A 72089-nucleotide genomic window follows, 5' to 3' on the forward strand; every position below is an offset into this window, starting at 1 on the left:
ACAATACTGGGTGTCTTTTTCATAGGTTTACCAGAAAAAAAATGGAACTCAAAATGTTCACTATCACTGAACTTGGGCCTCTTTCACATGGGCGAGATTTCCGCGTGGGTGCAATGCGTGAGGTGAACGCATTGCACCAGCACTGAATCCGCACCCATTAATTTCTATGGGGCTGTACACATGAGCAGTGATTTTCACGCATCACTTGTGCATTGCGTAAAAATCACAGCATGCTCTATTTTGTGTGTTTTTCATGCAACGCAGGCCCCATAGAAGTGAATAGGGCTGCATGAAAATCGCAAGCATCCACAAGCAAGTGCGGATGCGGTGCGATTTTCACACATGGTTGCTAGGAGATGATCGGGATGGAGACCCAATCATTATTATTTTCCCTTATAACATGGTTATAAGGGAAAATAATAGCATTCTTAATACAGAATGCTTAGTAAAATAGGGCTGAAGGAGTTAATAAAAATAATTTAACTCACCTTAATCCACTTGTTCGCGCAGCCTGGCTTCTCTTCTGTCTTCTTCTTTGCTGTGCAGGAGGAAAAGGACCTGTGGTGACGTCACTGCGCTCATCACGTGGTCCATCACATGATCCATCACTTTGGTGATGGATAATGTGATGGACCATGTGATGAGAGCAGTGATGTCATCAAAGGTCCTTTACCCAGGTTCTGAAGAAAGAAGAAAGAAGAGAAACCGGACTGCGCGAACAAGTGGATTTAGGTGAGTTAAATTATTATAATTTTATTTTTAACTGATCCCAAACCCGAACTTCTGTGAAGAAGTCCGGGTTTGGGTACCAAACATGCCAATTTGGTCTACTGTTTAAATTTTTTGCAGCAGGCAGCATGAAGCCACAAAACACTGAGGGAGGGGGAGGGCCCAAGCTGAACACTTGGACCAGGGCCCATGAGCCTTTAGCTATGCCCCTGAAAACATCCATTATTGTCTGGTACACAAGGATACTATTAGATGCAAATAGGAAGGGGCTGTATTGATAGGAGTGGGAATGAAATACAGTATTTAAATTAGTATAAGTATAAAGCCATAACTCACCCTACTCCTCACTCTAAATGCCTTAAATATAGGAGAACACCCACACTGACAAGGGTTACCCCACCAAGGACCCTCGCCCTTGTGCTCCCTACAATTCCCTGTGTTAATGCCCCAATGAATTTTCTCCAGCAGTAAGAATTCTTTAGGGGACTCCTAAAGAGAAAAAACAGCAACAAGATGCAGAAAAAAACTATAACAATAAGCCCAGTTGTAACGAACCCAGTAGTAGTAGCGTCTGGTTTGTCTGGTTTACCCGAACGGAAAAGCACGCAGTGAGTATAGCCCTCCGTTCGGTTGCTTGTTCGGTAGATTCCCAAGGTATAACAGCCAGCAATCTCAGCAGTATGACTCCCACACACATCACAGGTACCCAAACATCAGCCAAAACGTGATGAAGGGTGTAAAAAGACTCTCTTTTTATTGAACAGAACTTGTATTTATACTGTACCCCCTGCAAGGGGGCGCCTTCCCAGGGGAGGCAAGAAACAACCAATAGTACATGCTTTACAGTTTGGTCTCTCCCTTTGTTTGCCTGGAGACAATTAGTCCAGACACTGTATAACTTAACTATCTCCAGACAATAAACCCACGAAAATTACCCAATAGACAAATTACATGGTACAATTACAGGGCCACATAATAAGCATATCACCAATAGACACATAAAGGCTAGTGTTGATCAAGCACCAAAGTGCTCAGGTGCTCGAGTAGAACAACTCCGAGCACAATGGAAGTCAATGGGAGAACCTGAGCATTAAACCAGGCACCCCTGCTCTAAAGAGGAGAGGGTGTCTGGTGCACAGGAAAAGGTTAGAAATTGATGGAAACACCACTAAAACAGTTCGGGGACAGCATGGGGAGGATGTCTGGATGCATCTTAGACTCCCAGGTCGCTGCTGGGAATATTGTTGTCCGAGTAGTGCGCCACTTTTACAGACTGGCAATAATACGCACAAAACCGAAGATAAGATCGATTTTAGAGGAAAAATTGTTAGGAAACATTCTTTTCTGTATATTTACCTGTATATAAATTGCAAGTGCTGCCAAAAATTACAAGGAAGAGGGACTCCGATACAACCTGTATATCACATAAAGGAGGACCTCATTCACATTGCGGTAACATTGTTCAGGTAGTGGGACTTCTACACTCATAAAGCCTATGCACTAAGTGAAAGGGCTGGCAAACATTACAAGAAACCGGCACTCCAATACAACTATTATTACACACAAAGGAGGGCATCATTCACACCCTATTATGATTGATTGCCTGCTAGTGACCCTCTAAAACATTAGGAGCAAGGACCTGCTGCTGATCTGACCATCTAAAACATTAGGGGTGAGGGTCTGCTGCTGAGCTGACCATCCCCAAAAAATTAGGGGTGAGGGTCTGCTGCTGATCTGACCATGGAAAAAATTATAGCTGAGGGCCTGCTGCTAAGCTGACCATCTAAAACATTAATGGTGAGGGTCTGCTGCTGAGCTGACTCTCTAAAACATTAGGTGAAAGTGCCTGCTGCTGATCTGACCATGGAAAGAATAATGGGTGAGGGCCTGCTGCTGAGCTGACCAGCTAAAACATTAGGGGTGAGGGTCTGCTGCTAAGCTGACCATCGAAAAAAGTATGGTTGAGGGTCTGCTGCTTAGCTGACTCTCTAAAACATTAGGGGCGAGTGCCTGCTGCTGATCTGACCATGGAAAAAATTATGGGCGAGGGCCTGCTGCTGAGCTGACCCTCTAAAACATTAGGCGTGAGGGCAGCCAAATAAGCATTTTGATATGACTGATGAGGAGGAGGACGAGAAAAGGAAGATTGAATCATATACCCTTTTTTGAGGTGGAAGGGGTGCATGGGAATACAGTGTATTCAATACACCATAAAAGCCACATTTAAAGTGCCTTTATGTTCAGCCGCTTTCCTCTGGTGGAGTAGAGAAGTCAGTGGAAATCCAGGCCTTGTTCAGTTGATAGGCGGATTTGCTTATCAGTTATTATGCCCCCAGCAGCACTAAATACCCGCTCTGACAAAACGATGGTGGCAGGGCCGGCCAGGCCAGCATCTCCAAGGCGTAAAGCGCAAGTTGGTGCCACGTGTCCAGCTTGGACACCAAATAGTTGTAAGGCACAGAGGGATCATTGAGGATGCAGACACGGTCTGCTATGTACTCCTTCACCATCTTCCAAAATGTTTCCCTCCTTGTGACAGTAGGCTGCGCATCAGGGTGAGGGTGCTGGCGGGGTGTCATGAAACTGTCCCAGGCCTTGGAGAGTGTTGCCCTGCCTCTGTTGGAACTGCTGTGTGTTCACCTCGTCTCCCCTCCTAAGTTGCCCAAGGAACTACATACTCTGCCGCCAGCGTTGTCAGCTGGAAATTTTTGGAGCAATTTTTCCACAAGGACCTTCTGGTATTGCACCATTTTGCTAGCTCTCTCCACCACAGGAATGAGAGATGAGATGTTCTCTTTGTAGCGGGGGTCGAGAAGGGTGAACAACCATTAAATCGGTACAATGCGAGGGTCACGAGAAAGGCAGCAAAACATAAAGTCAGCCATGTGTGCCAGAGTCCCAACAGACAAGATTTTGCTGTCCTAATCAGGAGGATGACTCTCATTCTCCTCATCCTCTTCCCTCTTTTCTGCCCATTTACGCTGAACCAATGGAATAAACCGTCTCCCGCTCCTCCTCCTCATCCAATTTGCGCTGAGAAGACAAAATGAGGTTGGTCTGGCTATCACTCTGAGTACTGTCTACCCCCGTTTTCACTTCTTCCACGTGCAAAGCGTCCACCTTCATTGTGAGCAGCGAGAGTTTCAGTAGACACAGAAGCGGGATGGTTACGCTGATAATAGCGGCATCACCACTCACCTTTTTGTGTTGATTCCTCAAAGTTGCGTAAAACCTCACAGGGGTCAGACATCCATGTCCACTTATCGCTTGTGAAGAGCGGCAGCTGACTGGAAAGGGGGCGACCATGTTGCAGCTGGTATTCCACTACTGCTCTCTGGTGCTCACAAAGCCTGGCCAACATGTGGAACGTGGAGGTTCAGCGCGTGCTCACGTCACACAACAGTCGGTGAGCTGGCAATTGTAAGCGCTGCTGCAGCATTGCCAGGCCGGCGGCAGCTGTAGATGACTTTCGAAAATGGGCACACACGCGGTGCACCTTCCCCAGTAGCTCAGGAAAAATTGGGTAGGTTTTGAGAAACCGCTGAACCACTAAGTTTAACACGTGGGCTAGGCATGGTATGTGTGTGAGCTTGCCAAGCTCCAAGGCCATTATCAGTGTAGGTTGAGTGGCGAGAGCCAAAGCTCAGTCGGGTCCCTTATACTCTGCCACAGCACTGTGGAGGTGTTCTGTTTGTCACCTAAGCAAATAAGTTTCAGCGTGGCCTGTTGCCGCTTCCCCACTGCAGTTCTACACTGCTTCCAGCTACTGACTGATGGCTGACTGGTGCTGTAAGATGACAATTCAGAGGTGGAAGTGGAGGAGGAGGAGAAGGAGGGGTTGCAGCCACTAATGTAGGTGGTGGCAGAAATCCTGATGGAAGTAGGGCCCACAATCCTTGAAGTCAGTAGCACCTTTGCCATCCCAGGGTACGACTCGCTCCCGGCCTCCACAACGTTCACACAGTGTGCCGTCAGGGAAATGTAGAGTCCCTGGCCAAAAGCACTTGTCCATGTGTGAGTCGTTAAGTGGACCTTCCCAATAACTGCGTTGGTCATGGCACGGGTGATGTTACGAGACACATGCTGGTGTAAGGTGGGGACGACACACTGGGCAAAATAGTAATAGCTAGGGACTTAGTAAGGAGGGACGGCCGCCGCCATCAGGCTGCGGAAAGCCTCAGTGTCCACAAGCCTAATTGGCAAAATTTCCAGGGCCAGCAATTTGGAAAGGTGTGCATTTAGTGCTATTGCAGTGAGCCAGACCAACAGGGGAATTATATGTGAGGTCAAGGTGTGAACATTAGGTTGGCTGAGGTAAATACAGTTCTGGTTACTCACGGTTATGTCGTCCCTGGGCAGGCCTGCACAAGTGATGAGGAGAACGGCACAGAAATTCTCTGGGGCACACTCTGGTGTAAGGGACACAGGCCATATGGTGGGTTGCGGTGCCCTTGATAGTCTGTATTAATGTGCCTATGGCAAGGTCCCTTGTAGTCGTGACGCCAGTACCTTTTATGGTGGTACAACCAATTACTGTAGTGTTAACTGAGGAATTGAAGACTGAGACAAGGATGATGCAGTCCAGCTTATAACTTTTGCTGAACATTGCTCCTGATAACGGTTACATCCAAGTATAAAACAGTCTCTAGTATATCCAGATATGATATACAGTCTCTCATGCATACGGGGGTAGGAAGTCCTCAGGTAAAACAGGCTTTTTGTCTTTTATATATATGAAAGCGGGCTTGGCGAAAGGCCCAAATTAAGGAATGGTGATGAAAAGAGCTCCTCAGAATATCCAAGTGTGGGATCACTTGTTTGCAAAGACTCTCCATGGTGGGAGGAAGGAGGATCATGGTGAGGATTCTGTTGAACAGACTCTTGGCTACTGAGACTGGACTTTGTGGAAGACAGGGTTGTTCTTCGACTGGAAGCATTATCTGCTTCAATCCAACCAACCACCTGGTCACACTGGTGTGACGTCGAGGTGGTGTCCTATGCTACCCTGCAAACTGGGACATGAAGCTAGGTATCGTGGATGAGTGTGTTTCTTGTGCTCTAGCAGCAGGCACTGTTTCACCGTGCACAGGGCCACGACCTCTGCGTGCACCATCAGCAGCACGGCCACTTCCCCATCCCTTACTGCTCGCCATCCGCATACTAAATTGTATATATGCTTGCAAGTATGTGACATGTACAGTAGTGCAAGTTTTGTAAGTGTATGCGCAAATAAATTAGACAGAATGCCACTGATATTTAGGATGGGCAAACGTTACACAGGAGATGTAGCACAGGTAATGTTGCTGCAACCAGCAACGAAAAAATTAGACTGAATATCACTGATATTTAGGTTGGGAAAACGTTATGCAGGACATGTAGCGCTGGTAATGTCGCTGTCGCCAGCGGCGAAAAAAATTACACTGAATGCCACTGTTATTTCGGATGCGCTAACGTTATACAGGAGATGTAGCGCAGGTAATGTCGCTGCAACCAGCCAATGAAAAAATTACAGGGAATGTCACTGATATTTCGCATGCGCTAGCGTTATACTGGAGATGTAGTGCTGGTAATGTCGCTGTCACCAGCGGCAAAAAAATTTGACTGAATGTCACTGATATTTCGGATGCGCAAACGTTATACAGGAGATGTAGCACAGGTAATGTCGCTGTCACCAGCGGCAAAAAAATTACAAGGAATGTCACTGATATTTTGGATGTGCTAACACTATACTGGAGATGTAGCGCAGGTAATGTTGCGGCAGTAATGCAGCTGTCAAACAATTGCACGCAATTTAGAGCAGGTTGCGCTAAAAATATATATTGCTGCCAGACACAACAATAGTCCTAAAAGGACTTTTGAGTCTCTAACACCAACCCTGCCTAGCAAAAAAATTATTAAATTCCCTACACTATCTGTCCCTTCTACAGCACAGCTCTCCCTGACTAAGACTGGCCGAACCACATGTCATCTGGTGCTTTATAGCACCCGATGACGCATTCCGGCCAATATTCGGCCGAACACCGCAATGTGCCAAGCATCGTGACGCTCAAGCCGAACTGGTGTTCGGCCGAGCATGCTCGATCAACACTAATAAAGGCACATTTATTAAGACTGACGTTTTAGACGCTGGTCTTAATAAGGCCCTGTGGGGGGGCGGAGCTAGCGCCGGACTCAGATGGACGCATAGTTCTCTGCTCTGTCAGGAGGATCGTTCCTAACACCAGCTTCATTTAGCATACACTGGCGAGAATGGTGAAAATTGGGAACCCCAAACAAGGAGAACAACCTGCGACCCTCAAGGGTCAGATTCCCAGCGGCGACATGGAGAAATTTCTCAAAAAGGCAGCCGCAACGACCGCGCCAAGAGAACCTAAAATGGCGCCGGCCCAGCAGCCTAAGGCCCTGAAGCGCGTCCCTGCACACGCCGAGGGAGACAGCGACTCGGAAGATCGCCAAGCCAGCTCTGACTTACCGCTCACGAGGAAGTACTTCGACAGAGCCCTCAGCAGAGTTATGGAGCCCATCCTAGCTGAACTCTCAGCCTGCAGACAAGAGGTGAGACATATAGGGGAACGGGTGGAAACCCTGGAATCTCACCAAATCGCAACCCTGAATCACCAATCTGCAGTATCTGCCTCCCTTCGCCGCTGCACTGCACATCTTAATGAGCTTCATAGTGCCCTTGAAGATCAAGAAAATAGAGGGCGCCGCAACAACCTAAGGTTCAGAGGGGTCCCAGAATCGGTACCACCCGGTGAAATAACCACAGCCATACTCACCATGGGCGGCTCCTTGCTGGGTCCCGTTTATCCACAAGAAGTCAACATCGAATGGAGCCCTACGCCCTAAACCCCAACCGACTGAACCGCCCCGTGACATTATATGCAAGTTCCTAAACTTCCCTGTCAAGGCCGCCATTTTAGAAGCTGCACGCAACCACCCAGACCTCTCATACGAGGACTCCAGACTAGAGATCTATCAGAACCTAGCCCTCTCTACCCTAAAAAAGCACTTAAGCCACTGACGGATTGGCTCCGGTCCAATAAAGTTCTGTACCGCTGGTCCTACCCATTTGGACTAGCATTCTCCTATGCAGGCAAGCGGATCAGCATCTCAACATACTCCGACCTTGCGCCTGTCTTCGATCTTCTGAACGTTGCCCATATGCCTATTGAAAACTGGGAACTCTATCAAGACCTAGGCGACCTACCAGATCTCCCTAAAGTGGCACCCTTTGAAGTACAGCGGACCCCAAAGTCGTCACGGTCCAAGAGAAGAGGCCACCAACTCACTCCCAGAAGCCTTTCTCAAGATCCATAGCTTGATCTATGCTCTGATCCTGCATCCATAGATCACGTTTTTCTATTTTGGTGTTATACACATATAATCGTCTGACACATATGGACGCATGATAATCATAACCTTTTATTATTCACAATTTGTACCTTACTTATGGCGAGATCCATTCTTGCCTTGTATCTTATATCCCTCCCCAGGGTGTTATACGTCCTCCTACCCAGTCATCTGACCAATTTCCCCCCACATGTCTATAGCATATCCTGATATGCATGTTTTTCTTTATTTTGATGTTTTAACTTGTTATGTTCTTGTTCTATACCCTTTTTTTCTCCAAGGTACCTGCTCTTCTCCCTAGTACAATGTGAGACTCTCAACACTATGGTTCCTATCATACACCAGATGGCGGAGCCACATACCACCAGTGCTCTCTCTCGGGGGACACACCGATGGCTACAAGGTAACTGCACATCCAACTCCTACTATGGCAGACCTACATATAGCTTCTTACAATGTTAAAGGCTTTCACTCCCTTTCAAAACTGAGCCAAATCTTTACCATTCTAAGAAAAGCAGGAGTCGGGGTTGTGTTCCTCCAAGAGACGCACTTTCGGTTCAACCACTACCCTAACTTGCAATTTTCTCACTATTCTAACTGGTATCACTGTGGGGGTAGTACCTCAGCCTCAGGTGGGGTCAGCATAGGGTTCCAAAGGAAGATTCCCTTTAAACATGTAAATCAAGTCCTAGACCCCGATGGAAGATTTATCCTAGTTAAAGGCACCATAGGCCCACAAACCTATACCTTCATAAACTTATATGCCCCCAACTCCAACCAATCCCAATGGTTCTCAACCATTGTTCCAACCATTGACTCCTTTAAGGAAGGGATAGTGATTTTAGGAGGAGACTTAAACATCGCCATGTTTCCACAAATAGATATATCTTCACATAAATCAACCCATTCCGGCAAATCCCTTAAAGCTATTAGGAATATACACTGCTCAAAAAAATAAAGGGAACACTTAAACAACACAATGTAACTCCAAGTCAATCACACTTCTGTGAAATCGAACTGTCCACTTAGGAAGCAACACTGAGTGACAATCAATTTCACATGCTGTTGTGCAAATGGGATAGACAACAGGTGGAAATTATAGGCAATTAGCAAGACACCCCCAATAAAGGAGTGGTTCTGTAGGTGGTGACCACAGACCATTTCTCAGTTCCTATGCTTCCTGGCTGATGTTTTGGTCACTTTTGAATGCTGGCGGTGCTTTCACTCTAGTGGTAGCATGAGGTGGAGTCTACAACCCACACAAGTGGCTCAGGTAGTGCAGCTTATCCAGGATGGCACATCAATGCGAGCTGTGGCAAGAAGGTTTGCTGTGTCTGTCAGCGTAGTGTCCAGAGCATGGAGGCGCTACCAGGAGACAGGCCAGTACATCAGGAGACGTGGAGGAGGCCGTAGGAGGGCAACAACCCAGCAGCAGGACCGCTACCTCCGCCTTTGGCAAGGAGGAACAGGAGGAGCACTGCCAGAGTCCTGCAAAATGACCTCCAGCAGGCCACAAATGTGCATGTGTCTGCTCAAACGGTCAGAAACAGACTCCATGAGGGTGATATGAGGGCCCGAAGTCCACAGGTGGGGGTTGTGCTTACAGCCCAACACCGTGCAGGACGTTTGGCATTTGCCAGAAAACATCAAGATTGACAAATTGGCCACTGGCGCCCTGTGCTCTTCACAGATGAAAGCAGGTTCACACTGAGCACATGTGACAGACGTGACAGAGTCTGGAGACGCCGTGGAGAACGTTTTGGTGCCTGCAACATCCTCCAGCATGACCGGTTTGGCATTGGGTCAGTAATGGTGTGGGGTGGCATTTCTTTGGAGGGCCGCACAGCCCTCCATGTGCTCGCCAGAGGTAGCCTGACTGCCATTAGGTACCGGGAGGAGATCCTCAGACCCCTTGTGAGACCATATGCTGGTGCGGTTGGCCCTGGGTTCCTCCTAATGCAAGACAATGCTAGACCTCATGTGGCTGGAGTGTGTCAGCAGTTCCTGCAAGACAAAGGCATTGATGCTATGGACTGGCCCGCCCGTTCCCCAGACCTGAATCCAATTGAGCAGATCTGGGACATCACGTCTCGCTCTATCCACCAACGTCACGTTGCACCACAGACTGTCCAGGAGTTGGCAGATGCTTTAGTCCATGTCTGGGAGGAGATCCCTCAGGAGACCGTCCGCCACCTCATCAGGAGCATGCACAGGCGTTGTAGGGAGGTCATACAGGCACGTGGAGGCCACACACACTACTGAGCCTCATTTTGACTTGTTTTAAGGACATTACATCAAAGTTGGATCAGCCTGTAGTGTGTTTTTCCACTTTAATTTTGAGCGTGACTCCAAATCCAGACCTCCATGGGTTAAAAAATTTGATTTCCATATTTTTTTTTGTGTGATTTTGTTGTCGGCACATTCAACTATGTAAAGAACAAAGTATTTCAGAAGAATATTCAATTAATTCAGATCTAGGATGTGTTATTTTTGTGTTCCCTTTATTTTTTTGAGCAGTGTATTTTGGAACCTCCAACTGATAGACGTGTGGCGCTACCACCACCCTAATACACTGGACTACACATTTTACTCTCCAATGCATGGCAGTTACCACCGCATAGACTACCTGTTTATCTCCAAAGAACACCTACATCTGTGTAGTGAGTCCTCAATAGGCTACATGCAATTCTCTGACCACTCTCCTATTTTCGTTTCAGTATTAGTCCCCAGTGAAAATCACACATGCTTTAAATGGCGATTAAATGAGTCTCTCTTGGGTTACCAGGACACGTTCGATTTGGTCTACAAACATATCAGAGAATATTTCTCCCTGAATAAATGCCCTGATCTCTCCACTAACACCCTATGGGATGTACATAAGCCTGTCATCAGGGGCCAATTTATCAATATTGGTTCTTACCAAAAAAGATTGAGGGAAAAAGCAATTGACGAGGCACTTCAAAACATCCAGAGACTCGAATCTAGCTACAAAAAAAAACCTTCTGACTCAATTACAGGAACTGTCGGAACACAGGCTGAAACTTAAAACTTTTACTAACTAAAGCGGCCAAATATTATATGAACTCCCAACATAAATTTTTCGCCCATGGAGTCAAGGCCACTAAATTCTTAATGAGCAGGATTAAAGGGAGGAGATCCGCAAATTATGTCCATCAACTGACCTCACATAAGGGTAAACCAATTTTCTCCGCCCACCAGATAGCTGCCCAGTTTTGCTCCTTTTATAACGACCTTTATAATCTCACCCCCACTGTAACCCCAGAAACACGGGCTTCCACTATCTCAGCCTTCTTAGAGTCATCCAATGTCCCCTCCATTTCCCCCGAACAGAAAACAAAACTAGAAGCCCCCTTTACCCTAACTGAACTTAATAATGCATTGCGCCAAATGCCATCAGGGAAGAGCCCATGCCCAGATGGCCTCCCGATCTCATACTATAAAACTTTCCATGAACTTCTCCTCCCTTACCTTCTTGATGTGTGTAATCTGACGTTGTGTGGAATCCCGCTATCTAGGGATATGACAGCGGCCCACATTACACTCATACCTAAGGAGGGGAAAGACTCCAAGCAGTGCTCTAATTATAGGCCGATTTCCCTCCTAAACATAGACCTCAAGCTCCTAGCCAAAATGGTAGCTAACAGATTAGCAGCCCTTCTCCCTCACCTTGTACATGGGGACCAGATTGGCTTTATCTGCAACAGAGAGGGCAAGGACAACACTTCTAGAGTGATCAACACTCTATGTCATGCCAGGCGAACTTCTTCCCCCTTGCTCCTTCTCAGCACCGATGCTGAGAAAGCATTCGACAGGGTCAACTGGATGTATCTAAAACAAGTGCTGCTGAGATTTGGCCTCCCTGGTTCCCTTGTACAAGCAACCTTTGCCATGTATGAACAGGCAACAGCCCTGGTGGTTTGTCAACGGGAACCTATCCTCTCCATTCACTTTAAGCAATGGGACCCCCCAGGGCTGCCCCCTCTCCCCACTCTTATTCATCCTAGCACTGGAGCCGCTCCTTTCTACCATAAGATTGGACCGGGAGATTGAAGGTCTATGTTTGGGAGGCAGGGAACAAAAAATTGCAGCATTTGCTGATGATGTCCTCATGATGACGGTAAATCCGAAAGTTTCTCTGCCCGCATTCAGACCCACCTTAATGTTTTCAGCACAATTTCAGATTTCAAAATTAACGCTAGTAAATCCTTAGTCCTTTGCTCGGGTATATCCTACTCGACTAAATGACAATTAATGGTGGGCTCCCCCTTCAATTGGTCCTCTCCCACCATCATGTACCTGGGAGTCAAAATTAGCCCTAAAATGTCCGACCTCTTCTCCCTTAACTACATCCCCCTAAAAAACTCACTTTTTGACGCCATAGACAACCTTGCCCAGTCCAGCCCCACATTGTCCTAGTTTGGCCGCAAAAACCTACTCTCGTCCCTGATACTCCCCCGCCTTACTTACTTGCAACAAGTTCTCCTTATCTCCATCCCTAAACATTACTACACTTCAATTAAAAAAAAGTTCAGATCCTTTACATGGAGTGGGAAGAAAGCTAGACTTTCCTTCTCTCTTCTCACTAAACCTAGACAAGCAGGGGGTATAGGTCTTCCAGACCCTGAACTGTATGGCAAAGCCATTCTTCTCTCTCGAGCAGTGGCATGGCTAAGCCCCCCCCACAATCTACAGTAGTTGAAATCGAAATAGATATATTGAACAGTCCAGCAAGAGCACTCCTGCTTGGGCATCAGTCGGTTCTTCCTGGCCCTCTCTCCCATTACCCAATTGTTAAAGTCACTCTAGAGGCTTGGAAATGGCTCTCCACTTCTCATTGTTCCATACCATTCCCTTCTCCGCTCCTGACAATAAAAGACGTACTAGGTACGGCCCCTTCTTCCTTAAGGGCGTCGACTTCCCAAGGACTAAAGTCTTCCCCAACCTCTATAGTCTTGCTGATGCACTCCACCGGGGATTTTTTAGACTTAGACACCACAAATACCTTACTCAACCCTCTCCCATGTGACCTCTTTTCAATCTCATACCTTAGAGCCTATTTAAAACAGCATGTCAATCTGTGCGATCTACTACGTCCACTGGTATGGCTCGAATCAATAATCTCCCAACCCACTACCCCCAAAAAGCTCATCTCGCTAATTTATAGCAGGGTGCGCCTTCCACCAATGCTAGCCAAATCGTCCTTTGTGAGACAATGGGAAATAGACTTAAATATTACAATCCCATTCGTTTCTCTCCACAGGCTTCTTGAATCCCCCCATAGGACCTCCCGCTGTGTCCGAATTCAGGAAAATAGCTACCAAATCCGTACCAGATGGTATAATACGCCCGACAAGAAGACATCACTTTACTCTGAGTCTGCTTCGGACACCTGCTGGAGGTGCCTTCGGGAGAGAGGGACTTTTTTACACACATGGTGGACTTGCCCACCCATATGTAAATGGTGGACCGAGACTTTTTCTTTAGCCAACAAGAGCTGCCACACTTCTATCCAACCTTCCCCACAGCTTGCCCTTTTATCTCTCCCCCAAAAAATGGGCCACATCCAACCACCCTTTGTTTTTGCACAAATTCTAATAGCTGCCCGCCTCCTACTCCCCAAATTTTGGCTGAAGTCCCTAGTACCACCACTGGAACAATTGATCCAGAAAATGGACCAGCTCCATAGATTTGAGGAGCTGTCCTCTTGGGAAACGCGTACACATGTTGCTTTCCTTAAAAAATGGTCCCTCTGGTCAACATACAGGGCTCCCAAAGACACAATGGATCCTTCTCCATCTTAAGCCGACTCCTAGATAACAGCAGCCTTGTCTATGTCCATCATTGAAATATTGCACCCATCCTTCCTCTGGCCACAGCCAGATGATAGAGTGGGGATTACCACACACTTGAAATCCCTTGCTGGCATTGGGTTATGGAATCAGAAATTAACCTCTACTCTAAACCATTAAGTCCTCTTAACCTACACCGAATTATACAAATACTGCTACCTTTAGATGTACTACCCATCTCCTGTTTATATATTTGTAGATCTCTTCCCATGTCTGATGTATATTGATTTGACTTCTAGATGTAACAACATTGTATCAACTCTGTACTCAGTTCTATACTCACAATGTACTTATCAATGTATCAGCCTGGCCTGCGTGCCAACTCCTTGGTACCCTGTTATCTCCCTGTGTTTTTTACTGAAAATTACAATAAAAAAATTAAACAAATTAATAAGGCCCTTTGCTGGCAGTGGATCCACCTAAGTTATGAAGAGGCGCCGGCTTCTTCATAAATTCAGCAGATATACCATCACTTATAAATGTAAGCTGGCTCCCTAGCTGTTTTACATTTAGACTATTTTCTATGCCTAAACCAGGCGTAAAAAATTGTAAATGAGATGGGCCTGCTGGCCCTCCCCTTCCTCGCCCATGTCATATTCACTTTTTCAGACCTGGCGTGAAAAAGCACCTTTTTGCCACAATCTGCGCCAGAAATATAGGCGTATTCCCTGTTAATAAATGACCCCCATAATTTAAAGCCACTGTTCACAATGAAGCCGCTTACTGTAACCCCGTGCCAGTCAGGCTCAGGATGGGCTGATCCACATTACCTTGTATCTGTAATCTAATACTGGTTCTGATAACTTTTTTTCTGAAAAAAAAAAAAAAAAAAAAAGGCACTGTACTATAATCTAATATTGGAAAAATTAACAGCATCATAGCAACATGGAGCAACCTGTTCGCCACACAGCTAAACTGGCCACTTTCACATGTGAGTATTTTGCATTCGTATTAGTAAGCCAAACCCAGAAGCGGGTGCCACACACACAAAAGCCACAGATGTTTCCATTATGCTTTTTTTTCCCGTAGCTTCCACTCCGTGTTTTGATTTACAAATACTGATACTGACTGTGTGAAAGTGGACTAAGAGATCTAAGCAACTGTTTCTAGTGACAACAAGGAGATTTGTCACTACATCTCTATAACAATACATGTTGTCGATAACAAAATGTATCTACAATGTGAACCATAAAACATATCTCTATATCAACTGAAAAAAGGGTGTTCAAAGATAAACAAGCAATTTAAAAGTGAATTTAAGCTCTTTTTTCTGACACAAATTTCAATGCATGTTTATGGAGGTTCAGTAAGTGATAAACATCTTGTCTGCAACCACCACTAGCAAGAGCCTAGTAGTGCATCTTCAATGTATAGATAGTATGCAGTAAGCTTCTAGGGTCTCCCAATCCTAGTGGAGACAGCAAGAAAAATTGTATTGTATTATTGTTGGTCTATGCAGGGAATTTTAAGAAAAACAGAGCCATGAAAATTATAAAGGTGCATTATAAAATTGATCAGCATAGAGCCTTTTTGAATGTGAAAAAGTGCATTAAATTAAAATGATTGCATATGGGTATTTTTAACAATGATTACAAATGTTAATTATGTATTCGTATTATTTAATAATTTGCTGTTAAAATAATAAATAATAATATTCATTTGAGGCTATTCACTCATATGACACATGTTTAATTCATTACACTGAATTAAGGATTTCTCTAGATAGTGGTCAACTAGAATAGACACTTGCTTATGCAATACTTATTTGATAACCCAGGCTATACCTTCTGCTCATTATATACTATAAAGTATTCAGACTCAGTAGAAATAAAATATGCAGAGTGTATTAAAAGCAAGACATTAAACTTTTTTTTTTAATTATGTACAAAGTAAAATCTTGTAACTATGATTAAAACCCTGCAGCTATGGCTGACTGTATGGATGAAAGTAATTTATCACTTTCAAATCATGTTGAGCAAAATAGCAGTTTCTGTTATTTATCAACATAACAAGTAAAGTTTGAACTGAGTGCATTTTAACGTGAACATATTAATACCTAATAGCATAATATCAATATTTGCCTTGCAGAAAAGAAATAAACATTTATTTTACTTGACAATATTGTGATTAGTGTTGAATGAGCATGCTCGGCCAAACACCAGTTTGGATCGAGCATTGCTATGCTCGGCACATCACAGAGTTCTACTGTACTGTACTTCTACTGAGACCTATACAGTAGAAGTCTCATTATTATTATTTTTTTAAGTGACTGGCTATGCAGCTATATAGTGTAGTGGTTGAAGTTCTGGGCTGTGATGTAGAAGCTATGAATTCAAATTCTTTTGCAGAAATAGAGGTCAAATTAGATTTATATAGTAATAACACAATAACACATCACAGCAGTTTATCTTAGAAACATAGAAACATAGAATGTGTCGGCAGATAAGAACCATTTGGCCCATCTAGTCTGCCCAATATATCTGAATCATATTAATAGTCCCTGGCCCTATCTTATATGAAGAATAGCCTTATGCCTATCCCATGCATGCTTAAACTCCTTCACTGTATTTGCAGCTACCACTTCTGCAGGAAGGCTATTCCTGATCCAAGGTTACTTTTTTATTGCTGAATACATTGAAGTAAAGTGGCAGTAAGTGTGTTAACATTTTCGGCGTGCAGGCCTTCATCAGACACTAAAAGTACAATGAAACAAATACAATCATATAAGAAAACACTGAAGATCACAATACAATGACTGACATAACACCGAGTATGGCTGTCAATACAGAAAATGACTATGTTCACATTTGATTAGTTTACTCCACAAATGGTTGCAAAATGCCGTTATAGTATCCGCTGGATTATTATTACAGTAAAAATATAAAGAGGCAAGGGGAAGAACATTTGTCCCGGTGAATCTGATGAAATATTAAGGTATCAATACAGATATTGACTCTTATCAACAAAGGTATATGTGATTCAAATAGTATATATTGCTATGTTGGTTGTACACAAGTCAGAAAACTCGATAGACATGTAAAACACAATATTATGGCTAAAATGCTATATATGTGTGTGTGTTTAAATTAAGTTTAGCCTCTATTTCTGAAAAAGTTTGTGACAGAATTTGAACTCCCAGCTTCTGCATCATAGCCCAGAACCTTAACCACTACACTATATAGCTTCATAGCCAGACACTGAAAAAAAAAAAAAAAAGAAGCTGAGTGGTTAAGTCCCTTGCCTCTAATACAGAAGGTTGGGAGTTTTAATCCTGGCATAAACTTTCTGGAAATACAGGCTAAATTCGATTTAAATACACTGTGGTGTCCCCAAGCGCTGACTCCAAATATGGACATAGCTATATATGGAGTCAGAGCAGGGACTCCTAAGCCGAACAAGAGTCTTGACACCCTCTCCTCTTCAAAGCAGGAGGTGCCTGGGGTTCTCCCATTGACTTCCATTGTGTTTGGGTGCTCGGTAGAACACCTGAGCATTGCAAAGGGTTCTACTTGAGCAAACAAGCATTTTGGTGCTTGATCAACACTAATTGTGATACATACCTTGGAGAGTACGACTGGTAAGCACAAATGTGATATAGTGTAATTGCCTCAGTGTGAAAATATATATGCACACTAATCCCATAGTTCAACACATATATCATTGCAGTGTAGGAGACGATACTCTGCAGTGATTGACTGGTGCAGTATATAACATCATCACTACCCAACCCCATGGTCACCATTTTCTATGTTTGTATTTTATGGTTTATATAATTTTTCTTTGCTGATTTTTCGATAAATATAAGTAAATTAGAAATGAGTAAATCAATTTTGAGTTAATAAGATTTGTTACGAATTTCACAAAAATTCTTCTTCCAAACGAATCCAATGTTTTGGCAATTTGCTTTAGACGAATTGAGCAAAACTGCACGAGTCTTATTTTGCAATGAAAATTTGCGGGAAAATTACAGAGAGGATGAAGATGGAGGACCACATGACCTTGGGAGGAGAGCTTGCCCTGATTGGCTCAAAGGCTGGCAAAAGCACACAGGTGTGCACACGATGCTGGCAATGTCCTGAGACTGTCCTTGCATGTCAGCTATTTTTACGTGGTGAGGAATGCTCTCCTGGAATTTCACCAATAATAATGGTCTGCCGTTACACTGTTTAATCTGCAACATTCATGTGTTATCTCTTTTTGGACCCACTCCTGTTTTTGCCTTACCAATACTAATAAAATACTGATGCAAAAAACTGACCAAATACTGACTGTGCGATAGAAGACACTAAAGTCCTTCATGCAGGACTTATTTTCCATCTGAATAAAGCTGATTTCAGAGGCAAATGGCCAAAACTCCTGCAAATTGAGTATGAGGTCTCTATCACACAGTCAGTATTTTGCATCAGGATTTGATCATGATTTGGAAGCCAAAAGCAGGAGTGGGTCCAAAATACAGAAGGCATGTAAAAATTTACATCACATGTGTTAAGGGAAATATGAATTATTAATATTTTGGATAATCTCAATAATTAATATTCATTTTAGTGATGACTATGCCTATTTATGCCTAAAATAGAAACACTCTCTATGTTAGCTAGCTATTTTGCTAACTAACTAACTATGTTGCCTATACACTCCACTGAACTAAACTATGTGTGATTTACTAACACTATACTACGGCGGCTACAACAAACACTATACACTGTATTATGAACAATAAAGAATATTTATTACACAATACAATTATGCAAGTCTAATAACACACAATATCTATATATATTTATAGATCAATGGTTATAAATATATATATATATATAGACGCACACGCCATAGTACAGCAATAACACTACAGTAAACAATATTATTAGACACAATACAAACCTAACTACACTACACAATCCCCAATTCTACCCCACACACTATGTATACATTACACTCACACACATATAAATACCAACCCAACCGTATGGCTACTCACTGACCCTACGGGGTACAAAGGGTAAATGGTGACACTGCAAGGGTTAATACTTGCAGGCCAGGGATGTAGCCATGGGTACAGGTTCAGGGAATACAGGGTTAATACAGCCAAGCAATGCAAGGGTTAAAGTGGGGCTGTAAACCACACAATCACTGCAATGTAGGGGTAATTACAGTACAGGGGATGATGGACATAAAGGGGTTAACCCAAGGTTGGACATCAGGGGTTACCTGGGTCAGGGGTATTGGGTCTATTGCAGGGGACCAGGATATCAAGGGTTAATATAGCCCAGCAAGGATATGCTGGGGCTGCACACATGGAATGCAGGAGAACTGGGGTGCAGAGGTTAATGCTCTGCAGGGAAGGGAATGCTCTGCAGGGACAGGGAAATGGGCAGGGGTAATCCAGGAAAGGGTTAACAATGCAAGGGTTAACAATGTAAGGGTTTCTGGATGGAGCAGCAGTGAAGGGGATAACACACTGCTGTAGGGGTACAAGGCAGAAGCAGTGAAGGGGTTACTGCTGCAGGGGTTAAATTGGGGTAAATACAGCCCAGCAAGGGAGGTGATCACCCCAGCAAGGGTTCAGGGGTTAATGCTGGGCTGAATGCTGGGATTCAGGGCAGCAAGGGTTATCAAGGCAGACTCTGCTGGTCAGGATCAGTCCAGCAAGGGGTTAAATATCAGGTTAGAAATAAAAGTTGAAAGCATTCTGTCATACTAAGTAGCAGCGATTTCCGGTATTATCCGTAAATATGCAGTTTTGTGTAAAAGTTCCCCCTAGATGTTGCAAATGCAGTAGGAGATAGATTAAATTAAAGTTTGTGGAAAACTGTAGATGGAGAGTTGAAAGTAATTGCTATAGTAAAATGGAGGATTTGGGTGTGGTAAGGGAACATAGAGAGTTGGCCATGCGGCATTCCCTTCCCCCCCCACCACATGTGTTGTAACTAAGTAATCCTGGGTCTTGTGGTCCATCAAAGACTACCTATTGCTTTTTCTGTCAGCCACTCCTCTACTCCAGGTGCTGGAATGTGCTAATCAGCACCACCCACTGTGCCTTCTGCTCTCTCTAGCTTTTCCCCACCCACTGTGCCTTCTGCTCTTTCCTTAGGCTTTATGGGGGATGAGTGTGTGTGCAAGTAACATGTTGTTTGTTTGTGGATCTCAAAGACTTTACACAATCCTATCAGTTTCCAACACTGGATTATATCCAGTGATGTCTGAAAATAACCCTTCCCAATTGTATGTCCCATCAGTTAAAAATGTACCTGCAGTAATTATTCCTATGATGCCTACTAGAAATATTCCAGTCCAGTCTACTCAATCTAGATTGCACCCATTATAAGTCCTTAGTCAGATATGAGTGAAAGTGTAGGGATATCTGCATCATTATATGATGTATGACATATACTACACCCAGTAGTAACATCAATTTTGCCATGATGAATAGATTTCCCAATTCAGAGGACTTACTTATGCTGCTTTATAGAAAATTAGTTAAAATATGGAGAGTTTTCTCATATTATTTATGAGATTTGGAAAATTGAGTCCAATGTAGAGCTGGGGATTTAATGCATAGTGAAGATCAGTGAGTCTGTGATGAAGTGTTTAGGTCATCAGTCAGTCACATTGTCCTCAGGACAGAGAGTGTGGAGAAAGTTTTCACTAGACTCCAGAAAAGTTGGGTGGATTTGGATTTTTGAGCTTATCTTATCTATGCATGAGAAAATCCTAAGTGCTGCCTTTGTGTATGATCTTGAGAATCATCTAGAAAGGTCTAGTGTTGGCTAGGCTTGAGAGAAGTTAATTTTGTCCCTATTTTGTCATATTGTTAAAGTTAAATCAAACAAAGACCTAAGGCGGAGGTGGCTGCATATCAGTCCTCCCCACAAGGGGGGGAGGAAGACTTTGTAGGTACTTGCTCACTTCCTCGCCTGTGGGAGGAAGACAAATGTTCAGCCCCTTCAAATGAAACACCCATGGGAAATTAACAACCCTGAATCAAATACTGGATCCCTATTATTTATATAATCCTTGGGATCTAATTACATTGCCTCATAGCAAACATGTTCCATGATCTCTCATGGCTGAGGGTAGTATCACATGTGTAGGAGCATCTAGTAATGCACTTCCTACTCCTCTCACCAATTAATCACCGTCTTAAGGGTGTGCAAAATTAGATCCGATCACTCTGCTGCATCTGGAAGGGGGGAGGCTGGGAGTAGTAAATAAAAATATAAAATATTAAAAATTCAAATTTAATGTATCCAATTAATAACCACATTTTTGAGTTTCTGGTAGATCATTTCAGGTTCCTGGAAGATGGATCATTTCGGACAGGATATGCTGTTCCTACTTAATCTGATGTTGTCAAGAAAGAACCACTCCGTCCAGCAATGTTAGTGCAGGAGACAGAGCTGAAGACACTCACTGAGGTTGGTAAGATGGCTGAGGGTAAGACTGCTAACATCCAGGTATGCCTTCGGTATCACTCATTGTTATGGTCTAATCTAGTGAAGCAGAGATTTTGTTGGATCCATGGGTAAGCCCATCAATAATGAATGCTGAGTGTATGAAAGATGTTTGATGCCCTGATGCTGCCTGAGAAGGTATAGGTTACATTATTACCTGAAGTCTACCCTAAGTGGAAATCTGTGTGATAAAGGATGGCTTAAGGCCAGTGGACTTCCAAAAAGTTTGCCTTTTTCAGATACAGGTTACAGAGGCTGAAAGGAAACATCAAAGGATAAAGGTAGAAGTGATAATAGGACTCTGGAGAGTTGGTAATAAACTCTTCCTTCAGAGGGCGCTCTACCTAAAGAGGATGGATTTAGAACATGGGCAAATCAAGAGAGAGAAGGTGTGATTGGGTTCTGTGGTGGACGGCTCCTGGGTTCAACAATGCTGCCACTGGGTGAATGCTGTAATAATGATGGGAGAACTATGGGAGTTCCAGGAAGGCATATGCCAAGGTCATCTTACCCATTTCAGAGACTGCGGATTGACTACATTCGGAACAAAGGTGGAACAGTGTGAATATGTCTGTCTATATTGATCTCTTTCCAGGATATTCGGAGATTTGGACTGTAGCGAAGGCTACAGCTAAAAGATACTGACTGAGGTGAGAGTACCTATCCCTGGGGTTTTTCTCCATCCGATATACATCTAACCGGAAGATAGGCCTAAGTCCTTATGAAGTACTCTTTGGGAATGCTCCTGGATTAGGTGTCTATTTCCCCAATAGTTCCAGATGCAGCATAGTAGTTTTCCAAATTATGTTGTCTGTTGCACAATTTATTGTCTAATGTGTATTTCCAAGTTTTAGTTGTTTCCTAGAATCCAGACTGTATAGAAGCGATTCATTCTTCACAATCAGGAGATTGGATAGTGGTGAAACAAGAGACGGGTGGAAAGTCCTAGAGCTACGGTTTGAAGATCTACATCAAGTCCTGATAACCGCCGCCACTGCTGTCGAATTGCAAGGAGAAACTGATCGTATTGCAATCAAGTGCCAGGACTATAAGAGCCATAATGTTGTTTCATGCCTTATTGTTTGTTCCATATTGTGCAAAGGGGAAATCACAGTCAAATCAAATTCCAACGGTGATATATTATCAAGATGAGTCAGGAACAACTAAGTTGACTTTTGCAGTATAGTGGACTGTAAGACAGATGACAGATAGGACACTTGGTTTTGGTCTGATAAGTACATCTGTGTGACGGGGACTGACCCAGTCTATGGTAATTGTATTTAAATATGACCATACCAACTGTGGATATTGGAAATTAACAGAATGGAGTACTAATCTGAAGTGTTGTGAAGTGATAAACTAGTGGAAACTACCTCTAGAGTCAGTAAAGCTGAAGGTTTGTCCAATAGAATGACTATCCTGAAGGGAACCCCACCAAACAGTTGTAAACATGATGAATGTAATCCTCTGTTCCTGTCCATTAGAAATCCTATACAACAGGATTCGGGGATATATGTGTTAGGAGCATATGTAAGTGACAAAGATCCCATAGGCAAATCTAGAATGTTGGTAAGAAAGAAACCTCAAAGTTTAGTTGCTTCTGTGGCTCCTACATCCTTACCTATAATTGACATTAAATATTTGGCCAAATTTAAAATATAATGACAAACTGACCTTAGAGACAGGATTTATACAGGAAAGCCCTTTGGTGTTTTCCCTCCAGGATATTGTTCTTACATAATTCAGCTGAAGAAGACAAGTAGTGACTCTAACGTTTACCCTGACAGTTGGTTTATCAACCAAAATTATCAAAACGCAGATATCTGGTGATTGTGTGGAGATTTGAAACTCCGACCCAGGATGCAGGTGGAATGAAGTGGTCAATGTACCCTGATCAAGTCCTGATCGGGTACTGATGCCATTTGTTCTATTCTCACCTCCTGAGTGGGATCAAATCAGAAAACAATGTCCGGTCACGACTAAGGAGGTCACTGCCTACATCTTTTGACTCACGTTTATGCATGGATACATTGATGCCATAGGATCCTGTAGTAGAGTTTCTGATTAATTTAAAGCAAAAAGTCAGCTAGTTGCAGGATTCGAGTCATTAATTCCCATGATTAGTAGTATATAAAAAAAAAAATATATAATAATAATTTTTTGATTGGATTAACATATCTATTGTCATCAACAGAGATTTGTGAATAATATCTGTGATGCTGTTGAGGGAATGGTGGAACAACTGAGCTCTTTTCCAGTGATGACTCTACAGAACCGACTGGTCCTTGACAGCAGAAAAAGGAGGGGTCTACAGGAACTGCTGCATCTACATTCCGGACAACACTGCCCCTGATGGAAGGATCACCAAGGATCTGAAGAAACTGATGGAAGGATCACCAAGGATCTGAAGAAACTGATGAACTTTATCAAATGAACTGACGGGAAAAATTCTGAAATTAACATCATGGCCAGAATAATGTTTTGGGAACTGGTTCAGTGACTACAATGTTATTAGAATTTGGTTTTAATGGGCTGTCATATAGTTCTACATTTTAGGAAAATTGGTTTGGAAAATGTATAATACATCCATGCCCACACTATGTATATGTGCTGTGCCCCTGTCAAAGACACAGATTATTCCATCCTTAAGTAAATAAAACCTTGTTGATGGTTGCGGTGTAAATAGGACAAGGTGAAGGCAAACCCGAAAGGGAGTTGAGGGGACCTGGTGAAGCAATAAGGAAAGTCCAGCTCTTCGCTGTTTAGGGCGTTGGGAGAGTACCTCACTTTTGCCTGTTCACCTCTGGTCTATTTCCCGCAAAAGGAGGGATTTGTGAGAGAAGGATTTATGATTTTATGAATATATAATGAGAATATTCTGTAGTACACATTTCTGTCCACTAGATGGCTGCAAACCATATGTATGAGAAGGTCAATGAGGGAGGGGGAAGAGGGGATTCTGAAACCACTCCTATCAGGTTAAGGAGCCAATAGCCTCTTCTTAAGGAACACCCCTTTTGTGATGTCATGTCTGCTATTTAAGTGAATGTACTGTGAATAAAAGGCTCTCTCGCCTGCTCTTCCACCATGGCTGAGGGAAGATGAGAAGATGCTTTCATGAAACCACCTAGTGTCTGGTCTCCTTATAAAGCAGTATGCTGTACACATACTTATTCTTCTAATTGATTTGGCACCACACAAAGAAGAAGGAGAGTCGCATGAATTGCGATGACAAAAATTAGGGAAAACTTTGAAAGTAAGGGCTATTTGACCATGAAGGAGAGTGATGGGGTGCTGCGCCAGATGACCTGGCCTCCACAGTCACCAGACCTGAACCCAATCGAGATGGTTTGGGGTGAGCTGGACCGCAGAGTGAAGGCAAAAGGGCCAACAAGTGCTAAGCATCTCTGGGAACTCCTTCAAGACTGTTGGAAGACCATTTCAGGGGACTACCTCTTGAAGCTCATCAAGAGAATGCCAAGAGTGTGCAAAGCAGTAATCAAAGCAAAAGGTGGCTACTTTGAAGAACCTAGAATATGACATATTTTCAGTTGTTTCACACTTGTTTGTTATGTATATAATTCCACATGTGTTAATTCATAGTTTTGATGCCTTCATAGTCATGAAAATAAAGAAAACTCTTTGAATGAGAATGTGTGTCCAAACTTTTGGTCTGTACTGTATATATACACACATATACATATATACCCACACAACCTGGGGGCACTTATGTAGCACTTAGGTATACATGTATATACATACACACAACCTGGACAGATCTATATACTGGGCCCACATACAGGGGACCCATAAGTGTCCACTGGCCATACAGGGGTCAATATATATATATATATATATATATATATATATATTCAAATATCACCCTTCCCTCTACAACATGTTATTTCTGTTTTGAACACACTCCTGTTTTTGCGTTACAAAATGCTGATCAAATGCTGACCAAATACTAATGGTGTGAAGACAGAAGCTCAAACTGCAGGATCCACCTTTTCTTGGGTTGTTCTTCTGATGGGTCAGAAGAATGGAAAACTAAACAGTGATGTGAGCACAGCCTGCTGACACCCTCTTCACTGTCATGGGGCCAGTCCTTGAATTTTGGGCCATTGCACAGTTAAATCCATGCCAATAAATTAGACCTGACATTAACATTGACCTGTTAATTAAGTTATTTCCATCACTTATTGTGAGGCAAATTCAGGAACCAAGCTTACTCTTGGATTAGGTGTCATGAATAGATCTGCACCTGTCCTGTGGGGTTGATCCGCACCTGCTTTGGGCTGACAATAACTGACCAAATAAGTGTAAACTAAGGCTACTTTCACACTAGCGCTTGATCGGATCCGTTCTGAACGGATCCGATCATATTAATGCAGACGGAGGCTCCGTTCAGTACGGATCCGTCTGCATTAATAACTTAGAAAAATTTCTAAGTGCGAAAGTAGCCTGAGCGGATCCGTTCAGACTTTCAATGTAAAGTCAATGGGGGACGGATCCGCTTGAAGATTGAGCCATATGGTGTCATCTTCAAGCGGATCCGTTCCCATTGACTTACATTGTAAGTCTGGACGGATCCGCACGCCTCCGCACGGCCAGGCGGACACCCGAACGCTGCAAGCATACAAAACTAAAAACAGTGATGTGCAAGCATACAAAACTAAACAGTGATGTGAGCACAGCCTGCTGACACCCTCTTCACTGTCATGGGGCCAGTCCTTGAATTTTGGGCCATTGCACAGTTAAATCCATGCCAATAAATTAGACCTGACATTAACATTGACCTGTTAATTAAGTTATTTCCATCACTTATTGTGAGGCAAATTCAGGAACCAAGCTTACTCTTGGATTAGGTGTCATGAATAGATCTGCACCTGTCCTGTGGGGTTGATCCGCACCTGCTTTGGGCTGACAATAACTGACCAAATAAGTGTAAACTAAGGCTACTTTCACACTAGCGCTTGATCGGATCCGTTCTGAACGGATCCGATCATATTAATGCAGACGGAGGCTCCGTTCAGTACGGATCCGTCTGCATTAATAACTTAGAAAAATTTCTAAGTGCGAAAGTAGCCTGAGCGGATCCGTTCAGACTTTCAATGTAAAGTCAATGGGGGACGGATCCGCTTGAAGATTGAGCCATATGGTGTCATCTTCAAGCGGATCCGTTCCCATTGACTTACATTGTAAGTCTGGACGGATCCGCACGCCTCCGCACGGCCAGGCGGACACCCGAACGCTGCAAGCAGCGTTCAGCTGTCCGCCTGGCCGTGCGGAGGCGAGCGGAGCGGAGGCTGAACGCCGCCAGACTGATGCAGTCTGAGCGGATCCGCATCCATTCAGACTGCATCAGGGCTGGACGGAAGCGTTCTGCTCCGCTCGTGAGCCCCTTCAAACGGAGCTCACGAGCGGACAGCAGAACGCTAGTGTGAAAGTAGCCTAAGCCTAATAGTGACACACAGTCATTCTACATCTAACAGAAGGGATTCAAAGGTATGTTTCTGCACTACCAAAGGATGGATTAAAAGAGCCTTTTTTTTCTCCACTACTTTATTGACGCTGCCTCCATGTCCTTATTTTGTTCCATTGGGAGACCTGCAGTGGCTGCAGCATTTTTTTTCTTTTTTACTAATGGATGCTGTATGCTTTTTTTTTTTAGCTAGAAATGTTGGTGGCCTGCATGATCATGCATGCATCCATATATGTGACCTCCCACTGTGTCACTCAGACACACAGTAAGGCTACATACACACGACCGTGCTGTTTTTGCGAGCCGCAAACCGCGGATCCGCAAAAAACGGAAGCCGCCTGTGTCCCTTCCGCAATTTGCGGAACGGAACGGGCGGCACATTGAAGACATGCCTATTCTTGTCCGCAAAACGGACAATAGGACATGCTATATTTTTTTTGCGGGGCCACGGAACGGTGCAACGGATGCGGACAGCACACGGAGTGCTGTCCGCATCTTTTGCGGCCCCATTGAAGTGAATGGGTCCGCATCCTAGCCGCAAAAACGGTGGCTCGGTTGCGGACCAAAACAACGGTCGTGTGAAAGAGGCCTAACTGTTTTCACTACTAGAAAGGACTAGCTATGTATTTTGCTGCACCGCACAGTGATGTACACCAAGATACATTCTCCCTACAGTTTAAACGCAGGCCAGGATAGTCCTGATTTAATGTGCTTTGTGGCAAATGAATTAAAGGGATTCTGTCACCTGCTTTTACCATTTTAAGCTGGCACCATCGCTATGTTGACTAAAGTACCTTATTTCCAGCAGTCTTCTTTTTACTTATTTTCGTTTTGTAGTTTTGATATAAAAGCGATTTTTATGTTATGCTAATTAGGGTCCAAGGTGCCCAGAGGGGCGTTTTTTTCACTCTCCGGAGCCCAGTGACGCCCCCCTGCAGTGCCCAAGAACGCCTCCTGATCATCAAGTAACCTCCCACAGCCCCGGCAAACGGTTCCGCCCCCTCCCCACTGTACCGCCTGCGGCCTGCGCGATCATCAACGTCCTGAGGGCAACAGCGCTCAGGTCACATCACTGGGCTCGGCGCATGCCCAGTGAGACTTTTGAGGCTGTTGCCCTCAGGAGGTTGATGATCGAGCAGGCGCAGGCCGCTGGCAGTACTGCGCCTGCGTGAGTTTTCTGGCCGCAGACAGGAAGAAGGACGGGGCATTTCTATAAGGTAGACTATGACGTGGAGAGGGGGCAGAACCGTTTGCCGGGGCTGTGGGAGGTTATTTGATGATCAGGAGGCGTTCTTGGGCACTGCAGGGGGGCGTCACTGGTCTCCGGAGAGTGAAAAAAAACGCCCCTCTGGGCACCTTGGACCCTAATTAGCATAACATAAAAATCGCTTTTATATCAAAACTACAAAACGAAAATAAGTAAAAAGAAGACTGCTGGAAATATGGTACTTTAGTCAACATAGCGATGGTGCCAGCTTAAAATGGTAAAAGCAGGTGACAGAATCCCTTTAAGATCGTAGCAATTTTTTTTGCAAAGCGACAAAATAAATATTTTTTAAACGTCACTCATCTCTAGCCACCACTATTAATGGTACGCAACCGTCACTACTACAACTACCACTACTACTACTATTACCCATAGACAGCTGATCTACTACCTTGTATATTTCATGCAATGCCAATTAGAAGGGAGAATTTTCCCTTGCTCCCTCGTGCTGTATAGGCAGGTATTCTGACACTGTCAAGGCATAACTTTTGGAAGCTTGGTCCCGCAACAAGAAACTGTTTATTTTTTATTTTTTATTCCAATACCACCGTGTGTGTTTAAACACCATCTGTCCACAATAACAGAAACTAATATAAAAAAAAAGAACACATGCGACGTCGCTGTTTCTTTTTAAATACATTGCTAGTTAACACTGTCAAACATACTTTTACCCATAGTTATGTATGTCAGTGTCACTTAGACATGATTTTTTATTGCTTTTATTGCGTTCAAGAGTCTTAGGAAACTAGAGGGTGTTACATACCAATTTCCAGTGCAATTAAATCCACATTGGTTCAGTCCAAATCAATTTGCGTCCAAACCAAATTTTTACAGGTTTGCTCTTCTCTAATGTGCATAATCAAAGTCCTAGCCCCTTGGTTAGGTTAAAGTACAGTCCAGCCGTGCAGAGAAAAAACTGTAGCAAATCATAGGATATTACAAAAAACAAAATGGCTGCACACCGTTATATATACAAACAATAGAACTAAGAAATGGGGGTCATTCTAGATAAAAGTGGTACAATACCGACTATAAATGAGTAATAGAAGCTCTTAGCGCACATACGTGTCAGGCCCATCTACCAGGCGTCAAGGTGGCTTCCGCAGATGGGTCCGTAACACTAAATATACTGCCTCACTTTGGACTTACTTAAGCCTACAATATTCAGGGCAGTGTAGGAACCAGCTACAAACGAACTCTGCTCAGAAGTCCCAGGTAGATGGGTGTGTTCAGTCTAAAAGATGTGCTATCCTCAATATATTGCAAGAAAATTTAGACTAGAACCTTCAGAATCACAAGTGCATATCCATCTGCAGAAGCCACCTTGATGCCTGGTAGATGGGCCCGAGACATATGTGCGCTAAGAGCTTCCATTACTCATTTATAGTCTGTATTGTACCATTTTTATCTAGAATGACCCCCATTTCTTAGCTCTATTGTTTTTATATATAACGGTGTGCAGCCATTTAGTTTTTTGTAAATATGTTTGCTTCATGGATATGCACCTGTGATTCTGAAGGTTCTAGTCTAAATTTTCTTGCAAATCATAGGATATCCCATTGACCTTGCATAACAATGCATACAAAATAATATATTCATTATAGTAAAAAAAAAAAAATATATATATATATATATATATATATATATATTTGCAATTGCAAATATAAAATTAATCAGATAAAATATCTCACAAAAGTGAGTACACCCCTCACATTTTTGTAATTATTTTATTTTATCTTTTCCTGGAACAACACTGAAGATCTGTTACTTTGATACAATGTAAAATAGTCAGTGTACAGCTTGTATAACTGTTTAAATTTGGAGTGCCCTCAAAATAACTCAACACACCGCCATTTTCCCATACAGGTGTCATGTGACTCATTAGTGCTACAAGGTCTCAGGTTTGAATGGGGAGCAGGTGTGTTAAATTTGGCATTATAATAATTACTAGTGTCCTAAGGACTAATTTACACCTATTAATCCAGCACCTACTCATATACCTAATACTTAACTTTTATTGGTATGCTTATAAAAATGTATTTTCTGACTTAACTAAGTATTAAAATTCCAGTGCATCGCAGTCCTCACTCATCTATTTAGTTTGCTAAAATATTATACAGCGCCCCCTTACTAGGTGCAGGGTACAGGTCACTACTGGTTAACTGGCTGCGCGCTGACAGCTTACTGTATGTTCAGTGTTACGATTCCCTTTACGCTGTTTGGGGCTGCAACATGCACTGTATTAAAATTGAAGCCTCACGCTGCCCCCCGACATGTTTCGCCGTGACCAGTGTCTTCAGGGGTTAAAGCAGAGTGTGAGCGTGTCTCCTCCCGAATGGCTTATAAGACCTTTGTTTGTGATGTCATCAGTATGCGTTCCGCCTGTGGGCGTAATTGGGACCTCAGATTGGGCACTGATAGGTGGCGTGCCGGAACTACTTCCTCCCACCGGCTCCGCCTATCTACGTTCGACCCGTTGGTTTTCATGACGTCATAGGGTTGCGCCGCGCCTGTGCTGTGGACATAGGTTTTTTTCCAGTCTCCACCCTACTGCGCATGCCTATAGACTTTGTTCCCAGCGTTTAGGATTCATCATACTACTCTTCTCATGGCGCATGCTCTGGAACTTAGAGTATTTTTGGGGCCGATTAACTACGCATGTCCGTCGACTTAGTTCATCTGCGCTCCGATTTTACATGCTGCGCTTTCCACGGCGCACCCCCTGGGACTTAAACTTTTATTTTGTCCACCTTTCTGCGCATGCTTGTTGACTTAGTTCCCATCATTCCAGTTCCCAATGCTGCGCTTGTATCGGCGCATGCCCTGGGACTTAGTCTCTGGCACTGTCGATCCTGGTTCACACATCTATCCAGACTTCTCCACTTATGTAAGTTGTCAATGTCTAGGGCGCATGTCATTATGATTACTGTGGCCTTATATATTAGCCCTACATCTGCACATATCCTCATTGCGACAAACTGCCATTTGCCACTGGGCATTATAGAAAACTTATGGCTAGCCTCCTGCCCTACGACTATGGCCCCGGGACATATTACCCTTCAAGAACAGTGTAACAGAACTATGCCGCATGTCTGGACTGTTAATAGGCCCGAACGCGGTCAGCGGTGTATTCTAAAGATTCTGTGGAACTAAAATCGTATGCGCAAATACACGAACACCTCTGACCCTTACCCTCTTCCATACTGAACTTTCAGCTCCAGAGACTAAGTCCCGTTCGAAGATGGGACTTAGTAGTTTTTCTGCATGAAATTGACCGACCGCACAGCCCAAATCTATGGAACTGTTTTGGGCAGGAAATTGTGCTTGCGGTCGGTCATAAAGGACTTCCACTTAACTTTTGATCCGCTGGAGGGATTTGTGTGATTTTTGGAAGTGTTTATGTTTGATGTATGCTGAGTTTAAATATGTATATGTATATGTTTTTATGGAGATGGAATGTATGGTTTTAAAGTTACAGTGTATGTTTAAAAACTGTATTTTTACTGTCTGTGATAGTTATGTTAATCCATAATTATATCACAGACAGAAGGGAGGATTTTGTGTATTTGGGTGGTAATTACGGTCCTTTTGTTCCCACATGTGTATTGGTGATTTCCCTTTGTCCTGAGAGATAATTGAATTGCTCTTCGGGTGTCTCCAGGGCAGAGAGGAGGAAACCATGATGCATTGTGGGGATGTGTTGTATCCTGAGTGCTACGTGTCTGTCCTGTATCACAGTCCTCCTTCTGATCCCCTAGGGGCGTGTACACCAGATGGGGACCTGCATAAATACGGGTAGCCCTCAATAAAGAGTTCAGTTCATGTTTTTCTAACCCTTCAAAACTCAGCCTTGTCTCGTTATTGGAGGGAATTGCTGTATCACGCTGGGGATTGCTATGCTCTGCATATTCCCTGGAGGAGAGATCTTTCCCACACGGTCCTGAATGCTGGAGGTTCATTCAGGGTGAAAGGAAGACGGCGCGGCTCCAGTTAAGCTACGGCGGTTGTGGAGTCTGCGGTGGTTGTGGTGTCCAGTGCGGTGCTTGTGGTCCTCGGCGCAAGCTAGGAAGCATCCATTAACGGAAGCGGATCCGTTACACTCATGATTTGCTATTTTTCTTCTGTGTTTTAGCTATTTAGTTCAGTGCTCATCACCGCGCATATCTAGGCACTTAGTCACCAAGATGACCATCTTTCTGTCTAGGTGGACTTACAGGGTGAAGGCATCAATCTGAAGGCTAGTGCAGACTTTAGGCTACTTATATATTTCTTGCAGTGTATACTCCACTTTGTCTTGTTGTCTCTAATATCATTACCTGATTTTGGTATTTACTATATCACTACCCGCTCCCCAATGATATTCAATACCTAGATTTTTCTATCAGTGGTATTGATTTTGAATGGAGATGTCTGGAGTCATGGGTTTGGGTCTATCAAGAAATATATCCCTGTATTTTAGTTGTCCCATTTTCCTCTAGACACTTGTCCTAGTCAATATATGATAACTATAGACCAGTGAGTCTGACATCAATAGTAGGCAAATTAATGGAAACCCTATTAAAGGATAGGATTGTGGAACATCTAAAATCCCATGGATTGCAAGATGAAAAACAACATGGGTTTACTTCAGGGAGATCATGTCAAACAAATCTTATAGATTTTTTTGACTGGGTGAATAAAATAATAGACGGTGGAGGTGCAGTAGACATCGCATATCTAGATTTTAGTAAGGCTTTTGACACTGTCCCACATAGAAGACTTATCAATAAACTGCAGTCATTGAGCATGGACTCCCATATTGTTGAGTGGATTAGGCAGTGGCTGAGTGACAGACAACAGAGGGTTGTAGTCAATGGAGAACATTCAAAACAAGGTAATGTTACCAGTGGGGTTCCACAGGGATCTGTACTGGGACCGATTTTGTTTAATATCTTCATAAGTGATATTGCAAAAGGCCTCGCTGGTAAGGTTTGTCTTTTTGCTGATGACACAAAGATATGTAACAGGGTTGATGTTCCTGGAGGGAAACGCCAAATGGAAAAGGATTTAGGAAAACTAGAAGAATGGTCAGAACTCTGGAAACTGAAATTTAATGTGGATAAGTGCAAGATAATGCACCTGGGGCGTAAAAACCCAAGGGCAGAATATAGAATATTTGACACAGTCCTGACCTCAGTATCTGAGGAAAGGGATTTAGGAGTAATTATTTCAGAAGACTTAAAGGTGGGAAGACAATGTAATAGAGCAGCACGAAATGCCAGCAGAATGCTTGGATGTATAGGGAGAGGTATAAGCAGTAGAAAGAGTGAAGTGCTTATGCCGCTGTACAGAACACTGGTGAGACCTCACTTGGAGTATTGTGCGCAGTACTGGAGGCCATATCTCCAGAAGGATATAGATACTCTAGAGAGAGTTCAGAGAAGAGCTACTAAACTAGTACATGGATTGCAGGATAAAACTTACCAGGAAAGGTTAAAGGACCTTAATATGTATAGCTTGGAAGAAAGAAGAGACAGAGGGGATATGATAGAAACTTTTAAATACATAAAGGGCATCAACTCGGTAAAGGAAGAGAGCATATTTAAAATAAGAAAAACTACCACAAGAGGACACAGTTTTAAATTAGAGGGGCAAAGGTTTAAAAGTAATATAAGGAAGTATTACTTTACTGAGAGAGTAGTGGATGCATGGAATAGCCTTCCTGCAGAAGTGGTAGCTGCAAATACAGTGAAGGGGTTTAAGCATGCATGGGATAGGCATAAGGCCATCCTTCATATAAGATAGGGCCGGGGGCTATCCATAGTATTCAGTATATTGGGCAGACTAGATGGGCCAAATGGTTCTTATCTGCCGACACATTCTATGTTTCTATGTTTCTATGATCTACATATTGGTCCCTTGTATGTGCCAGGTGATGGTAGATTCTTCTTACTTGTATAATTACTGGTCACAGTCATTATTCTACGTCCTAATGGATAGATTTTTGTATTGGTGAGCTATGTGTTTCCTAACCTCCGTTGGATTCATCATACTCACCTCCTGACTTACAGGATAGATTTATGGTGTTAGTGAACCAATCGCTGTTTAACCTCTATTCGGATCCATGTTTTGGCCTACCAGTTCCTCTAAGCTTTTCCCTCAAACGAGATCCCCTTCATTTTCGTATTATTTTTACATTATTCCTAGGTCTTCCATCCGGTAGGTTGCTCCATTTTATTTTACATATTTTCTTTATTATTATACATATTTTTGGTATTTTGATTTATGAATTTTCAAATTTTTCTTAGGTGGGGGTTCATATCTACAGGAAGGACGAATATTTGAAACCTTCGTTCAGGCCCTTTGGAGCCAGGCTGTCAAGCAGGTAAATCCACTTTGTCTCCTCCTGTTGGAGTTTTTTATCTATATCTCCTTTTCGTGTGCCTGATTTTACTCTCATCAGTCCCCAAAATTTAAAATCTGTACTTTTACCTCTGTGTTTCTCTCTCATGTGTCTGGCTAGGCTGGTGTCTTCTCCCGTATTAATGCTGCTCAGGTGTCTCGAGATTCGCCTTCTTAATTAGGAAACACATAGCTCACCAATACAAAAATCTATCCATTAGGCCGTAGAATAATGACTGTGACCAGTAATTATACAAGTAAGAAGAATCTACCATCACCTGGCACATACAAGGGACCAATATGTAGATCATATATTGACTAGGACAAGTGTCTAGAGGAAAATGGGACAACTAAAATACGGGGATATATTTCTTGATAGACCCAAACCCATGACTCCAGACATCTCCATTCAAAATCAATACCACTGATAGCAAAATCTAGGTATTGAATATCATTGGGGAGCGGGTAGTGATATAGTAAATACCAAAATCAGGTAATGATATTAGAGACAACAAGACAAAGTGGAGTATACACTGCAAGAAATATATAGGTAGCCTGAAGTCTGCACTAGCCTTCAGATTGATGCCTTCACCCTGTAAGTCCACCTAGACAGAAAGATGGTCATCTTGGTGACTAAGTGCCTAGATATGCGCGGTGATGTTTGCTGAACTAGATAGCTAAAACACAGAAGAAAAATAGCAAATCATGAGGATATGTGCAGATGTAGGACTAATGTATAAGGCCACAGTAATCATAATGACATGCGCCCTAGACATTGACAACTTACATAAGTGGAGAAGTCTGGATAGATGTGTGAACCAGGATCGACAGTGCCAGAGACTAAGTCCCAAGGCATGCGCCGATACAAGCGCAGCATTGGGAACTGGAATGATGGGAACTAAGTCAACGAGCATGCGCAGAAAGGTGGACCAAATAAAAGTTGAAGTCCCAGGGCGTGCGCCGTGGAAAGCGCAGCATGTAAAATCGGAGCGCAGATGAACTAAGTCGACGGACATGCGTAGTTAATCGGCCCCAAAAATACTCTAAGTTCCAGAGCATGCGCCATGAGAAGCGTATGATGAATCCTAAACGCTGGGAACAAAGTCTATAGGCATGCGCAGTAGGGTGGAGACTGGAAAAAAAAAACTAAGTCCACAGCACAGGCGCGGCACAACCCTATGACGTCATGAAAACCAACGGGTCGAACGTAGATAGGCGGAGCCGGTGGGAGGAAGTAGTTTCGGCACGCCACCTATCAGAGGTCCCAATTACGCCCACAGGCGGAACGCATACTGATGACATCACAAACGAAGGTCTCATAAGCCATTCGGGAGGAGACACGCTCACACTCTGCCCTAACCCCTGAAGATGCCGGTCACGGCGAAACATGTCGGGGGGCAGCGTGAGGCTTCAATTTTAATACAGTGCATGTTGCAGCCCCAAACAGCGTAAGGGGAATCGTAACACTGAACATACAGTAAGCTGGCAGCGCGCAGCCATCTAACCAGTAGTGACCTGTACCCTGCACCTAGTAAGGGGGCGCTGTATAATATTATAGCAAACTAAATAGATGAGTGAGGACTGCGATGCACTGGAATTTTAATACTTAGTTAAGTTAGAAAATACATTTTTATAAGCATACCAATAAAAGTTAAGTATTAGGTATATGAGTAGGTGCTGAATAAATAGGTGTAAATTAGTCCTTAGGACACTAGTAATTATTATTTTTGTGAAAAAACACTGCATCCAGCACTAAGGGAAAGTTTAGTTTTGCTGGTCAAATTTGGCATTATCGCTCTCACAATCTCTCATACTGGTCACTGGAAGGTCAACATGGCAGCTCATGGCAAAGAAATCTCTGAGGAAAATGGTCTAGGCTATAAGCAGATTGCCAACACCCTGAAAATGAGCTGCAGCATGGTGGCCAAGACCATACATCAGTTTAAAAAGGCCGTTTTTACTCAGAACAGGCCTCGCCATGGTCGACCAAAGAAGTTGAGTGCATATGCTCAGCATTATATCCAGAGGTTGCGTGAGTGCTGCCAGCATTGCTGCAGAGGTTAAAGGGGTGGAGGGTCAGCCTGTTAGTGCTCAGACCATATGCCGCACACTGCATCAAATTAGTCTGCATCAAATTAGAAGAAAGCCTCTTCAAAATATGATGCACAAGAAAGCCCGCAAACAGTTTGCTGAAGACAAGCAGACTAAGGACATGGATTACTGAAACCATGTCCTTTGGTCTGATGAGACCAAGATAAACTTATTTGGTTCAGATGGTGTCAAGCATGTGTGGCGGCAACCAGGTGAGGAGTACAAGTATAAGCAAGATATTGCTGCATTTATGGGAGGGGAGGCTGATTACAAGGCTATTCATACGTACCTGTGGGCCCAGGCTGGCTGATTACTAGGCTATTTATAGGCACCTGTGGGCCCAGGCTGACGCCGATTCAGCTGATTTCACTACCTCTGTGTCAGCTCTAGGATACAGCAGCATGGTGTGGATGCTCCTTACGGCTGGGCAACGGCAGAATGTCTCAGGAGGGCGCTGGTATTCATGGTAGGATCGGAGTTGTTTGCACGGGACCCACGCTGCGGTCCGCGACATGTAGTGCTCTGGGATAAAGCAGAGTTTGGGCTCTAATGGTCGAACCATGGTTGTTTGTCTGGCCTGGTGGGGCCATTGCATACAGTTAATGGGGTAGCATGTGCTTAGAGTAGGCATGGTTGTATGTTTTCTGATACCTGGTTTACATGCGGTACGCGTGTCTGCAGTTGGCTCAAGCTATGCATGCTGTGTTTAAGTGAGAAGTGCGGCGTACCTGGAGATCCTGGGGTCGGCAAGGGTAAGAAGCTGCTTCTCCGCAGCATGCAGTATTAGAGTCCGGCCGGCGGGGGGTGGCACCCCCGCTCCGGAGCACAATGCCAGGGAACGGTGCGGCTCCCCACGCGGTATGGTGCCCAGCCGGCGAGGGGTCGGCCCCCTAGGTGAGGGGGGGCACCCCCGCACTAGTGCACTCTGCCAGGGAGCTGTGCGGCTCCCCACGCGGCACATGATTCAAACCGGCGGGGCCCTTGGCAAAGGAAGGGCTCCGCCCGCCCCGGTGCACATTGCCAGGGAGCTGCTCCCCACGCGGTACGAGTGTCAAGCCGGCGGTGGGTCGGCCCCTGGCTGAAGAGGGGCTCCCCCGCACTGGTGCACTTTGCCAGGGAGCTGTGCGGCACACGATTCAAACCGGCGGGGGGCGGGGTCCATGGTAAAGGAAGGGCTCCCCCTGCCCCGGTGCACATTGCCAGGGAGCTGCGCTGCTCCCCACGCGGTACGAGTGTCCAGCCGGCAGTGGGTCGGCCCCTGGCTGAAGGGGGGCTCCCCCGCACTGGTGCACTCTGCCAGGGAGCTGTGCGGCTCCCCACGCGGCACACAATTCAAACCGGCGGGGGGTGGGGCCCATGGTGATGGAAGGGCTCCCCCTGCCTCGGTGCACATTGCCAGGGAGCTGCGCTGCTCCCCACGCGGTACGGGTGTCCAGCCGGCGGTGAGTCAGCCCCTGTCTGAGGGGGGAACTCCCCGCACTAGTGCACTCTGCCAGGGAGCAACGTGAGCTCCCCACGCGGCTATGTGTAAAGGTACAGGGGACACCGTGTCCCCGCACCTCATCTTCATTAAAGTCTGGCACGGACCGCCGTGCCGTTAGTTAGGCAGGGATCAGGGGTGGGAGTACTAGGCTCGGTCAGGAGGAGCAGATCATAGGCAGTGGCTTCCTTCTGCCGGCCGTACATAAGGTTTCCAAGGGGGTTATTTAGGCACAGGGTGTTAGTTAGTCCATGCAGGTGATCTGCTTTATACCATGCTCATACTCAGAGCTGTGCCCATACCATGTTTTTAGGCACCACTCGCATCCAGAGCTGCATTCACCCACTTGTTCTTACATTATGTGTTATACTCTGCTTCCACTTAAAGCTGCATTTCTTTTCATTGCTACATTATGGTTACTCAGTATTCTTACCCGGGCAACCAGCACACCGCTCTGATACTGCTCTTCCTATAAACATAGCTGCTTTCTTTTCAGGCTTACGTTTCTTTCCTCAGTGGTTTGTTACATTTCATAGGTCTACCTTTTCTGTTCACTTCGAAAAGAAGGAAAAAAAAAAATAATAATAATAATTTTTGTGGTGTTCTTTAGTCCTGCTATGCATTCACTTAGACTGGTCTCCTTTACTTCTGGTTCGCATTCACTCAGATTAGTCCCCTGCCCCAGTTAACCAAATAGCTCCCTAGCGGTCAGTGGGCCAATAGGAGTAAGTTCCTACTATGTTTTCACAGTTGTTCATTCGTTTGTCACGACAAGGTTCTTCTCTTAGCGAACTGCAATACCTCTGGCTCTTGTTTTTCTCCCATCTATTTCAATTTTGCGGTTGGTTTAATGTTTCGTTTATGCACGTGGTTCAGATCACTAATGTCTATGCATTTTCCTTTAGGTCTGGCTCACGTTGTAATTACTTATCTTCACTGTAAGGTCATCCAGTTCAGTCTCTTGGCTTCGGGGGGGGCCTCATGGCTTCGGGGGCCCGATGACCATTCTTCATGTTCGTTAGGTGTACAATATGGTTGTAGGCTGGTTAGCGTCCTAGGTTATTGTCGGAGAGGGTCATGGTTATGCGAGTCCACAAGTCATACTGGTGCTGCATAAGTGGTTTATATTAAAAAAAATTATAATTATAATAATCCGCCATTAGAGTCAAAAAACAAAAACAGTCTCTCACGTAGGACTCCGCCATTAGTTTCTCACGTAGGACTCCGCCATTAGTCTCTCACGTAGGACTCCGCCATTAGTGTCCCTCACGTAGGACTCTGCCATTAGGGTCCCTCACGCATGGCTTCTCAGTTTTAGGTTTACACATATGACTCCGCCATTAGTCTCAAGTAAAACTCCGTCATTAGGGTCTCTCACACATGGCTTCTCTGTTTTAGTTTCACACATATGACTCTGCCGTTTTCGTTTCACACATATGACTCTGCCGTTTTCGTTTCACACATATGACTCCGCCGTTTTAGTTTCACACATATGACTCCGCCATTAGTCTCTCACGCATGGCTCCGCCATTAGTCTCTCACGCATGGCTCCGCCATTAGAGTCTCTCACGCATGGCTTCTCCGTTTTAGATTTACACATATGACTCCACCATTAGTCTCATGCATGGACACCTATGTCTCAGTCATTAGAGTCCCTCACGCATGGCTCAGCCATTAGAGTCTCCAGCGCATGGCTTCTCCGTTATAATTTTACACACATAAACTCCGCCATTCGAGGCCGGCTGCGTGGTCCCACCACAAGTAGGTTCCATGTCTTTTTCTGCCTCACTCACATTATTGTTTTCTCTAACTTTTTTAAATTTTCTAGATTGTTGGGTCTAAAAGGAAAATCTTTTGTTTTCTTTATAAGCCGTCATCCCGAGCCTGTCTTTGTGGACATCACCTTCTCCCAGGCATGCTTACTTCATCTACAAACTCGGGCTGAGGGTGTTGGTGTCCGGCCTAAGTCCTGGTTATCGGTCTGTTTTCCAGTAGGCGGTATGGTGTGTACGTTCAGTCCTTATTACAGGCAACATAAGCATGTATTCCTGTTTATGGTTCCCCAGGCCTGGTGAGTTTACATATTTCACTTAATCTACTACTAGAGTAAGACGGCAGATGCCATGTTCTAACTTTTGGGTCCTTTATAAAAAATAAAATAAAAAGTGTGGCCTGGGGAATAAGTAGAGGTGAAGTATTTTGCCACCAGGAACAGGTGGTGTCCTATCAGGGCCCTTGGCGAATGGTTGGAGTTCATTTAGGCCCTTCCAACAGATTCACCATTGTTTGTTTGTCTGCAGCTCTCAGGATTCAGACCTTCTCGTTGTATGGTCATGTGGTAGTCAACATAGGAGTAAATAGTTTCTGGTTACCGGCCACTCTTTCAATCGCATCAGCATTAACCATCTCCAAGAACGATGTGGTGGTGCACAAGACAAAGAGGTAAGGTAGATGGAAGTCACTGTGGTATATACGGTATATTCCGCACCTTCATCGTGAAAGGTCTTTTCGTTCAAAAGTGGGTGTCGTAACGGTATGTATATATTTACTCTAAACTAAGGTCTGCTCTTTTTGGCCACTTTAGGCTGCCCTACCACGGCAGTCATGGCCTAACTCTACTGCTTGTTGTAGATAGGGTTAGATAGGTTAGGTTTACCTTTCTGATAGCCGATCTGACCACAAGTATAAGCAAGATATTGCTGCATTTGTGGGAGGGGAGGCTGATTACAAGGCTATTCATACGTACCTGTGGGCCCAGGCTGGCTGATTACTAGGCTATTTATAGGCACCTGTGGGCCCAGGCTGACGCCGATTCAGTTGATTTCACCCACCCACCCACACCTTCTTACAGTCACTTCACATTAGGGTGGCCCACTTTAGGCTGCCCTACCACGGCAGTCATGGCATAACTCTACTGCTTGTTGTAGATAGGGTTAGATAGGTTAGGTTCACCTTTCTGATAGCCGATCCGACCACAAAGACAAGTGTGTATTACCTACAGTCAAGCATGGTGGTGGGAGTGTCATGGTTTTGGGCTGCATGAGTGCTGCTGGCTGTGGGGAGCTACAGTTCATTGATGGAAACATGAATGCCAACATGTGCTGTGACATACTGAAGCAGTGTATGATCCCCTCCCTTCAGAAACTGGGCCACAGGGCCATATTCCAACATGCTAACGACTCCAAACACACTTCCAAGATGACCACTGGCTTGCTAAAGAAACTGAGGGTAAAGGTGCTGGATTCCAGAGCTAAACCCTATTGAGCATCTGTGGGGCATCAAATGGAAGGTGGGGGAGTGCAAGGTCCCTAACATCCACCAGCTCCGTGATGTCATCATGGAGGAGTAGAAGAGGATTCCAGCAGCAACCTGTGAAGCTCTAGTGAACTCCATGCCCAAGAGAGTTAAGGCAGTGCTGGAAAATAATGGTGGCCAAACAAAATATTGATACTTTGGGCGCAATTTGGCCATTTTCATATAGGGGTGTACTCACTTTTGTTGCCAGCGGTTTAGACATTAATGGCTGTGTGTTGAGTTATTTTGAGGGCATGTCCAATTTGCACTGTTATACAAGCTGTGCACTGACTACTTTACATTGTATCAATGTGTGATATCTTCAATGTTGTCCCATGAAAAGATAGAAATAAAGTATTTACAAAAAATGTGAGGGGTGTACTCAGTTTTGCGAGATACTGTACATATAATTTTTTTAATGCTGATACTTACTACCTATGCCCATGAACATAGAAACACACGCTGTTGTATTGGCACCAGACAGAGAGGCTGCTGGTGGATCCCCTCTAATAATAATTTTTATTGACACCCAATCTGCAGTACCCTTGTGGGTACTGCAAAGTTAATGTGTATTGCTTTGCATGTCTTATATAGCCTGTTTTATGCTGCAATGCATCTTTATTTATAATCCCTGCTTACAGGTGTATTTAGTTTGCATTACACTGAGCCTACCACTAGGGGGGAGATAATACCTCCCATATATATAGTTCAGCTCAGGCCTAGTCTAGGGAGTGTGTGCAGAGAGTGCAGTCTGGGTGTGTCAGCCTAGCCAGTTAGTTCCAGTTCAGTCTGAGTCTGGAGTTTTATCCCTGAGTTGAAGTGCTCCATTCACTCAGTAGGATATTAAATTCAAAGAATTCTAGAGGAGACCCTAAAAGGGATACGACCATCTCCATAAGCGCCTTAGGACCTTTGGATTCAAAAGTGAATGATTCACCAGCCTCCGGCAACCTCACTAACCTGCGCTGGGATAACCAGTACCAGCCTACAAGTCCTCTACTGGTAAGGCTACAAACCTATATCATTTAATAGCTAGAGAGACACCCATCACACCTGCCAGCAGTGGATCTGTTGCAGTTTCCCCCTGTCCATCTTAATGAGCCTATACTATACTTGGATGTTAATGTTACCAGGAGCAACGTTCAGTAAAAGTTATCAGTTGAATTACACCATCCTTGTTTCAGTCTTCAGTTCCTCAATTAACACTACAGTAAATGGTTGTACCACCACAAAAGGTACTGGCGTCATTACTACAAGGGACCTTGCCATAGGCACATTAATACAGACCATCAAGGGCACTTCGAACCATCATCTGGCATGTGTCCCTTACACCAGAGTGTGCCCCAGAGAATTCTTGTGCCGTTCTCCTCTTCACTTATGCAGGCCTGCCCAGGGACGACATAACTGTGAGTAACCAGAACTGTATTTACTCTGCAAGTAGGAGAAACCACCCTACCTCGACAAGGTATTATTGTTGTACAAGACGGAGACAAAAGGTGGCTCTGCAGTGATCCTAGGAATGAATGTCCTTAGGAATTGTTACACTGAGATGCTTGAGGCATTACGCCAATCTATGCCTACTGTTTCACCTGCCTCCAAAAGGGTCATACAACAGACCATCCGTGTGCTAGGCGCACAACAGAGATTCGCCAATGAGAAAGGAGAAATCTGCGGTGTCCGCATCCGAGGTAACCAGCCTGTGATCCTTAAACCAAATACCGAGACACTCATATGGTGCAGTGCCACCCTGGGAATCCAAGGTCAAGACTACCCAGCCATGGTAGAGCCCTTCGCGCTAGACAATCATCCCCTAGTCAGAGCTGCAAGGAACTTAATGACTGTTTCCCAAGGTAAAGTGCCTGTCTGTCTCATAAACCTGAATGATCACCACGTTACCCTCACTAAACATTATCCTGTTGCTCAGTTATTGCAAGTCTCTTTCCAGGATGTTATCAGCGTGCCTGCAATTAAAGTAGAATAATCTGCGCAGAGCTCCAGTACTCCAGAACATGCTCCGCCTGCCTCATGGTGGGAAGAACTTAACGTGGGAGACAGCTCTACACCCAAAAACCAAATTGAAGGAGTTTTGGACATTGTGAAGGAACATCATCAAGCCTTCAGTAAGCACTCTATGGATTATGGGCAAGTCCGTGGGATCAAACACACTATCCCTACCGGCTCTCACCCTCCAATAAAATAAAGGTACCGGCCTATACCACCAACGATGTACCAATCTGTGAAACAAATGATCCGAGAGATGAAGGATTCCACAATTATCCAAGCCATAGTCCATGGGCTGTACCACTAGTTCTTGTCCGGAAAAAGGATGGTAACATCAAATTACCCACAAGGATGCCTATCCCTTACCCAGGATTGAAGAATCCCTGACAGCACTGGGGTCATCAGCCTATTTCTCTACTCCTGATTAGAGTTGAGCGGACACCTGGATGTTCGGGTTCGGCAGGTTCAGCCGAACTTGAAAAAAAAAATTCGGGTTCGGAACCCGAACTTGACCCCGAACCCGAACCCCATTTAAGTCAATAGGGACCTGAACTTTTGAGCACTAAAATGGCTGTAAAAATGTAATGGAAAGAGCTAGAGGGCTGCAAAAGGCAGCAAAATGTGCTTAAGAGCATGGCAAATGCTCTGCAAACAAATGGATAGGGAAATCAATTAAAAAACATGAAAGACCTTAAAAAAATAAAAAATAGGAATGGTGTAGGAGGAAGAGGTTGAGGAGGCGGTGAATGGGTGGATGTGGACGTGTAGGCTCACGTGGCGGTCTAGGTGGAAGCGGCGGCGAAGGAGGAATAGGTAGCCAACACATATGTGTGTTATTTTGCATTTTTAGGCTACTTTCACACTTGCGTTCGGAGCGGATCCGTCTGGTGTCTGTACAGACGGATCCGCTCCTATAATGAAAACGCTTGCATCTGTTCAGAACGGATCCGTTTGCATAACTGTTTTTTTTCAGATCTGATTTTTCACTTCGTAAAAACTCAGATCCGACAGTATATTCTACAGAGGTGTTCCCATGGTGATGGGGACGCTTCAAGTTAGAATATACTTAAAGAACTGTGTACAGTCATGGCCAAAAGTTTTGAGAATGACACAAATATTAGTTTTCACAAAGTTTGCTGCTAAACTGCTTTTAGATCTTTGTTTCAGTTGTTTCTGTGATGTAGTGAAATATAATTACACGCACTTCATATGTTTCAAAGGCTTTTATCGACAATTACATGACATTTATGCAAAGAGTCAGTATTTGCAGTGTTGGCCCTTCTTTTTCAGGACCTCTGCAATTCGACTGGGCATGCTCTCAATCAACTTCTGGGCCAATTCCTGACTGATAGCAACCCATTCTTTCATAATCACTTCTAGGAGTTTGTCAGAATTTGTGGGTTTTTGTGTGTCCACCCGCCTCTTGAGGATTGACCACAAGTTATCAATGGGATTAAGATCTGGAGAGTTTCCAGACCCTATGGCACGGTGCTCCATCGTGCTGGAAAATGCATTGTTCTTCACCAAACTGTTGTTGGATTGTTGGAAGAAGTTGCTGTTGGAGGGTGTTTTGGTACCATTCTTTATTCATGGCTGTGTTTTTGGGCAAAATTGTGAGTGAGCCCACTCCCTTGGATGAGAAGCAACCCCACACATGAATGATCTCCGGATACTTTACTGTTGGCATGACACAGAACTGATGGTAGCGCTCACCTTTTCTTCTCCAGACAAGCCTTTTTCCAGATGCCCCAAACAATCGGAAAGAGGCTTCATCAGAGAATATGACTTTGCCCCAGTCCTCAGCAGTCCATTCACCAAACTTTCTGCAGAAGATCAATCTGTCCCTGATGTTTTTTTGGAGAGAAGTGGCTTCTTTGCTGGCCTTCTTGACACCAGGCCATCTTCCAAAAGTCTTTGCCTCACTGTGCGTGCAGATGCGCTCACACCTGCCTGCTGCCATTCCTGAGCAAGCTCTGCACTGGTGGCACTCCAATCCCACAGCTGAATCCTCTTTAGGAGACGATCCTGGCGCTGGCTGGACTTTCTTGGACGCCTTGAAGCCTTCTTAACAAGAATTGAACCTCTTTCCTTGAAGTTCTTGATGATCCTATAAATTGTTGATTGAGGTGCAATCTTAGTAGCCACAATATCCTTGCCTGTGAAGCCATTTTGATGCAACGCAATGATGATTGCACGCGTTTCTTTGCAGATCACTATGGTTAACAATGGAAGAACAATGATTTCAAGCATCACCCTCCTTTTAACATGTCAAGTCTGCCATTTTAACCCAATCAGCCTGACAATGATCTCCAGCCTTGTGCTCGTCAACATTCTCACCTGAGTTAACAAGACGATTACTGAAATGATCTCGGCAGGTCCTTTAATGACAGCAATGAAATGCAGTGGAAAGGTTTTTTGGGGATTAAGTTAATTTTCATGGCAAATAAGGACTATGCAATTCATCTGATCACTCTTCATAACATTCTGGAGTATATGCAAATTGCTATAATAAAAACTTAAGCAGCAACTTTTCCAATTTCCAATATTTATGTAATTCTCAAAACTTTTGGCCACGACTGTACATGACTGCTGCCTGGCAGGTGCAGCCAGGCAGCAGGGGGAAGACCCCCCCCCTGTTTTTAACTCATTTGTGGCCAGTGCGGCCGCCCCCCCCCCTGTTTTTAATTCATTGGTGGCCAGTGCGGCCGGCCCCCCCTCCTCCCCCCTAATTAAAATGACCGACCCGCCCCCCCATCATTGGTGGCAGCTGGAGAGTTCCGATCAGAGTCCCAGTTTAATCGCTGGGACTCCGACCGGTAACCATGGCAACCAGGACGCTACTGCAGTCCTGGTTGCCATGGCTACTTAGCAATTTTAGAAGCATTATACTTACCTGCGATGTCTGTGACCGGCCGGGTGCTCCTCCTAATGGTAAGTGGGAGGAGCGCCGGGCCGGTCACAGACATCGCAGGTAAGTATAATGCTTCTAAAAATTGCTAAGTAACCATGGCAACCAGGACTGCAGTAGCGTCCTGGTTGCCATGGTTACCGATCGGAGCCCCAGCGATTAAACTGGGACTCCGATCAGAACTCTCCACTGCCACAAATGATGGGGAACGTGATTTTAACTAGGGGGGGAGATGTGAGGCTGCACTGGCCACCAATGATGGGGGATTCAGAACGTGATTTTAACTAGGGGGGGAGAGGTGAGGCCGCACTGGCCACCAATAATGGTGGATTCGGAATGTGATTTTAACTGGGGGGGGGGGGGAGAGGTGAGGCCGCACTGGCCACTAATGATGGGGGATTCGGAACGTGATTTTAACTAGGGGGGGGAGAGGTCAGGCCGCACTGGCCACCAATGATGGGGGATTCGGAACGTGATTTTAACTGGGGGGGGAGAGGGGAGGCCGCACTGGCCATCAATGAATATAATATTGGGGAGGGAGGTGGGTCTGCCCCCTCCTGCCTGGCAGCACCTGATCTTTTACAGGGGGCTATGATACGCACAATTAACCCTTTAGGTGCGGCACCTGAGGGGTTAATTGTGCGGATCACAGCCCCCTGTAAAAGATCGGGTGCTGCCAGGCAGCAGGGGGCAGTCATGTACACAGTTTTTTTAGTATATTCTAACTTGAAGCATCCCCATCACTATTGGAACGCCTCTGTGTTAGAATATACTGTCGGATATGAGTTTCACGATCTAACTCAAATCCGATGGTATATTCTAACATAGAGGCGTTCCCATGGTGATGGGGACGCTTCAAGTTAAAATATACTATCGGATTGGAGAAAACTCTGATCCGATGGTATAATAGGGATCCTGACTTTACATTGAAAGTCAATGGGGGACGGATCCGTTTGCAATTGCACCATATTGTGTCAACGTCAAATGGATCCGTCCCCATTGACTTGCATTGTAAGTCTGGACGGATCCGTTTGGCTCCGCACGGCCAGGTGGACACGAAAACGCTGCAAGCTGCGTTCAGGTGTCCGCCTGCTGAGCGGAACGGAGGCCAAACGGTGCCAAACTGATGCATTCTGAGCGGATCCGCATCCACTCAGAATGCATTGGGGCAGTACGGATCCGTTCGGGGCCGCTTGTGAGAGCCTTCAAACGGAACTCACAAGCGGAACCTCGAACGCAAGTGTGAAAGTAGCCTTACATAGGGGTATCCCCCAAAATATTGGGACATATAAAAAAATATAAAAAAAAGGAATAAGTGCAGTTAAGTACAAGGATGGATGGTTGAGGCTGTTAGAACTGTCTATTCTATACAAGGTACAGACAAGTCCTGAGGCATCCAAGACTGGTTCATTTTAATGAACGTGAGATTGTCCACGTTGGCTGTGGACAGGCGGCTGCGTCTGTCTGTAATGACGCCTCCTGCCATGCTAAATACACGTTCAGAGAGTACACTGGCTGCAGGGCAGGCCAGCACCTCCAAGGCATACAGGGCAAGCTCTGGCCATGTGGACAATTTGGAGACCCAGAAGTTGAATGGGGCAGAACCATCAGTCAATACGTGTAGTCGTGTGCACAGGTACTGTTCCACCATGTTGTTCAAATTCTGCCTCCTGCTAACACGCTCCATATCAGCAGTTGGGGCCGGTTGTTGCGGCGAGGTGACAAAGCTTTTCCACGTGTCGGCCAAGCTAACCCTGCCTTCTGAGGTGCTGGCGCTGACACAGCTGCATTGGCGACCTCTTTCTCCTCCCCTGCCTTCGCCTTGTGCTTCCACTTGTCCCCCGGCGTCAGTCGGGAATGCTCTCAGGAGCGCTTCTACCAGCGCGCGCCTCTAGTCGCGCATCTTCCGATCACGCTCCAGTGAGGGAATTAAGGACGGCACGTTGTCTTTGTAACGGGAATCCAGCAGGGTGGCCACCCAGTAGTCGGCACACGTTAAAATGTGGGCAACTCCGCAATCGTTGCGCAGGCACTGCAGCATATAGTCGCTCATGTGTGCCAGGCTGCCCAGAAGTAAGGACAAGCTGACCTCTGTGGGAGGCTAATCGTCTGCATCCTCCTTATCCCCCCAGCCATGCACCAGTGATGGGCCCGAGCTGCGTTGGATGCCACCCCACTGTGAACATGCAAAATGTTGTTGCAAAAATCCTCTTTCTGAGCCACTTCAAAAAGACTGGCCTGAAATTGTTAGAGATGACCCCTCTTCCTCCTCCTCATCCTGGGCCACATCCTCTTCCATCATCGCCCTAAGTGTTTTCTCAAGGAGACATAAAAGTGGTATTGTAACACTGATAACGGCGTCGTCGCCACTGGCCATGTTGGTGGAGTACTCGAAACAGCGCAGCAGGGCACACAGGTCTTGCATGGAGGCCCAGTCATTGGTGGTGAAGTGGTGCTGTTCCGCAGTGCTCGCACAGTCTCTCCAGCATGTGCAAGGTGGAGTTCCAACTGGTGGGCATGTCGCATATGAGGCGGTGAGCAGGAAGGCCGAAGTTACGCTGTAGAGCAGACAGCCGAGCGGCGGCAGGATGAGAACGCCGGAAGCGTGCACAGACGGCCCGCACTTTATGCAGCAGCTCAGACATGTCGGGGTAGTTGTGAATGAATTTCTGCACCACCAAATTCAGCACATGCGCCAGGCAAGGAATGTGCGTCAAACCGGCTAGTCCCAGAGCTGCAACAAGATTTCGCCTATTATCGCACACCACCAGGCCGGGCTTGAGGCTCACTGGCAGCAACCACTCGTCGGTCTGTTGTTCTATATCCCGCCACAACTACTGCACGGTGTGGGGCCTGTCCCTCAAACACATCAGTTTTAGAACGGCCTGTTGACGTTTACCCCTGGCTGTGCTGAAGTTGGTGGTGAAGGTCTGTCGCTGACCGGATGAGGAGGTCATAGAAGAGGAGGAGGAAGAGGAGGCAACAGGAGGCAAAGAATGATGCCCTGCGATCCTTGGCGGCGGAAGGACGTGCGCCAAACAGCTCTCCGTCTGGGGCCCAGCCGCCACTACATTTACCTAGTGTGCAGTTAGGGAGATATAGCGTCCCTGGCCGTGCTTACTGGTCCACGTATCTGTGGTTAGGTGGACCTTGCCACAGATGGTGTTGCGCAGTGCACACTTGATTTTATCCGATACTTGGTTGTGCAGGGAGGGCATGACTCTACTGGAGAAGTAGCGGTGGTGGACAGCAAGCGACATGAGCTGTTTGAAGCTGTCCGTCTCCACCAGCCTGAATTACAGCATTTCAAAGGCCAGCAGTTTAGAATTGCTGGCATTCAGGGCCAGGGATCGAGGGTGGCTATGTGGGAATTTACGATTTCTCTCCAAGGTTTGTGAGATGGAGAGCTGAACGCTTCCGTGTTACATGGTGGACATGCTTGGTGACGGAGGTGGTGTTGTTGGTGGCACATCCTCTGTTTGCTGGGCGGCAGGTGCCAACATTCCTCCAGAGGCGGAGGAAGAAGCCGAGGCAGCAGCAGAAGAGGGAGCAGGAGGGGCCTGAGCCCTTTCTTGGTTTTGAAGGTGCTTACTCCACTGCAGCCCGTGTCTCGCATGTAGATGCCTGGTCATGCAGGTTGTGCTATGGTTCAGAACGTTAATGCCTTGCTTCAGGCTCTGATGGCACAGCGTGCAAACCCCTCGGGTCTTGTCGTCAGCACATTGTGTGAAGAAGTGCCATGCCAGGGAACTCCTTGAAGCTGCCTTTGGTGTGCTCAGTCCCTGGTGACGGTGGCCAGTAGCAGGCGAACTGATTTGGCGTTGGCTGCTCTGCTTTTGCACCCTGCTCCCGCTTTTGCTATGCTGTTGGCTCAGTCTCACCACTGCCTCTTCCTCCGAACTCTGAAAGTCAGTGGCACGACCTTCATTCCATGTGGGGTCTAGGACCTCATCGTCCCCTGCATCGTCTTCCACCCAGTCTTCCTCCCTGACCTCTTTTTCGGTCTGCACACTGCAGAAAGACGCAGCAGTTGGTACCTGTGTTTCGTCATCATCAGAGACGTGCTGAGGTGGTATTCCCATGTCCTCATCAGGAAACATAAGTGCTTGTGCGTCAGTGCATTCTATGTCTTCGACCCCTGGGGAAGGGCTAGGTGGATGCCCTTGGGAAACCCTGCCAGCAGAGTCTTCAAAGAGCATAAGAGACTGCTGCATGACTTGAGGCTCAGATAGGTTCCCCGATATGCACAGGGGTGATGTGACAGACTGATGGGCATGGGTTTCAGGCTCCACCTGTGCGCTTTCTGCAGAAGACTGGGTGGGAGATAATGTGAACGTGCTGGATCCACTGTTGGCCACCCAATTGACTAGCGCCTGTACTTGCTCAGGCCTTACCATCCTTAGAATGGCTGATGCCAGCCAGAAAGGCCTGGGAGCTGTCCTGTCTCAAGTTCAAGAAGGTAAAGAGAGAGTAATTGCTTATGCTAGCAGATCCCTGAAAGGAGCTGAAAAGAATGACCGGAACTACAGCTCTTTCAAGTTAGAGTTTCTCGCACTTGTGTGGGCTGTCACCGAAAAATTTAAGGACTACCTTGCAGCAACCCCCTTCACAGCTTTCACTGATAACAACCCACTGGCACATCTCAATACAGCCAAGCTAGGTGCCTTAGAACAAAGATGGGCCTCAAGCCTTGCTAACTACAACTTCACTGTAAAATACAGAACGGGCCACCAAGTCCAACAAGAATGCAGATGCCTTATCTCGCCTGCCTACCAAGGAAGATCCTACTGCACACGTAGATGTCTGGGAAGAAGTGGAGATGCCTAATTTCTACAAAAACTTTGCCCAACAAAGCATCCTCTCCATCAAAAACAAAAGAGTCCAAAATACCCATCTACAGAACAATCCAGAGTCTCAAATTGAAAAGGAGAGATGGATCAAACTTCAGTCAGAAAGTTGAGTAATCTGAGAACTACATGACTTCCTCACCAGTGGAAGAACAACTGAGATAATCCGCAGAAGAAATGCAGACCCAGATCTGTTGATGTGGAGACACCGGAAACAACTTTTTCTGCTGAAGGGCCTACTATTGAGAAGAAGCCTGGATCCAGTTACCTATGACAGAGTATACCAAATCCTAATACCCCGCCGGGATGCAAGCATCATTCTTGAGATGTACCATGACTAATCAGGACACTTTGCCGTGCAGAAGACAGAAGCTACCGTCCGTAGACGTTTCTATTGGATTGGAATGTGAGAAGATATTGAGAAGTGGTGTCGAGAGTGTTCCGCCTGTGCTACTGGACGAGGTGAAAAGCATGACCAAAAAGCACTCTTACATTCTATTGTAAGCCAAAAACCATTGAAGATCGTTGCAATTGACCATGTGAAGCTGGAACCAAGTCACACAGGCTACACATACTCTATGACCATCATTGACCAATACACCAAATTCTTGTACCTGTACCTGTTAAGGACTTGACCGCTAAAACAACTGCAGATGCCTTCTGGAAACATTTCCTGTTACCATACAGATGTCCATGAAAAATCCTTACTGATCAAGGATCTGCCTTTGAGTCGCAACTCTTCAAAGAACTGTGTTCACTTCACAATTGGCAGAAAATCAGAACGACAGCTTACCATCCCCAAGGTAATGGACTTTGTGAAAAAATGAACCAGACCCTAAAAGAAATGGTTAGAGCTGTGCCACCTGCTACCAGGAATAACTGGCCTACTCTTCTACCTCAATTGATGTATACCTATAATAATAATACCATTCTCTGTTCCACGGGGTATACACCTTACTACCTCATGTTTGGCTGACAAGGTAAACTACCTGCTGACCATACTTTGGACGTACAAGTGCCTGATGCCATCAATCCATTTCCAAAAACTGATGGGGTGAGCGAGCACCAAAGACGTCTAGCTGATGCACAAGAAATTGTTCACCACCGCATGGAACATGCTCACAAAAAGCAGCAAAAGGATTATGACCAATCTGCCAAAGCAGAGCCTCTTGAAATTGGTGATTATGTGTGGCTAAAGAACAAACATCACACTAGCAAGTTGGACAGTAAGTGGGAAAGAGATCCCTACATCATTTCAGCTATCCCTAATCCAGAAACTGATACCTATGAGATCACCGGAGAAAACAAATCACCTCAAATAGTTCATCGCAATCGCTTGAAACTGTGTAACAAGGAGAAAGATACTCCAGGAGGAATCCTTCCAGATGAGACTGTTACAGAGAAACATCAGCCTCCAATTCAAGTGCCTGAACTACCAGTTAAGTCTGTAGACCCTATGCAGACTGTTGAAAAACTAATGACGGAAACAGATCCTCTAAAATGGTTCCCATCCTTACACCAAGGTTAAACATTGCTGTGCCTGCTCCAGTCAGTCCAGTGTCACGTCAGCCAGAGGAACCACCTCAAGAAGAAGTTTCAGTAGTGCAAGAAACTCAGAAGTACCAAGTCCCTTTGCGTCAAGGCCAGAAGAAGGACCACCACTTTGCAGATCCAGTCGGATTACCAAGGGACAACCACCTGCTCGTTATAGGGAGTATCTACTGCAAACCCAGAGGAGAATGCTTCCAGCTATTCCAGTTTAATGTGGATTACAATTTCGCTTCTTGGTGAGGCTACAGAGCCCGAGTAAGAGACTTCTTGACTCTGATTATTTGCCTTACTCTAAGGACTCTCTACAGTCTTCTTTGTGTTGTTGTCACAACGTTCAAGCCTGTGCCTGGAGATAGGCTCAAACGTACCTGAGCCTCTTTGTTGTACATTGTCTTTATATCCCCTATGCTCAGGGAACGGACTCATGCCCTGTGAGCCTCCTGACCTACATCCCTGTTCATTATTTCCCCATTCTGGACTATCCTGGTGTATAATTGTTCCGCTGTGTCAGGTCAGCACCCCTGTTCACCAGTCTCCAGAGGGAAGAAACGATGCCCCTTTTCACTCGTTTACCTCCATTCTTGATGTTTGCCTGATATTTACAATTGTGCCTAAACCAATTGCTTTTCAGATCTCAAGAAAAAGTATTGTTATGGGTTATGGTACTGTTCTAAATGCCTGCAGGATTGTTCTCTTTTTGTATTTTTCAGGAGACCTTCATCTTCGTGTCGAGGTTGACACGGGTTAAACAAGGGTGTATGCAATGTCCCACTACCCTCGTGGGTACTGCAAAGTTGTTGTGTATTGCTTTGCATTTCTTATATAGCCTGTTTTTATGCTGCAATGCATCTTTATTTATAATCCCTGCTTACAGGTGTATTTAGTTTGCATTACACTGAGCTTACCACTAGGGGGGAGATAATACCTCCCATATATATAGTTCAGCTCAGGCCTAGTCTAGGGAGTGTGTGCAGAGAGTGCAGTCTGGGTGTGTCAGCCTAGCCAGTTAGTTCCAGTTCAGTCTGAGTCTGGAGTTTTATCCCTGAGTTGAAGTGCTCCATTCACTCAGTAGAATATTAAATTCAAAGAATTCTAGAGGAGACCCCAAAAGGGATACGACCATCTCCACAAGCGCCTTAGGACCTTTGGATTCAAAAGTGAATGATTCACCATCTCCGGCAAACCTCACAGCGCAGGCCAAGGGAGAGCATCTGAGTATAAAATGTCAGAGGGGCTGAGTGGGGGAGAATTCCGGGTTCAGCTGACTTGTTACATGTGTGCTTGGCAGCTGAAAGCATCTGTGTTGGTCCCATGTTCATATGTGTTTGCATTGCTAAGAAAAATTATGTTTTAATTTATGAAAATGAGCCTCTAGGAGCAACGGGGGCGTTTCTATTATACCTAGAGACTCCGGTTTATTTGCAACTTCTGCTCCCCGTCGACTTAGACCTGGCAGTGAAAATGTCATCACAACTGGCCATGTCAAAGTGCAGAGGGTGCGGCAGTTACAGAGGGAGCGGAGCCTATATGTGAAGTGGTAACACCCCCGTTTGCATATAATAAAACACATCATTTTTCTCAATAATGCTGCATATATTAACATGGGACCAACACAGATGTCTTCAGCTGCCAAGTGCACATGAAACAAGTCAGCCCTTTAATTGTCCAAGTGTATGAGGGAGTCCTGAGGGATAGCTGAAGGTCTAGGAAGCATTTCACTGTCAGCTATTTAAAAAATATGGACTTCAGTGGGGGGAGGAAGCCGGCACTAAAGTGCATATGGCAGCATAAAATCTAAATATGGCCCTGGCTCCAGAGGAGCAGCACAATGTAGTGTCAGACATCATACTGCTACTGTGAAGGGGGGACAATATCTCAGCATAGGTACTGTGAAGGGGGGCATATATCTGGACATAACTACTGTGAAGTGGGTGCGGTAAGCCAGACCTAACAGGGGAATTATGCGTGAGGTTACGGTGTGAGCAATAGGTGGGCCGAGGTAAACACAATTCTGGTTACTCACGGTTATGTCGTCCCTGGGCAGGCTCGCATAAGTGAAAAGGAGAACGGCACAAGGTTTCTCTGGGGCACACTCTGGCGTAAGGGACACTGGCCAGATGGTGGTTCGAGGTGCCCTTGGTGGTCTGTATTAATGTGCCAGTGGCAAGGTCCCTTGTAGTTATGATGCCCAGTGACGACTCTAGGAACAATATATAGGGGGGGGGCACAAAGATACCACAGTCAGAAATGGGGGGGCAAAAACAAAATAAGTATACACTCACCTAAAGAATTATTAGGAACACCTGTTCTATTTCTCATTAATGCAATTATCTAGTCAACCAATCACATGGCAGTTGCTTCAATGCATTTAGGGGTGTGGTCCTGGTCAAGACAAACTCCTTAACTCCAAACTGAATGTCAGAATGGGAAAGAAAGGTGATTTAAGAAATTTTGAGTGTGGCATGGTTTTGGTGCCAGACGGGCCGGTCTGAGTATTTCACAATCTGCTCAGTTACTGGGATTTTCACGCACAACCATTTCTAGGGTTTACAAAGAATGGTGTGAAAAGGGAAAAACATCCAGTATGCGGCAGTCCTGTGGGCAAAAATGCCTTGTGGATGCTAGAGGTCAGAGGAGAATGGGCCGACTGATTCAAGCTGACTCAAGAGCAACGTTGACTGAAATAACCACTCGTTACAACCGAGGTATGCAGAAAAGCATTTGTGAAGCCACAACACGCACAACCTTGAGGCGGATGGGCTACAACAGCAGAAGAACCCACGGGTACCACTCATCTCCACTACAAATAGGAAAAAGAGGCTACAATTTGCACGAGCTCACCAAAATTGGACTGTTGAAGACTGGAAAAATGTTGCCTGGTCTGATGAGTCTCGATTTCTGTTGAGACATTCAAATGGTAGAGTCCGAATTTGGCGTAAACAGAATGAGAACATGTATCCATCCTCTGATGGCTACTTCCAGCAGGATAATGCACCATGTCACAAAGCTCGAATCATTTCAAATTGGTTTCTTGAACATGACAATGAGTTCACTGTACTAAAATGGCCCCCACAGTCACCAGATCTCAACCCAATAGAGCATCTTTGGGATGTGGTGGAACGGGAGCTTCGTGTCCTGGATGTGCATCCCTCAAATCTCCATCAACTGCAAGATGCTATCCTATCAATATGGGCCAACATTTCTTTTTTTTTTTTCTTTTCGTTTTAAAATTCTTTATTATAGAAAATAGTGACATTACATATAATAGTAAATAACATAGTACAGTAAAGTTACTCTCTTTTCAGGTACAGAACTGAAGTGGTATTACAGTCATGAAATGAGGATAAACCGTTCGTGACAATCCCACGGGGACCAAAGTGAAAGTACACATAGTTCCATTCAGAAAACAAGCTACATTTGTCAGCGTATATAGTAATGTTACTACACAGTTCGAAGTTCCTGAAAGAGGTCCAGAGTGACCAACAATTTTTAAATATGGAGTTCTTACTGTTTTCCCATGACGCTATCTATTCAAATCTATAGAGTTGATCTATTTTAGCTATCCACTGGGGAATGGGTGGGGTATCTTCAGAAAGCCAATATTTGGGAATTAAAAGACGTGCTGCATCTAAGAGGTGGTTAAACAGTGGAGGAAATGATTTCAGGGATTTGGAAGTATGTACACCTAAAAGGGCTAATTGTAGTGTTATGGGGACATCTGAGTGGCATATCCTGTTACTTTCCTCAAAGATTTTAGACCACCATGTTTTAATTAGTGGACAAGTCCACCAAATGTGAAAATATGAGCCCTTATCTTTGCAGCACCTCCAACAAATATCATTGTTTTCTGCTTTATATTTACAGGTTACATCTGGGGTTTTATACCACCTTGTTAGGATCTTGTAGGCATTCTCCTGTATACGAATGCATCTTGATGCTTTATGGGGTCTCAATAGGATTTTAGAAATTATTGCCTGAGGAAAGGAGGTCTTAAAGTCTTTCTCCCAATGGCCGATGAATGCAGGTTTGGGCATGAGAATAGGGGTAGAATTTTTTTTATAGATCAGCGAGATCAGTTTAGGACGAGAGTCAGAACCTACTAATAGACTTTCAAACCAAGTTAACGGGCGAGTCAGAGAACCTTTTAGTTATATTTTTGGATATAAAAGACTTAAGGAAAGAAGTTACAAGGGGTAAAAATTTGCATTCCGGAAAGGCCTGAGATAAAAGATTTGGTTTTAGAATGGTCCCATTGTCATCAAATAGGGATATTACTGGATATGTTGAGTTCCTTATTGACGTGGAAAGACTGTTTAATAGTGCCTCGGGTGCAAATTCTAGAATATCTCTAGATTGGAGCAATGGTGATGGTAGAGGTAAAGCATGTTTAGTGGATTGAAACCAGTCCCAGGTTTTCAATGTGGATTTATAAATTGGGTTAAGGGTTTTGGCTATAAATCCGGAGGTATCAGTTCCTACCAGTAATCCTCTAAAAAGGAGCTCAAACTGCGATTTTTCTAGGTTAACCCATGGCTCGTTCTTTGTCCCTTTAAACCATCCTACCATTCTAGCCAATAGTACAGCGTTATTATATAGAACCGGGTTAGGCATTCCTATTCCACCATAGGCTTTGGGTTTATTTAAAGTATGTAGTGCTAGCCGTGCTCTTTTCCCGGTCCAGATAAATGATCTAATCACTTTGGTTTACTGTGTTATAAAATGATTTAGGCACTGGGATTGGCAAGACAATATCTGTTGTAGATATGTCAATCTAGGAATTATAAGGGATGTTACAATATTTTTTCTACCAAACCAGGACAACATGTGTTTATCTAGGGAAGCGATTCTTTGATTGAATTTAGTAATGGGATGTAATTTAGATTAAATAAAGAGTTTGGGTCGGGGCCTATTTTTACACCCAAGTATGTAATGTGTGGGGTGTCACAGTTGAAGGGGGATATAAGTCTGAGTTCCTGAATAGTTGGGGAAACCTACGTTTAGTATATGGGACTTTATTCATGTTGATTTTAAAATTTGAAAAAAGGCCAAATTGTTCTATTATAGCAAGGATATGGGGTAGGGCTATAGTAGGATTAGTGACCATAATAAGTAGGTAATCAGCGAAGGCTGCTGCTTTATGTTCTAGTCCACCCACTCGCATACCTTGAATCCCCCTCTCTCTCCTAATCGCCTGTAAGAGAGTTTCCATAACTAAAACGAATAGTAGGGGAGAGAGGGGACATCCCTGTCTCGTCCCGTTGCGAATGGCAAGGGGAGGGGAGAGAGAGTTGTTAACGATAACAGAGGCTGATGCATTAGAGTATAGGGAACTTACCGCATTAATGAATTGGTCTGGGATTCCAAAAGTGTGTAACACTCTATTCATGTAGAGTCAACTCTGTCAAAAGCCTTCTCAGCATCAGTGCTGAGAAGGATCATTGGACGGTTGTATCTTTTTGCGTAATATATGCAGTTAAGTACTCTTGATGTATTCTCCTTACCCTCCCTGCCCTTCACGAAACCTACTTGATCTTTATTAATAAATGTGGGAAGTAATACTGAGAGGCGTGTCGCGAGCATCTTTGCAAGAATCTTTAGATCTAGGTTTACCAGGGAAATCGGACGGTAATTCGCGCAGTTGGAGCTATCCTTTCCTTCTTTAGGAATCAAATAAATATGAGCTCTGGTCATATCTATTGACATTGGGGTACCCAACAAAGAGTTGTTACAGACTTTGAGCAATTGAGGGCCTAAGATATCTGACAAAGATCGATAATATAAGGCTGGGAGGCCATCAGGGCCTGGACATTTCCCTCTAGGAAGCTGATTAATAGTGGTTTCTAGTTCCTTCAAGGTAAAGGGTGTTTGTAGTGCTAGGGCCTGTTGTTCGGAAAGGGCAGGAAGGGAAAGTGAACCCAAAAAAGTTGACATATGTTCAAGTGGGGTGGGACCCTTTTGGGCGTTTAGGTTCCGAATCTTTTAGATTGTATAGCGATTGGTAGAATTCTCTAAATTTGGCAGCAATAGATGAGGTAGTGAAGACCGTTTCACCATTTGCTGATTTAATTTTTTGAATGCAGTTAAGGGACTTTCTTTGTTTAATACGTTGCATCATAAATTTAGATGCTCTATCCCCATGAGCATAGTATTTGAATTGTGCTTGGAGATAGAATTTGGCTGAGGCAGCGTTTAATAGTTTTTTTAGGGCTTCGCGTGAGTCAATTAAATCTGTATATAGTGTTTCTGATTGGGACTTTTTGTGTAGGGATTCAAGTTGTTGAATTTTAGTTAACAAGCTATCTATCTGAAGTCTTCTAATTTTTTTAACCCTAGCTCCCATGGATATGAAGTGGCCTCTTATGTAGGCTTTATGAGCATCCCATAGGACTTGTTGAGAGGAATACTGAGTCAGAATTCAAGGAGAAAAACTCTTTTAATACTTTTTGTGTTTGTGTCAGGGGATCTCCAGGGGAAATTAATTGTTCATTTAAACGCCATTTAAAGGGGCGAGCATCAGAGGTGGGCAAATCTAGTGTAAAGAACACAGGGGAGTGATCCGATAAATACATCAAACCTATACTGGCCAGGTTACAAAATTGGAGATGTTCTTTTGATATAAATAGGTAGTCAATTCTGTGGTAAGACCCATGAACTGGCAAAAAGAAGGAATAGTCATGTGTATTCGGATTGAAAAGTCTCCAGACATCACAAACAGACAAATTATGGATGTATTTCTTGAGATATCTGAGAGCCTTGGCGGATATAGCAGATTTTTTAGAGGTGGTGTAAAATTCTGGATCAAGCACAACATTAAAATCTCCGCCTAGAATCACTATACCTTCTTTGTGTGGTTCTAATAATGAAAGGACTTCTGTTATCCAAGTAACCTGGCCAGTATTGGGTGCATAAAGATTGATAAAGGTATATACCTGGTTAGCAATAGAACCTTTAAGCATAATATACCTTCCCTCAACATCTTGGAGATAGTGAAGATAAAAGAATGGAAGGTCTTTACGTATCCCTATGCTTACGCCCTTGGAGGCGGAGGATCCTGTTCCACAATGGAACCAATTAGAAAACAAAGATCTCGTGAGATTCGGGTATCTATCGAATTTAAAGTGGGTCTCTTGAAGGAAAATGATTGAACATTTTTCTTTTTTCAGGTAGGAGAAAATTTGGCTACGTTTAGAGGGGGAGTTAAAACCCTTCACATTGAAGGAAGCCAAACGAATGTTAGCCATAAATCAATGTAAAGGGTGTAGTGAAAAAGCATATTACTAGTATTGAGCAGGATAGAAAGATATAGAGAGATATCAAATGGCACTCAGCCTCCCCGGGCGAAGCAGTAGGGCGTCCTTGTGGTCCACGCATGGATTGTAGAACATGTATGGGTGTTACAGTACCTGAGAGTAAGACAACAACAAAGGAAAAAAAATAAGAACATAAAATAATACATAACAAGAACAAGGTAATCATTAATCCAGCAGAGCATAAAAGCTCTACAAGTTTGCAGGGGGAGAATTTATAAGATTCTCAAATCTATCCCTCAAGGGATCATCATGGATCAGATCATATAATGGTCGTAATGCAAAGAGAAAGATGTTTCTTGTACGCCATTATAGGGCAAATAAAAGCTTATACGGGAGAGTACATTCAAGCGCGTTAATTCGCACTGGGACTACAAGGGCGTACTTGCATAACTGGACAATAGAATCTAAAACATGTATCTTCAATTTGAGCAAAGGGTCAGCTAACTCCCCTGTATCGCTGTTAAATTCCAAGGATCGTTCACATAAGCCTAGTCTAAGTCGCTTTGGTTTCCGATTATATTAATATCGAACATAGGGAGAGAAGAATAATGCGAAAAAAATAAAAAAAATAAAAATCATTGGCATAAACAGAGAGATGCCCTTTTAAAATGAGATTAAGCATAGCTGGAGTTACAAGGGCGTATTGGCGTAACAGGACAACAGGCTCTATTGCGAGGTTTCATCGCTTTAAGCCTGGGGTCGATTAATTCTATCGCGATGTTATAAAATTCAGAAGATCGTGTGCCCAAGAGCAGTTTAGACCGCTTCGATTTCTGACTTTTATACATGCGAATACAGGGAGAAGTTATCATTGCGGAGAAACCGTTTGCACAGACCAAGATATGCTCTACTAAGTTGCTATTAAGTAAGGTTGGAGTTACCAGGGCGTATTAACATGGTTGAACAACCATTCTGAAAGCATGTTTCTTCAGTTTGGGTAAGCGATCATCTGACACTCCTGCGACTTTGCTAAAACTAGGAGAACGTATGCGAAGAGCACGTTAGACTCGCAGCGATCTCCGAATTTATTGCAAGCGAGCATTGAGAGGTATGGACATTACGGGGATATCAGTTGTACAAAGAGAGATATGCCTTACTAGATTGCGATTAAACATCAAGCCGACTTGGATGTAAAGTGAGGAGAACGAATAGGTGATTACAAACAAATTATATATCTAACTTGTAAAATGATAATAACTCTAGTAAAAGCAAAGATAGATATAGGTAGTATAGTTATCTGAGTTGTTGAAGTCCCGAACATTCAGTCCTCTGATAGTGGGAGTCTTCTAGGAGTGGAGACGTTTCCTCTTCTTGCTCTTTGCAGCTTGGGAGTACGAGGAATCTCCCAGGGTAGGATGTTAGGAAGCTCAGGAAGGGCTGTCATCCCCTGGAACGCATCCCAATTCTCGATAGGAAGTGGCTGGATCCTAAGGTGATCATAGATCTTCTCCAGGTCCTTGAATGAGGATAATAAGAGTCAACGTCCGTCTTGGGAGAAGGAGAGGCCAAAAGGAAATGTCCATCTATACAGGATCTTGTGAGCTCGCAGCCAGTCAGTAAGCGGTTTTAAAGCTTTGCGTTTTTTGAGTGTCGAATGCGCCAAATCCTGAAAGATGGAGATATTGTTGCCTTCCCAATTCAGGGACGGGTGGTTCCTGGCACTTGTAAGAATTGCTTCCTTGACTGGGAAGTATAAAAACTTACAGATAATGTCCCGAGGTGGCTCACTGGGCTGAGGCTTAGGCCTTAGGGCTCTATGTGCTCTTTCGATGATGACTTCATGGGCGGTATCTGGGCCCAGGAGATGTAGGCAAATCTGCATCACCGTCTCTGGTATATCGCTTGGAGCAACAGATTCAGGGATTCCTCTGAAGCGAAGATTGTTTCTTCGTCCCCTGTTTTCTTGGTCTTCCACGGCATTGTGTAGCATGTTAATATGTGCATGATATTCCGCCATGTTCAAAGACACTTCTCTCTGGTGAGTGATGAGTTTGGCTTGATTTTCTTCTAGCGATTCTACTCTTGTGCCAATATGTCGTATATCGCTTCTGATAGCTGCCATTTCCGAACTCAGGGGTTCTAGAGCTTCAGCTAGCGTTTCTTTCAGGAAACCTCTAGATATTAGCAGGGCATCTGGGCTAGGGGGATCATCCCTACCTCCATCGGCACCATTTGGGGCTTGTTGTCTGTAGCCAGAGGATTTCGGTGTTCCGGGCACCATCTTAGATTCTTTTGCTATGCATGCAGCAGCTGCCTTTTTGATGAATTTATCCATGTCGCCCGCATTTATCATCGATTTGGCAGGTCCGGAGGAGTCAGTGGACTTCTGTCCACCAATTTTGACCATTTTTTGATCCGGATAGCTATTAATAATGGGCAAAGAGGGATAGTCTCGTCACAGAGCAGCGCTTCACACCACCATCCACGTTCAGCGCAGGCTCTGCCCCCCATGGGCCAACATTTCTAAAGAATGCTATCAGCACCTTGTTGAATCAATGCCACGTAGAATTAAGGCAGTTCTGAAGGCAAAAGGGGGTCCAACACCGTATTAGTATGGTGTTCCTAATAATTCTTTAGGTGAGTGTATATAAATAAGATTACAAAATACAAGAGAATTGCGGTATGCAGGGATACATTTATAATAAAACAATTTACTTACAAAAGAAGCTATTTAGTCGTCTGCTGTGCCGTCCTCTGCTTGCTTCTGCGGATTCTTTCCCCTTATTTCTGTCTCTCGTCAGTGCGCAGGTGTACTGTTATGGTGGATCTGTGGAAGACACACTGTTATGGGGGCATCTGTGGATGACACTGTTATTATGCCTCTCATTAGCCCTCATTATGCCTCTCATCACTCCCATATCAGCCCCCATGCCTCTCATTAGCCCCCATATCAGCCCTTATGCCTCATTAGCCCCCATTATAAGCCCTTATGCCTCATTAGCCCCCATTATGCCTCTTATCACCCCCATGCCTCATTAGCCCCCCATATCAGCCCTGATGCCTCATTAGCCCCCATTATAAGCCATTATGCCTCATTAGCCCACATTATGCCTCATTAGCCCCCATATGCCTAATTAGCTCACATATGCCTCATTAGCCCCCATTGTGTCTCTAATTAGCCCCCATGATGCCTCTCATTAGCCCCCATTACGCATCTTATTTGCCCCCATACGCCTCATTAGCCCCCATATGCCTCATTAGCTCCCATATGCCTCATTAGCCCCATTATGCCTCTAATAGTCTAATTAGCCCCCATTGTGTCTATAATTAGCCCCATGATGCCTCTCATTAGCCCCCATTATGCCTCTCATTAGCCCCCATTATGCATCTCATTAGCCCCCTTATGCCTCTAATAGTCTAATTAGCCCCCATTGTGTCTCTAATTAGCCCCCATGATGCCTCTGATTAGCCCCCATTATGCATCTTATTAGCCCCATATGCCTCATTAGCTGCCATATGCCTCATTAGCCCCATTATGCCTCTAATAGTCTAATTAGCCCCCATTATGTCTCTAATTAGCCTCCATTATGCCTCTCATTAGCCCCTATTATGCCCCCAGCAGCCTCATTTTTTATAAAATAAAAAAAAACGCTTACCTCTCCTGCTCCTGGATGCCGCCTGCAATTTTCTTTCTCCTCAGTCGACTGTGCTCTGAACTGGCACGCACAGCGTGAAGTCAAAGAGCGCCCTCCCGCTGTGCGCAGCCCTGCACAGCCGACAGCCGAGGACCAGGAAGCGGTAAGTACATAGCGTTCACCACTTCCTGGTCCTTCGGTACTAATGAGCGCTTCCATAATGGAAGCGCTCATTAGTATTCACCTGGGGATTAAGAGGCAGCGCAGCTGCTTTGGGGAATCAGCAAGGGGGCACCCGGGGGGGGGCAAAGAACAACATAGGGGGGGTAATTGTCCCCCCTCACCCCCTTCTAGCGACGCCACTTATGACGCCAGTACCTTTTGTATGGAGGTACAACTATTTACTCTAGTATTAATGGAGGAACTTAAGACTGAGACAGGAAGGATAAAATACAGGGTAAAACTTTAGATAACTGAAGATAACTTCTGATAACGGTACATCCAAAGTATTAAACAGTCTTTTTGTACAGTAGTAACACTGCTGCAAGTCCTCTGCTGACAGGTGTAAATGTCCCTCTCTTACTATTAAATGTAATGAAATCATAGCCTTAGGCCTCATGCACACGACCGTATTTTTTTTTGCGGTCCGCAAAACGTGGTTCCGTTTTTCCCTGATCCGTGACCGTTTTTTCGTCCGTGGGTCTTTTGGTGTCCGCCTGGCCGTGCGTAGCCAAACTTATCCGTCCTGAATTACAATACAAGTCAATGGGGATGGATCCGTTTGACGTTAACACAATATGGTGCAATTTCAAACGGATCCGTCCCCCATTGACTTTCAATGTAAAGTCAGGAGTTAATATACCATAGGATCAGAGTTTTCTCCAATCCGATGGTATATTTTAACTTGAAGCGTCCCCATCACCATAGGAACGCCTCTATGTTAGAATATACTGTCGGATTTGAGTTTCACGATGTAACTCAAATCCGACTGTATATTCTAACACAGAGGCGTTCCCATGGTGATGGGGACGCTTCAGGTTAGAATATACTGAAATAACTGTGTACATGACTGCCCCCTGCTGCCTGGCAGGTGCTGCCAGGCAGCAGGGGGCAGCCCCCCCCCCCGTAGTTAACACATTGGTAGCCAATGCGGCCGCCCCCCCCCTCCCCTGTAGTTAACTCATTGGTGGCCAGTGGGCCCCCCCTCCCTCCCCTGTAGTTAACTCGTTGGTGGCCAGTGGGCTCCCCTGTAGTTAACTCGTTGGTGGCCAGTGGGCCTTCTCCCCTCCCTCCCCCTGCTAATTAAAATCTCCCCCCTATCATTGGTGGCAGCGGAGAGTACCGATCGGAGTCCCAGTTTAATCGCTGGGGCTCCGATCGGTAACCATGGCAACCAGGACACTACTGCAGTCCTGGTTGCCATGGTTACTTAGCAATTTGTAGAACCATTATACTTACCTGCGAGCTGCGATGTCTGCGTCCGGCCTGGAGCTCCTCCTACTGGTAAGTGACATGACCTGTGCATGTGTCGTGTGCATGAGGCCTTACAGGTAGAGGACTTCGGGGCTGGTCCTGGTGAACCTAGTGCAGGCTTGTGAAGTTGCCGGAGGCTGGTGACTCCTTCACTTGGGAATCCAAAGGTCCAAAAGCACAAGTAGGATATGGCCATAATCATTTGGGGGTCTCTTTCCTTAGTATCTTCTGAGTAAATTGGAGCACTTCAGCTCTGGACTGTTTTGCCAGTGTAGGGAGAGGTTGCTGTGTGGAGCAGGGACAAGCTGTTAGGGACACCAAACGCTAGCTAATAGGGCCACAAAAGTCATTTTAAGGACTAGTATAGGTGTGCTATCGATATGTGTGATACACAGAGGGGTGCAATATACTTATAATATACTTTTATAATGAGTCAAAAACACATAGATCTATATAGTGATCACCTGGAAGTCAGGGGCCTAGGGGCTTACTAGGGCCATTTTTATATAGGGTAAGGTTCCGGACGGGGTCGCTCTTATCAGGGCGGGTGGTCTGTGGTTAGGCTATCAGGGCCAGAATAGCACCCCCCTGTAAGGTAATATTAGGGACAGTTCTTTGCCCACCCTGTCCTTCAATACCACATCATCATCTAGCCCAGGGATGGATGTTTTTTGCTTTCCCTCCGGGATTTAAGGATGTGCACTGGAACCCCCCGGATTGTGGTAGGACAAATGGTTCCTGATTTGGTGCCGCCGAGCACGTGATTTAGTGCCGCCGAGCATTTGTTATTGCCTACCACATCTATGCTTTTTGCTTAACTTTAATAATTTAATTTATTTTCATTTTGAGGGATATCTTTTCCATTAACACGTCCTCAAAATGGGTCCGCATCCATTCCGCAATTTTGCAGAACGGGTGCAGACCTATTCATTTTCAATGTGCTGTCCGCATCCGCACATTTGCGGATCCGCACTTCCGCAAAACAATAATACATGTCCTATTCTTGTCCGCAATTGCAGACAAGATTAGGCATTTTCTATTATAGTGCCGGCAATGTGCGGTCCACAAATTGCGGAATGCACACTGCTGGTGTCCGTGTTTTGCGGATCCGCAAAACACCTATGGACGGGTGAATGGACCCTCATAGTAAAATTATTAAAGGTTACGTTTTATCTTTATGTATATTCTAATGGATTGCCTTCCTTGTAGAATGTTATAATATACTTTCTATGTTAAAAAGTATATTATAGTGCATTTGTATTGGGCGGCAGTTGTGTGCGGTTCTGCTGTGATACTGCAGGTATATAGAGGGACAAGCGTTATTGGAACAAATAATTTCTACTGGTGTGATATACCAGTCGTCCCCCCAAAAAAACTGATTAAAGCGGGGTGTTATATACCAATATACTTACTTTATAGTGCATTTGGGTACTGTATAGTGCATTTGCGCATGCGCGTACGCGAAAATTATATTGCCGATATTTCACATTGAAGAAAATAATGTATGGAGATTGCAAATTCGAATAATACATCTGGTATGTCACTGTCCATGTTGTGGGACTATTTGTGCACTTCTAGTAATTATTTTTTGGCTGCAAATATGAGTTGAAGGTTTTTTTGCAAATCTGACCAGTGTCACTTTATGTGGTGATAACTTTAAAACACTTTGACTTATCCAGGCCATTCTGAGATTTTTTTTTCGTCACATATTGTACTTCATGACACTGGTAAAATAGAGTCCAAAAAATTCATTTTTATTTATAAAAAAATACCAAATTTGCCAAATTTTTTTAACAATTTGGTAATTTCCAAGTTTCAATTTCTCTACTTCTATAATGCATAGTAATATCTACAAAAATAGTTATTACTTTACATTCCCCATATGTCTACTTCATGTTAGGATCATTTTGGTAATGATATTTTATTTTTGGGGGAATGTTACAATGCTTAGAAGTTTAGAGGCAAATCTTGAAATTTCTCAGACATTTTCAAAAACCAACTTTTTAAGGACCAGTTCAGGTCTGAAGTCACTTTGTGAGGCTTACATAATAGAAACCACCCAAAAATTACCCTATTCTAGAAATTACACCCCTCAAGGACCAGATGGCATACACTCCCATATCCTAAGGGAATTAAGTAATGTCATAGCCAGATCCTTATTTCTGATATTTGCGGACTCTATACTGACAGGGAATGTCCCACAGGATTGGCGCATAGCAAATGTGGTGCCAATATTCAAAAAGGGTTTAAAAACAGAGCCTGGAAACTATAGGCCGGTAAGTTTAACATCTGTTGTGAGTAAACTGTTTGAAGGTTTTCTGAGAGATGCTATCTTAGAGCATCTCAACGGAAATAAGCAAATAACGCCATATCAGCATGGCTTCGTGAGGGATCGGTCATGCCAAACTAATTTAATCAGTCTCTATGAGGAGGTAAGTTCTAGACTTGAATAAGATACAATATATAGAATACAGCGGCTCACCCCTATCCCGTATGGATAGGTGCTCACCCTCCGGTCCTACCCTCAGGACCTAGAAGAATTATTGGAGCGTGTAAACAGACGAGGGGGCACACTCAAAAGGGAAACACTGGATGGATGATTAAGTGGTATTTTATTATTATTAATATTATTAATACTTTAAAAGCAAACCCCTAAAATACATAAAACATACATCAAATTATATGTAGCAACCTACACAATATGCTACTGCTGAAGGTGCAATATGGCTGCGCAGAAAACAATGTCCCAATTGTAATGATGGTACTATGACCAAAAACGTCCAGATCGGTGGTCTTGATTATGCGGTACCAATGCGCAGATGTGGCACTGCAATCATGTGGGACAATGATATAGTATGATGAACGCACTATAGCCAGATCCGATGCAGCAGTAGTGGTAATAATATCGGTGTAGCAGTAGTGGTAGTAATATACCAGTGTCCGGTATTATAAATGTACAAAAATGTGTACAGGTAATGCACTTGACGTATAGTCTCCAAGCTACTTACAATATCTTGCCGCTTGTAATGTCCCGGTCTCACCCCTCCTTGCTGCCTAACCGCAGCGCTGGTTTCCCGGGTTGCCGTACGCGGCCGAATGTGGCGTCCCACGTGGCCTGGTCGTCTGGGGTTCCGGACGGACGCTTAGATGACGTCACTATTATGCGGCTGTAACTCCGGATGGATGCTTGGATAACGTCACACCTGTGCGACTGTAGCTCCGGTTCTAGAGGTGAATATCATGCGCTTAAAACTCTAGTATCCAGCTACTTTATTCTTCTCTTTGAATCCACGCTCACTCTGTAATGCCAGATGCGTTTCAGGGTCTTACGCCCCTTCCTCAGTGGCCACCGAGTGAGTGGATTCTCACTCCTTATAAATGGTGTTGTTCCACCCACAATTATCCTTTTTGGTGCTTATTACAAAATGTGAAGTGGATTTGGTTGCTATCAGCTTCATGTTACCATTCAAAATTAAAACATACTTCAAAGAAGATACTAATCATAAATATTACTTCCCATATATATAATATCATTTAAAAACAGTTCAAAAACTGTTCTTGGAGTAGACTGCAAGGTCAGAGCATCATTCTAAAGAAAACCGCATCAAAACCGCACCTGTGTGAATTGCGTCTTGCATGCGGTTTTTGTATCTTTATAAACTACAGGGCAAGGTGAACCTTCTAAAAGGAAATGGACCAAAAACGCATCAATATGCCTTGTGTTTTGTATGCTGTTTTGGAATTTTTTTGGCCATGTTCATCAAAAACACCCATATTCCTAGGGTTTAATTGTAGTATCTGGGAGGAGCCATCCACAATTAAACCCTAGGAATATGGGTGTTTTTGATGGACATGACCAAAAATTCCAAAACCGCATACAAAACACAAGGCATATTGATGCGTTTTTGGTCCATTTCCTTTTAGAAGGTTCACCTTGCCCTGTAGTTTATAAAGATACAAAAACCGCATGCAAGACGCAATTCACACAGGTGCGGTTTTGATGCGGTTTTCTTTAGAATGATGCTCTGACCTTGCAGTCTACTCCAAGAACTGTTTTTGAACTGTTTTTAAATGATATTATATATATATGGGAAGTAATATTTATGATTAGTATCTTCTTTGAAGTATGTTTTAATTTTGAATGGTAACATGAAGCTGATAGCAACCAAATCCACTTCACATTTTGTAATAAGCACCAAAAAGGATAATTGTGGGTGGAACAGCACCATTTATAAGGAGTGAGAATCCACTCACTCGGTGGCCACTGAGGAAGGGGCGTAAGACCCTGAAACGCGTCTGGCATTACAGAGTGAGCGTGGATTCAAAGAGAAGAATAAAGAAGCTGGATACTAGAGTTTTAAGCGCATGATATTCACCTCTAGAACCGGAGCTACAGTCGCACAGGAGTGACGTTATCCAAGCATCCATCCGGAGTTACAGCCGCATAATAGTAACGTCATCTCAGCGTCCGTCCGGAACCCCAGACGACCAGGCCACGTGGACGCCACGTTCGGCCGCGTACGGCAACCCGGGAAACCAGCGCTGCGGTTAGGCAGCAAGGAGGGATGAGACCGGGACATTACAAGCGGCAAGATATTGTAAGTAGCTTGGAGACTATACGTCAAGTGCATTACCTGTACACATTTTTGTACATTTATAATACCGGACACTGGTATATTACTACCACTACTGCTACACCGATATTATTACCACTACTGCTCCATCGGATCTGGCTATAGTGCGTTCATCATACTATATCATTGTCCCACATGATTGCAGTGCCACATCTGCGCATTGGTACCGCATAATCAAGACCACCGATCTGGACGTTTTTGGTCATAGTACCATCATTACAATTGGGACATTGTTTTCTGCGCAGCCATATTGCACCTTCAGCAGTAGCATATTGTGTAGGTTGCTACATATAATTTGATGTATGTTTTATGTATTTTAGGGGTTTGCTTTTAAAGTATTAATAATATTAATAATAATAAAATACCACTTAATCATCCATCCAGTGTTTCCCTTTTGAGTGTGCCCCCTCGTCTGTTTACACGCTCCAAGTTCTAGACTTGACAGCGGAGAATCAATGGAGGTCGTATATCTGGACTTCTCCAAAGCATTTGACACTGTACCACATAAAAGGTTAGTATATAAAATGAGAATGCTCGGACTGGGAGAAAACGTCTGTATGTGGGTAAGTAACTGGCTCAATGATAGAAAACAGAGGGTGGTTATTAACGGTACACACTCAGATTGGGTCACTGTCACTAGTGGAGTACCTCAGGGGTCAGTATTGGGCCCCATTCTCTTCAATATATTAATGATCTTGTAGAAGGCTTGCATAGTAGAGTATCAATTTTCGCAGATGACACTAAACTGTGTAAAGTAATTTACACTGAAGAGGACAGTATACTACTACAGAGGGATCTGGATAGATTGGAGGCTTGGGCAGATAAGTGGCAGATGAGGTTTAACACTGACAAATGTAAAGTTATGCACATGAGAAGGAATAATGCAAGTCACCCGTACATACTAAATGATAAAACACTCGGTAACACTGACATGGAAAAGGATCTAGGAATTTTAATAAATAGCAAACTAAGCTGCAAAAACCAGTCAGGCAGCTGCTGCCAAGACCAATAAGATAATGGGTTGCATCAGAAGAGGCATAGATGCCCGTGATAAGAACATAGTCCTACCACTTTACAAATCGCTAGTTAGACCACACATGGAGTACTGTGTACAGTTCTGGGCTCCTGTAAACAAGGCAGACATAGCAGAGCTGGAGAAGGTCCAGAGGAGGGCAACTAAAGTAATAACTGGAATGGGGCAACTACAGTACCCTGAAAGATTATCAAAATTAGGGTTATTCACTTTAGAAAAAAGACGACTGAGGGGAGATCTAATTAATATGTATAAATATATCAGGGGTCAGTACAGAGATCCATCCCATCATCTATTTATCCCCAGGACTGTGACTGTGACGAGGGGACATTCCTGCGTCTGGAGGAAAGAAGGTTTGTACACAAACATAGAAAAGGATTCTTTACGGTAAGAGCAGTGAGGTTATGGAACTCTCTGCCATGAGAAGGTGGTGATGGTGAGTACAATAAAGGAATTCAAGAGGGGCCTGGATGTATTTCTGGAGCGTAATAATATTACAGGCTATAGCTACTAGAGAGGGGTCGTTGATCCAGGGAGATATTCTGATTGCCTTATTGGAGTCGGGAAGGAATTTTTTATTCCCCATAAGTGGGGAAAATTGGCTTGCACCCCAGTTTTTTTTCTGGATCAACTTGCAGGATAACAGGCTGAACTGGATGGACAAATGTCTTTTTTCGGCCTTATGTACTATGTTACTATGTTACTATGTAAAACTGATTTTGCAAACTATGTTAACCCTTTAGGCGTTCCACAAGAATTCATGTAAAATAGAGATACAATTTCAAAATTTCACTTTTTTGGCAAATAATAATTTTTTTCCAGTTACAAAACAATGGTTAACAGCCAAACAAAACTCAATATTTATGGCTCTGATTCTGTAGTTTACAGAAAAAACCCATATGTGGTCGTAAACCGCTTTACGGGCACACGGCAGGGCGCAGAAGGAAAGGAATGCCATACGGTTTTTAGAAGGCAGATTTTGATGGACTGGTTTTTTGACACCATGTCCCATTTGAAGCCCCCCTGATGCACCCCTAGAGTAGAAACTCCAAAAAAGTGACCCCATTTTAGAAACTACACCCCTCAAGGTATTCAAAACAAATTTTACAAACTTTTCTAACCCTTTAGGTGTTCCACAAGAATTAATGGAAAATAGAGATTCAATTTCAAAATTTCACTTTTTTGGCAGATTTTCCATTATAATCATTTTTTTCCAGTTACAAAGCAAGGGTTAACAGCCAAACAAAACTCAATATTTATGGCTCTGATTCTGTAGTTTACAGAAACACCCCATATGTGGTCGTAAACCGTTGTACGGGCACACGGCAGGGCGCAGAATGAAAGGAATGCCATACG

The 72089-nt window shown here is 44.4% G+C and overlaps 1 long non-coding RNA gene across 1 annotated transcript; it reads left to right on the forward strand.

Annotated features, from left to right (window-relative positions):
- The first annotated feature begins 26234 nt into the window (after positions 1–26234).
- Positions 26235–49560, forward strand: LOC121000729. The gene is made up of 4 exons (XR_005778885.1): positions 26235–26350; positions 33456–33465; positions 34968–34977; positions 49548–49560. It is a non-coding gene; the product is annotated as an uncharacterized LOC121000729 (long non-coding RNA).
- The last annotated feature ends 22529 nt before the right edge of the window (positions 49561–72089 follow it).

Source organism: Bufo bufo, chromosome 5 (assembly GCF_905171765.1).
Source record: "Bufo bufo chromosome 5, aBufBuf1.1, whole genome shotgun sequence".
NCBI lineage: Eukaryota > Metazoa > Chordata > Amphibia > Anura > Bufonidae > Bufo > Bufo bufo.